At 37.6% G+C, this 72,089-nt stretch overlaps 2 protein-coding genes across 12 annotated transcripts in view; one reads left to right on the forward strand and one right to left on the reverse strand.

Moving 5' to 3' along the window:
• Window positions 1–4,888: 4,888 nt before the first annotated feature.
• Window positions 4,889–52,420, forward strand: GCFC2 (GC-rich sequence DNA-binding factor 2). 11 transcript variants are annotated; one of them, XM_038561619.1, is made up of 17 exons: window positions 4,889–5,222; window positions 8,861–8,959; window positions 13,580–13,804; window positions 14,720–14,817; window positions 19,596–19,711; window positions 24,556–24,742; window positions 27,125–27,248; window positions 28,200–28,281; window positions 28,777–28,889; window positions 29,845–30,044; window positions 32,087–32,237; window positions 35,944–36,065; window positions 43,067–43,143; window positions 45,309–45,375; window positions 47,087–47,233; window positions 50,694–50,818; window positions 51,614–52,420. In XM_038561619.1, exons 1-17 carry the CDS (start codon window positions 4,943–4,945, stop codon window positions 51,729–51,731), a joined length of 2,331 nt encoding a protein of 776 aa, XP_038417547.1. In that variant the 5' UTR covers window positions 4,889–4,942; the 3' UTR covers window positions 51,732–52,420. The 11 variants fall into 11 exon arrangements, 8 of the variants coding, with proteins under 8 accessions (XP_038417547.1, XP_038417548.1, XP_038417551.1 ...); XM_038561621.1 differs by lacking the exon at window positions 4,889–5,222 and adding an exon at window positions 5,314–5,472; XM_038561622.1 differs by lacking the exon at window positions 4,889–5,222 and adding an exon at window positions 5,538–5,556.
• Window positions 52,421–65,636: 13,216 nt separating this feature from the next.
• MRPL19 (mitochondrial ribosomal protein L19) overlaps window positions 65,637–72,089 on the reverse strand; it is a 6,529-nt gene continuing 76 nt past the window's right edge. Inside the window, exons 1-6 of the mRNA XM_038561627.1 lie at window positions 72,047–72,089; window positions 71,757–71,874; window positions 69,507–69,625; window positions 69,168–69,302; window positions 66,176–66,357; window positions 65,637–66,024 (exon numbers count right to left, since the gene is read on the reverse strand). The exon at window positions 72,047–72,089 is cut by the window's right edge and continues 76 nt beyond it. Of these exons, the coding sequence (XP_038417555.1) occupies window positions 65,803–66,024; window positions 66,176–66,357; window positions 69,168–69,302; window positions 69,507–69,625; window positions 71,757–71,874; window positions 72,047–72,089 (819 nt within the window). The 3' untranslated portion in view covers window positions 65,637–65,802. The remainder of the gene's footprint in view (window positions 66,025–66,175; window positions 66,358–69,167; window positions 69,303–69,506; window positions 69,626–71,756; window positions 71,875–72,046) is intronic.

Below are 72,089 nucleotides of genomic sequence, written 5' to 3' on the forward strand. Positions count from 1 at the left end.
TTTTAACATCTCAGTTAGACATGGTTTGTGAGTTGGTGACTTTTGAAGGGAAAGGGCAGCCTTCTGAAACACCAGCATCATACTTAGATTATTCTTAAATAAACTGCTTCCTTTGTGAGCAACACTGGGAGTGAATTCTGTCCTGCTGATCACCTTTCAAACTAAGACAAATGCCTAAAGCAATTTTGGAGACTGGTGGAGAATCCTTTTTGAGAAAATGTAGACACATGTCCCTTATGGTGACTGACGCCTGTAGTTAGATAAACTCAATCAATGTGAATAGATTCTTATTAGTTTTCCTCTTTGAGGGTGATGTAGTTTCTAAATTTTGAGGTACATAATGGCATTTGCATGCTATTACAGTTTGATATGAAATTCAACAATGATTCTTACCCAAAACATGTTTTTTTAATCTCTTAGGAGTATCTACCCTATTACCTTGCTACTCAAAGTGTGGTCCTCAGACAAGCAGCTTTGGCTTCTCCCAGGAGCTTACTAAAAATGAGGACTCTGGTTTCACTACAGACCTGATTAATAAGCATCCATATTTCCACACCATCCCTAGATTATTTGAAAAAGACTAGGCTTGAGGAGCACTGTCCTAGAGCCTAGCATGGTGTTTGGACTAGTATGTGCATAATAAATGCTCGTTGAATTGTATAAAGCATGACTCTGTTTCTTTATACAGTGCATAAAAGAACACTGGCTTTCCCTCTAATCACAATTATGATCATCTCATTTTAAAGTCATAATCATAAAGGGGCGCCTGGATGGCTCTGTCAGTTAAGGGTCTGCCTTCAGCTCAGGCCATGATCTCAGGGTCCTGGGATCAAGCCCCACATGTCAGTTCTCTGCCCCGTGGGAAGTCTGCTTCTCCCTCTTCCCTCTGCCCTTCCCATTGTTCATACTCGCTTTCTTTTTCTCAAATAAATAAAATCTTTAAAAATAAAAAAAAAGTAATAGTCTACTTACTGGCTTTACCTTAACTGCTTTGTAGTGTGATTTAGAAAGACACCTTCCTCTGCTTAGGGAAAATAGAGCAGCACTCACTGCTGGACTTGGGAATTTCACATGGATAGGCGGTATGCCAAAAAGCACTAGACCAAATGAAATATTCACTGACATCCTGGACCCTGCCTTCAATCTTTGTAGTTCTTTCTAGCTATAAAGAATGCTTGGCCCATGTGTTGGGAAGATCTTCCTTTAAATAACATAAATATCTCCATTTCCAATCACTTGCCACAACCCTAATAAAAAGTCTTTCAGTCAGTCCCCTAATTTTACCTAGATGTTTTAAAGTTCTCTTTAGAAGTCATTAATAAAGTATGAATAACTGATAATACTTTATTATAGCATTCCCCAAGTGTGTTTTAGAAAGTATAAATTCATCAAGATGAGCCATGGAAAGGAACTAAGTCAATCAGGGAAATTCTGCCCATTGCATAACCCTTTGGTGGAATATAGTCAGCAGTACAATGGTAGGTGTTTAAAAATTGGCTCTCAGGAAGAAAAGGCCTGATTTTTGAGGTCTGTAAGTTTCTGTGGTATGTATATTCCCACCATGGCTGATTCCAAACTACCAGCATGACATCACCAAACAAAGAGTTGGTAGTAGATGTGTAGGAGGAGCACAACAATACACAGTATTTCTACCATACAGATACGGTGGACGTAAATAACCTCAACAGCACAGGTAACAGAAAAGGGTTGTAGGAAATAGGAAGTGGTGAGTTTTGAGTACCTATTGCCTATATTTTTTGTATATTTTATTTGATTGTATTTCTGTAATTCCATTTTTAATGATGACTATGTTTAACAACTGGTTCACACACTGCCTGAACATTTTGCAATCACCTGTCCAGCATACACAGGAGCTGACCTCAGCTCACCAGTGAAAGAGCTGTCTCACAGCTCAGACATGCATAGACTTGGTTCATGCCACACACAGAGAAGAAAATGTGGCTCATTCCCAAAGCTAATACCCTAGAGAAAGATTCTACTTGGTCTACCATGGTTACGTGTCTATTCTGATCCTGCTAGCCTTGTCCCAGCAGGTGGACATAGCTCCATAAATCTGATTTGGAAGTGGGGGATAGATTTCTAGAGGAGAATTGGCTTAATGGTAGAGTATATCACTTAAAATGCATGGTAATGTCCATTTTAGCTATGACTCTACCCTCCAATCAATTTTTAAAATACAATCCTTATGAGACTTCCCAGGCAAGAAGTGGGGTTTTTTGTTGTTGTTTTTTGAGCAACTGGGGTTTCAACAGTCAGTAGAAAGAAGCTAGAAGTGGTATAGTCATCTGTGATGGTGAACTTCATACTTTTTTGCTGGCATATTCCCTCAGAAGTTTCAAAAATCCATTATCTCAGAACATTTTTAGGTATATATTTATGAGTGTATCATAAATTTTGACAGTTGCCAAGGATGTAATTTCTGGCGTATTGCACATATTGTCACTTTTTAAAAGATCTATTTATTTATTTGAGAGAGAGAGTGCGCACTGAGGGCAGGGGGAAATCTGTTTCTCCCACTTCTTGAACAAAATTACTAAGGAACCCAACTTCCCGACATGACGCAATCTAAATCTGGCCCTGCTTCCCTTAGCTCTCCTTAAAAACCTCCTAGCACAAAGCAAAATAGTCTGAGAAAGACAAATACCATATGACTTCACTCACAAGTGGAATTTAAGAAAAAAGAACATAGGGGGTATTAAAGGAGACAAACCAAGAAACAGACTCTTAACTACGAAGAGCAAATTAATGGTTACCAGAGGGGAGGTGGGTGGGGAATGGGCGAAATAGGTGATGAGCACTGTTTTATGGAAGTATTCAATCACTAAATTCTACACCTGAAGCTAATATTAGACTGTATGTCAACTAACTGAAATTTAAATAAAAACTTGAAACGAGGGGATCCCTGGGTGGCGCTGCGGTTTAGCGCCTGCCTTTGGCCCGGGGCACGATCCTGGAGACCCGGGATCGAGTCCCACATCGGGCTCCCGGTGCATGGAGACTGCTTCTGTCTCTCTCTCTCTCTCTCTCTCTCTCTCTCTCTGTGACTATCATAAATAAATAAAAATTAAAAAAAAAAAACTTGAAAAGAGAAAAAATCTAGCACAAACCCAAATCCTGGGTAACAAGCTCCACTCTGTCTGAACTCTGTGCAAAAATCAGTGATTCATAATCAAAAATTATTTTGAGGGGGATCCCTGGGTGGCGCAGCGGTTTAGCACCTGCCTTTGGCCCGGGGCGCGATCCTGGAGACCCGGGATCGAATCCCACGTCGGGCGCCCGGTGCATGGAGCCTGCTTCTCCCTCTGCCTCTCTCTCTCTCTCTCTCTCTCTCTCTCTCTGTGATATGACTATCATAAATAAATAAAAAATTTTAAAAATTATTTTGAGTGGTCGACTGAAAGCTGGAGCTGCTCCTCTATTTTCGTTAAAATCAAGACATTGGAAACAGTCTGATTTCCAGGAGAATTGTTGAGTTCGGAGGTATTTATTCTCTCATCCTGACAACAAAACTTTAGATGCTGCGGGAGTTTTTACACGTGGGTGTATATACTATTGCACATTCAGAATGGATAGAGAATCATGTCTCTTTGTAAGAAGCAGAGAGAGAAGACGACATGGGCCCTGTGTGGATGCATGAACACCTGTGCACCAGGGCAGACTAATGAACTTATTAAGTAAAAACAAGAAAAACTTAGGACAAATTTTCACACTGATAGCTGTTAAAAAAAAAAAAAAGACATTATGAATTTATGGCCCTTACCGGAGAAGACAGGCATGGAGAGAGAACCAAAGGGAGGGTTCTGGGGCAGCTACATATAGAGGGAGGGGAGCCTGGGGAAATTTCCCTCTTAAAACAATCCTTCCTACAAACCTCTTGGAAAGCCTTCCTGAACTTTAAAGCACGAACTAAAACTTTTGTGGAGCATGGGGCCAAACCCGGCGAGAGAATGCGAAGGAACTCCACGGTTATCTGCTTCAGATGGATGTGGTCAGAGGCGTCCAACTAAGTATGGGCTTTACCCCCAGTCCCCCATCAAGGCTTCCTCTCTCTCAACAGTGTGACTGGATCCAGTCCAAGCTTCCCGCGGGGTCTGCCATCCTTCTTACTGCCGCACATCTTTCTGAACAACACCCCCTTTTCTCTGATGCATCCCCCCCGCCCCCATGAGCCAAAGCATTTAACCAGGCTCTGTTGAAACCTTGCCCCCTGAGAGCAATCTTTTGGTTTTTGCGTACTTCTCTATCATTTATGTGCAGATTTTCCTGTTTAGCTTTCAGAAGCAATCTCCCCAAACACACACACACACAGCATTCTGGTTTGTTTCTTTTAATTCTTTTTTTTTTTTTAATTTTTTTTTTTAATTTTTATTTATTTATGATAGTCACACAGAGAGAGGAGAGAGGCTGAGACACAGGCAGAGGGAGAAGCAGGCTCCATGCACCGGGAGCCCGACGTGGGATTCGATCCCGGGTCTCCAGGATCGCGCCCTGGGCCAAAGGCAGGCGCCAAACCGCTGCGCTACCCAGGGATCCCTGTTTCTTTTAATTCTTGGTTGGAGAGAACTTTACTCTCTTCAATAAAGCGGAAGGCAGCGAACGGGGTTCCAGTCTAGGAGGCAGGTGCAGCGCCTGAATCTTAGAGTTTGCCCAAGGAGAACCGGTGAGCGATGCTCTCCGCGGCGCCCAGCTCCGGGAGGCTGCCGGACTCGGCGGAGCAACACAACCAGGCCTGAGAAAGGCCTTGCACCTCCAGGCCGCCGCCCCGCAAACCAGTCCACAGACCCGAGCGAAAGGGACAGAGCGCGCATGCGCAGGGCGCAGGGGGCGCGCGCACGGCGGCGGGACGGCGCAGGCGGGAGCGCGCGCCGCCGTGGACGCCGCACGCGGGGGCGGAGGCGCGCGTCGGGCTCGGGCCTCGGCCATGGCTCACAGGCCGAAGAGGACTTTCCGGCAGCGCCGAACCCACTCTAGTGACAGCGACAGCACCGAGGAGCCGTCTGCTGAACCCGGGGCGCCGGGGGAGCAGGCGGCGCCGGGCCTTGGGGAGGAAGGGCCACCCCCGGGAGGTGGCCGTGTGGAAGCGGCGGACCGGCATGTTCGGGGCCGCGGCCCTCGGAGCCGGGGCCGGGGCCGGGTGTGGGCGAGTTCCCGGCGCGCCGCGGGGGCGGCTCCGCGCGCGGAAGGCGGCTCGGGCATCCCAGGTGAGGCAGGGGAGCGGGGCGGAGGGGCGCCGGAAGTGACGGGGGTGGGGGTGGGGGCGGGGACGAGGCCCGCGGGGTTCTGGGGAAGGTCCTGGAGCGGTCCTGGTACGGCTTCCGGTACCCACTCGCCCGCTGCCCGCATGTCCGCGTTGGGCGGCGTGGGGGTGGGGCGGGGGGCTGGAAGGAACCCTGCGTGGTTTGTGGCTCCTCTGCGTTTGCACCATCGGGTGAACTCCCACCGGTTGCAGTTGTAAGTGCAGTATTTGCTGTTTGTGAAGAACCTAAATCGTCACAGAAGTCAAAAAAAAAATTTTTTTTTTCCTAGTACTTTGAGGTAGGGGAAAGTGTTACGTACTTTTGGAAACATCCTCAATTATTTTTCCAGAAAACACTTTGACCAGAATAGTACATTAGAAGAATATAGGTAGCAGACACTTGGAACGTTTTCTTGTGCTTGTTTTGTTTTTCATCAGTTATCTGCAAGAAGGGAAATAAGAATAACGCTCCAGGGGCACCTGGGTGGCTCGGCGGTTGAGCGTCTGCCTTCGGCTCAGGGCCTGATCCCGGGGTCCTGGGATCGAGTCCCCCACGTCGGGCTCCCTGCGTGGAGCCTGCGCCTCTCTCTGCCTGTGTCTCTGCCTCTGTGTGTCTCTCTTGAATAAATAAATAACATCTTTAAAAAAAATAACATGCTACGTCACTAAGTAGCATAATGGATTGATGACGCTGTAGACTGTATATGGCGTTAAGTACAATGTAGTTTGAAGTACCCTTTCGTTTTTAAATACAGAATTTAAGCAACGTAAAGTTGTTGACAGTTGTTCCGTTTTGAATTGGAGCTTAATAAAAATGCAGTTTTCTGTTAGTATTGAGGTAGAATTTTTCTCCACCACTATTTTTAGTACAAGTGATTTTGGTGATTTCTTTCATTACGACCTTCTGTTTGTCTAAAGCTTTGAAGACTTTTTGTATTTTTCTACTCTATGGAAGTCACCTGGTCAAACTTTAATTGGGAGAATTGAGGCCAGGAGTTGCCTTTTTGCTTGCATTTAAAACAGTGGTTCTCAAAACTTTTTGGTCTTAATATCTCCTTTATGAGACTATCCCAAAGAGCTTTTGTTTCTGTAGATTGTATCTATTGATATTTACCATGGTAGAGATTAAGATAATTTTTTATTCACTTTTTCTAAATTAAACCATTACCTGTACGGATAGGTAACATTTTTGAGGGGGGACACTCTTCCAGAAAATAGAATGACATTGTTTCAATTTACAAGTCTTTAATGTCTGGCTTCAACGAATAATACAGCCGACTTCTCAAAGGTGCTTCTGTAGTCAATCTGTTGTGATGTTTCATTTGAAATATGAAAAGAAAACCACAGGTTTGTGGTGTAATAGGAATACTTAATAGCCTTTTTAGATGACTGAGGGTGTTCTGTTTTGATATTAAAAAAAATCAACAAAAAATAGTTTCTTGAAGGTCATTTTGCAACATGGCAGCTGAAATCATACTTGTCAGTTTTTTTATACTCCATTACGTGAAAATCCATTGGTCTGTTTTGCATTTTCAATGAATCTTTTACCCATGCACAATTGGTAAAATCTTGCATTGACTGTTGGAAACTCTTGGTTCACTGGGTTTGCAAATGCTGGTACATTTTATATAATATCCAAAAGAATCTGTTAATGTTACTGTGTTACTTCTCATAATCATCAGTCGTTAAGTGATGGAAAGATATTAAGTTCACTGTGTAGCATATAAGTTTTCCAAAATTCGAGTTTTCACTTGAAATCTCTAATTCTTGAAGTGATAGGCACATCTTTGCCATTTTTGAGAAAATGTGTCAGGTAGACATGTAGAAATAACTAGAGTTTGTCAGTCATTCTTTCAAATAAAACTGTTGCTTCTTGAAGACAGTGGCTAGTTCAACGTACAACTCATACAGATGCTTTTCAGTGAGGCAACCATTATGTTTCAGTATGCCCCCCAGAGTGCTTAATACACACTTCCGTTTTGTTCCATAGACTATTTAAAAGATGTGTCCTCAAAGGTCAAGATTGAATAAATTTAATAACTTTTTGTTGCTCTATTAAGGATGGTAAGTTTACCTGTTTGTTTTCCTGGCAATGCATGGCAGTGAAGAATACAATGGCCGCCACTACAGATTGCTGTCACTGTCTTGATTCATATTAAGAAGGCAGGAGTTGGGATCCCTGGGTGGCGCAGCGGTTTGGCGCCTGCCTTTGGCCCAGGGCGCGATCCTGGAGACCGGGGATCGATCCCACGTTGGGCTTCCGGTGCATGGAGCCTGCTTCTCCCTCTGCCTGTGTCTCTGCCTCTCTCTCTCTCTCTCTCTCTCTCTCTCTCTCTCTGTGACTATCATAAATAAATTAAAAAAAAAAAAAAAAAAAAAAGAAGGCAGGAGTTTTACCCACCACTGTTTTTGCTTCATTGTATAAATAGCAACAGACTAAAAAGGGCAAATAACACGATAATACTGTGTTTCATACTTTCAATACTTTCATAGTAGTCTTGAACTCACAGACCTTCTGAAAGGGTCCTACAGACTTCCAGGGGTTGATGGACCATGCTCTCGAGAACCACCCCTCTAGTGTTAATCCATTTTGAGAACAGGTAGAAGAGTTGTTAAATAGTAGCAAAGAACAATGTAATCAGTAGTTACATTCCTTTGTCTTCTAAGTTTTGATCTTTAGATTTTTAAAATTCTATATAGGTCTGTTAATTAAGGGATATTTTGAAGATAAAGAGTACTATTTATGTAATCTTAAGCTTTAAAGTTGTTCATAAAAAATACAAAATAATTATAAATTAACCAGTCCTTTTTGTCAATAATACTATGATTCTTTCACATTTTATTCAGCCCTCACAATACCCTTATGGGTGTTCTCTTTGCTTAATAGATTACTGGACAGACTGTCCTTCCCAGAATCACTTAGTGGAAACAGAGATCTGTGATTTGACCACAGTGCACATTACAGGTACTACTTGCCACCAGTCATTGAAATAGGACATAAAGAGAATCTAAATTCCAGAATTAAATAAAATTAGATTGAAAGCCCTGCTTCTCCACTGAATAACTTTGTGACACTGGACATGTTATTTAGCCTCTCCAATTCCTAATGTCCTCGTCAATAATAGTACTTACTTTATATAATTGTGAAATTCTGTAATTGTATGACATAGACCTTGTAAAACAGATTTAAGTGTGCCTAGCATATAGGAAGTGTACATCAGGATTTTTTCTTTTTGAACTTGTTCACTACCATTATTTTTCTTTTTTGTTTTAAATCTTCCTTCACTTTTTGTCATCATCTTTTTTCTCTGTTTCCTTCCTTTTTCATTGCATCTTCTAAGAGAATATTATTAGATAAGTAGATCATATAAATAGGGTAAATATATGCATTTATTAGGTCATCCATTGATTTCAGAAAGAAGGGAAATGGAGAAAGATCTGTATATACACCTCACATACATGGAGAAAAATTAAAACACTGTATGTGTATAATGCTATGTGTTGTGTAGAATTTCAATTACTGATTTCCACTATCTTTTGACTCTTTCTTGTTATATTCAAAAAATGTCCTGTTATAATCCAGAATGGTTGATCTTTCAACAGATGAAGAGGGTGAAACACATCATTCCTCAGAAAGTAAAGATGATCAGAATTCATCATCCAACAGCTCTAGCTCTCTGGAAGAAGAATTTTCATCAATAGGTTAGTAAATTTTGTAATTTTGATAAACTTTATTTCTAGTATCAGTATCTTCTATACCAGTGATTATTATTTTTGGTAACACAGCTATAGTGAAGTATGGGGCAAGTAAATCATTACCAAAATTGTCAGAGTGCCAAAATCAATTGCTCTTTTCCATTACATGACATGCCCAAAGTCAGACAGCTTGTAAGAGGCAGAGCTAGAATTCAAACCCAGGCAATCTGCTCTAGAACCTGTGTTCTTAACCACTGTGCTACACTGGGTGATTGATGCCAATATCTGAAGGATGATAAGAATTTGTTAGTGAAGATGTTTTGGGTACAGGATATAGCAAATGTAAAAAACTCTAGGGAAGATAACATAGCATGTGCAGAGAACTAAAAACAGATGTTAAAATGAAAAGATTTGGTTGGAGTTTAAGAAACAGGAATAACAACAATAAAAAAGACAAATTGGAGTCAGATAATACAGAGTTTGGGAGAACTACTGAAAGTTTTATGCAAATAAATGGCATGACCATTTTTGTATTTTAGAAAGATCCGTCCAGTTCAGGCAAATTCAGGCAAATTGCCACTTGTGAGCCAAATATGACCCATCACTTGCTTTTGCAAGTAAATCCTTATTAAAAGACAGCCACTCTCATTAGTTACATGTTGTCTGTGGCTGCTTTTGCACTACAGTGACAGTTTAGAAATTGTAACATACATTATGGCTCACAAAGCTGAAAATATTTCTCTGGCCTATTATTCAGTCTCAGGGATCTAGAACTTGTGCTGTGGACCCTTGACAGTCTTACTAAGTCTGAGCCCCCTTCTGAGAAAATAAAAATATGTAGCTTTATAAAAGAAACAAATTAACTTGAGATATAATTGTTTAAATACATTTTTAAAGACTTATGTGTTTTATTAACTTATTAAAAACAAGAACTAGTAACTCTTATAATTTTTTTTTCTTACACAACTTCACAAGTTACAGAAGTAGAAGTACTTAGTGATGAAACCAGTATTAAGAATTGAAGCCTCGGGGCAGCCTGGTGGCTCAGCGGTTTAGCGCCACCTTCAGCCCAGGGCCTGATCCTGGAGACCCGGATCAAGTCCCACATCGGGCTCCCTGTGTGGAGCCTGCTTCTCCCTCTGCCTGTGTCTCTGCCTCTCTCTCTCTCTGTCCCTCATGAATAAATAAAATCTTAAAAAAAAAAAAAAAAAAAAAGAATTGAAGCTTCATAGATAAATGATGCCTTGTGTAGACTCTACATATGATGTCCATTAGAATTTTCTGTGATGAGGGGATCCCTGCGTGGCTCAGCGGTTTAACGCCTGCCTTTGGCCCAGGGCGCGATCCTGGAGTCCCGGGATCGAGTCCCACGTCGGGCTCCCGGCATGGAGCCTGCTTCTTCCTCCTCCTGTGTCTCTGTGTCTCTCTCTCTCTCTCTCTCTCTCTCTCTCTCTCTCTCTCTCTGTGTGTCTATCATAAATAAGTAAATGAATAAACCTTTAAAAAAAAAAAACGAATTTTCTGTGATGATAATAAAATTTTTATATTTTCATTGTCTGGTATATTAGCCACTAGCCACATGTGGCTATAAAGCTCTTGAAATGTGGCTGATACAACTAAGAAACTGGATTTTGAATTTTTAAATGGTCTCATATGGCCAGTGTGTACTGTATTATACAATGCTGCTATAGAAACTAATGGATTAGAAAGTATAAGCCAGTAGTTGTAAAGTGTTAGCAGGATTGCACGTGCAAGGAGAGAGGACAGTGTTTACAGATGTATGGGATAGTTTGTTTTTTTTTTTTAATTGAAGTTCAATTTGCCCACATATAGCATAACACCCAGTGCTCATCTATGGGATAGTTTTTAATTATCATGTGACAGAGGTGTTACTGGCATGTAGTGCTCTGGAGGCAAGAAATGATAAATGTCTCACAGAGTACAGGACAGTTCACAGTGAAGAATTGTCCCTCCTCAAAAGCTCATTTTAGAAACCCTGAAAGTTGAAGATTTGTCCTGTGAAAAACTTTTTTTCTTCTGGAGAAGAAAAGATGAAGGAATGCGAGAAGTCTGTGGATTGGTTTGTGGACCCAGGAATGCAGTTATTTTTTGTTCCAACAGTGTAACTATTAGAATGATCCAATAGTGGAAAATATCTCTCTTGAGTTGTTGCAGATACTGCATGTTACACATGGGGCATGATATTAACCTGTATTCCTTAAATAAGATGATGTATGTGAAAATTATTTAACTTATAAATCTGCATGTTTTTATTGTAAAGCAATATGCTAACTTTATTCATTCCACATGTGGCGGGCATCTGCTTTGAGCTAGGTGTTGGGTATAGACAGGACAGGATAATAACTCTTCTCTTGAACTTTTCCTTCTTTATTGTAGCTTGAGAGAGGATTAGTTTTATTTAGTATTAGTATTTTACTAGTGAGTCTATTGCCTATGATTTATTAAGCCCCACCAAGTCATTTGCAGATGAATCACTTCCAGTATTTCTGCTTTTGTATTCATACACTTGAGTATTTGAACCTAAGTGTATCATCTTAACCCTGGTTTTACATTAAAATTTCCTAGACGGCTATTAAAACATAGTGCTGCTCAGCCCCACCTCAGATCAACTGAATCTGAATCTCTGGGATGAGGAGCTTGGGTACCAGTAGATTATCAAGCTTCCTAGGTGACTCTAATGTGTAATGAGGAGTCAAGAAATGCTCATGTAACCTGTCGTGAAGGTTTGAGTCTTGAGTCTAGGTTATATTTAGCTGTTCCTCCCAGCTTTAAAGACATGTCTTTTTATCTTAGTCCACATCACATTAAGATCATTAAACCAGGAACACAAACTATGGAGCCTTCTAGTAGATCCCTGCAGTGCTTCATAATCAACATATTTGGGGGGGTGGGGGGTAATTATTCAACTAGTTAAAAATCAAGTGCACTATGTGATTTTCCCCACACATTTTAATGTAATTCACAATGAAAACATGCATCTGTTAAATGCTTTGGGAAAATGAAGAAACATCTGATCTGCATCATTTCCCTGATACTAATCTATAAATTAGTACTAGTCCATAAAAAGTAAATCACTTGATTCAATATTCCTTGTTCCTTTTTTTTTTTTTTTTTTTTTTTTTAAGATTTCATTTGTTTATTTGAGAGAGAGCACACATACTGGTATGGCGACAGGGAGAGGGAAAAGAAGAGAATCTCAAGTAGACTCTGCACTGAGCACAGAGCCCCACGCAGGCTCAATCCCAGAACCCTGAGATCATGACCTGAGCCAAAAACAAGAGTTGGACATTTAGCCATTTGAGCCACCAAGGCGTCCCTGATATTCCTTGTTCTTAGTGAATATATTTTGATTTTTAGTCATCACCTGTTACTGTTTCATAATTTAAGAACTTGTTTTCCTTAGCACCAATGTCAAGCATATTGGTCAGTAATTTCTATATTCTCTTTTTCCAAAAGTTGGAACATTTCCACATCTCCAAGCATAGGACATCTTTTTTTGTTTTGGTTATTTTTCAAAGAATTTGGAACAGTTTGTGGTAAAGTTTAGAACATTTTACTTGAGCCTTGGTCGTTTGACATCCCTAATTAACATTGTGAAGTGCTTGAAATAGTGAAAATTTCCTTTACCATTTTGTTTACCTTAGTATTTTGCTTAAATACTAGAAAGTTTTTCCAGAAAGTAAAGATAAATTTCAGCTTAGATCATACATGAAGAAACTTGTTTTGAATTGGAATAATACACGTTAATGTGGTTTATATGCTATAAAATAAAACCTAGAAGCACCTGGGTGACTCAGTTGGTTAAGCTGCCTTTGGCTTAGGTCATGATCCCAGAGTTCTGGGATCGAGGCCAGCATCAAACTCCCTTCTCAGCAGAGAACCTGCTTCTCCCTGCTGCTCCCCCTGCATTTGTGTGAGTGCGTGCTCTGTCAAATAAATAAAATCTTAAAAAAAAAAACAAAAAAAAAAAAAACTAAAACATGGGTCTATTAAAAGACAGCATTTAAATATTTTTCACCTGATAAATGAATCTGATTATTTTCTTTATAATTTTTGTAACTTCTCATTTATTCATGTGGAAATCACCACAGGATCTTGATTTAGCTGTGTGCTGGTTTTAGTCTCTTTCTCACTTCCTGTATGCCTGGATACCACAAGGAGAGGAGAAGGGCATAATACAGCATTCTTTGTGCATCAGATTGGCCTGTACCCCATCATTCGAACCTCTGCAGGTCTCACAGACTAACCAACTCTATGCTCAGCTCTATCCCGCTTCCCAACCCTCATAATCTGAGAGCTTCTAGAAATGAGAAATAGTCTTCAGCAAAAAGTCAGCAACAACATCTGATGAGTAAGAGAGCTAGAAGATACATTGAAGTGGTATCGTTATATTTTCTGATACTTCTAGATTAGGTTCGTTTTCTAATTTACATTAAATCTCTATAAAAGTAATCTTATTGATGTAGGTTTTGAGTTCTACAGTTACATTAATACCAGAATTGGAAAAAATTGAAAAGACACTGCCTTTTTATTTTCTTTAAATACAAGGAATATGTATTTCTGTTGGTGTTTGTTTTTCATTGTCTTCCTCTTTGTTTCTTTTAGTAAATATCCCTGATTCAGCTTTTATTCAGGAAGCTCGCAGAAAACGTGAATTGGCCAGGGCCCAAAATGACTTTATCTCTTTGGATGTAAAACATACCTCTACCATTGCTGAGATGAAGAAAAATAGTAATGAAGATCCTGAGAGTGAGCCTGATGACCATGAAAGGAGAATACCATTTACCCTAAAGCCTCAAACCCTTAGACAAAGAATGGCTGAAGAAACAAGTACATACTTAATTTATTTACAATATATAAACATTGAGGGATTTTTCACCCAAATATAATATTATGTTAAAATTTTCCATAAAAACAGAATGTAGTATCTCATACTTTAAAAGATGTTAGAAGTTGGTTTTTATTTAATACAAATTTGGTAAATGACATCATAGTCTCTAAAAGATCTATTAAGATGTTATTATCAAATAATGTGTAATAACATTATTATCTGACCTTGATCTTTTTTGGTAAGTTAAAAAAAATTGTACAGTGTCTTATTTTTGATATTGAAAACTTTCATTGTCACCTTTATAAAGATTTTTTTTTAACATGGAAGCATCTATAGGGATTTTAGATGTTATTTATTAAGCTCTCCCCTGCTCTGATGAAAAATTTCCTCTACCAATAATCCTTAGATCTAATAGGACTATTTTCACATTCGTTATTTATAAACAATTACATGTTTTATCAAAATTTTTATCATTTTGAATAATATTTTTTCAGAATGAGACTTTTGGTTTCCTCATAACCCAGAAATTAATTTTCAATATTTAGATTCTAGGATAGAATTTATAATTCCTAATGAGGATTATCAAATGTTTCATTTTTTTTCTAAGTTTTTCCCCCCCATATATGAAACTGCAGTGTTTTCATTGGGACGGTTTGTTGATGAGTACAGGTGCCCAAATTCAAATCCCAGCTTCAGCACATTTTCCAGACAAGTTATTTAATCTCTTGATAGGAGTTTCCTCATTAAAAGAAAGAAAAGGCTGTTAGTAGTGCTTTCTTCCCAGAATTACTGTGAAGAATAAGTTAACACATATAAAGCTGCTAAGCCAGTGCATTATAAGCCCTTCAAAAATGTTAGCTGATGCTAATAGAATGGAAAAATATAGACTACTCATGAATTTTTTTTTTTCCTAGCACCCAGAAATGAAGAAACAAGTGAAGAAAGTCAGGAAGATGAAAATCAAGATATTTGGGAACAGCAGCAAATGAGGAAAGCAGTTAAAATTACAGAGGTAGTAATTTTTTATACCATATATATTAATTTTCTGTGGCTGCTGTAACAAATTATCACAAACTTGGTGGCTTAAAACAAGAGACATTTATTCTCTTACAGTTGTAGAGGCTAGAAGTTTGAAAACAAGGTGTTAGCAGGGCTGTGCTCCCTCTGAAGGCCCTAGAGGAGAATCCTTTCTTGCCTTCCAACTGTCACTCCAGGTGTTCCTTACTTTGTGACTATATAACCCCTGTCTCTATCTCCCTCTTTATATGGCCACCTTTCCTGTACCTCTGTATTCTATTTTATAAGAATATTTTTCATTGGATTTATGGCCCACTTGGATAATCCAGGATATTCTCATCTTGAGATATTCCACTTAATTACGACCAGAAGGACCCTTTTTCCAAATAAGGTGATATTCACAGATTCTGGGGGTTAGAACATAGACTTGTTTTTTGTGAGGCCACCATTCAACTTATTATACCTTATATATTATGTTCTCTTCCTACTAAATGTTAAATATCTTCTACATATTATAGGCCACTTGAGGGGACTATATTTTTTTAATTTTATAGTAATTGTAACATACGGTAGGTATGTAAATGTGAAGTGTTTAAACAAATAAATAGATTTAAAACGAAACTAATAAAAATAATACTGTTGTTGAGGTCAGGAGTCCTAGATTTGGATTCTGGCTCTACCACTAAAATATATGCTCCATGAGGTCAAGAATTATTATTAACTGTTCAGTGTTTTATCCCTCTGTGCCTAATACTATGAGTGCTCAGTAAATACTTGTGCAACTTTGTGCAAATTATTTAGCCCTTTTTTTTAAAGATTTATTTATTTATTTTCGCAAGCACACATGCCCAAGTGGGGGGAGGGTGCGGAGTTGGAAAGGGAGAGGGAGAGAATCTCAAGCAGATTCCACATTTAGCATGGAACCCAACATGGGACTTGATCTCACAACTCAGATCACTACCTGAGATAAAACCAAGAGTCGGATGTTGAAACAACTGTGCTACCCAGGCACAACAAATTATTTAATTTTCTAAACTTTTCTCATCAATAAAATGGGAAGACAATGTTACCTACATGAGTAGGTGGCTATAAAGTTCAAAATCATAATTTAAATCAAAGCACTTATAAATTATATGATAGTATACAAATATAAATGTTTCATATTTTAATCTGTTTAACAAGAATGCTTTGAAAGATTATTTGCTCTTTTAAGTAAGAAGGTATTGTTAAGATTTCCATGTTATTAAAAGTAAAAAGTTAAGTGAAGGTAAGCCTTTGGTTGTAACAACATTTAGAAATTTCTGACCAGAGCAATGATATAGAGGGCTATTTTTATCATGTAAAAATAATAGACTTGGTACCCCCTCCCCTCTTCAGTAAAATCAGTATAGCAAAACAACATGAAACAAAATACTTAGAAAAAACTGCCACAGTCTTTACTCTGACTGCTCAAGTTTGCATAATTCCTTTTTTAAATATTTAATTGTAGTCATAGTGTGTGTGTGTGTGTGTGTATATATATATATATATATATATATATATATATATATATATATATATATATCAGAAGTTCCCAGACTTCCCATTCGTGGAGCCCTCAGTATGAGTAACTTTATCCTGGTGCTTCCCCAGGCCAAAAGAAGTACCAAACAATTTCATTTATTAAGTAGTTCAAGTCAAAGAATTTAATAATATTTATGTCCTGATAACTTAGTATCTTTTGGAAAAAACATAGATAAGTTGAAGAAAAAAGTCTTTTAATTTCATTTTTTTAATAACCACAATTATTTAGTAATGGGGATGCACCTCTTGGGCACTGCATGATGTCTCAGACCTTGGAATCAAATTGTTCACTGTCATTCTCACCTCCTTTCCAAATTGATTTTCAGTCACTACTTCCTTTTTATCATATCCACCAAGAACCCACCTTCACTAATAAGACTCCACCAAAGGACTCTAGGACGATCTAATGTTGCAACTGTGAACAAATTAAAACTAGTAGTCCAACAAATGATGAATATGTATTTCCCTAAAATATTTATATTTAAAATATTTCATAGCATCCTTTTGAGTTCATTGGGATGCCTTAGCCTGTAATTTCAGAACCACAGTATGCATTACAATTTCAAATTCTGGTTTTTTTCTTGACATGTTATAAATATTTTCCCCTATTTCTATTACATAGTTTTAATAGTGACTAATTTTTTAAACTGTAAATATTTATTAGAGTCAGTGAATCATAATTTCTTAGCCATTCCTCCTGTTGGCAAACATTTTAGGTTATTAACAATCTGAATTTTTTTTCCATTATTAATAAGAATAGATGGGGTGCCTGGCTGGCTCAGTCGGAGCATCTGACTCCTGATCTCAAGATTGTGAGTTTGAGCCCCTTGTTGGGTGTAGAGATTACTTAAATAAAACTTTAAAAGAAATAATAAGAATTGGTAAATATTTGCTTGCCCTTTTTTCCTTCCTTTTTTTCTCTCTTGTTCAGATGTATGTTGAAGGATACTTAGGATAATGGCGAAGAGTGGTATTACAAATAAAGGACATGAACATTTCTATGGCATTACTGCATTTTTCCATATTGCTTTCTAAAGAAAATTTAGATCAATCTGTAATACCACTGATATTATGAGAATGTTTCATTGCAGTCTTGGCAGCTTAGGTGCAGGATTAGTTGCACCTAAAAAATGGAATCTCAGACTATTTGATTTGCATTTTTTGTTATTAACTGTGGGTGCATTTACTGGTTTCTTTATTGAAAATCTACCACATGCCACTGTATTCATTTCTTATGACTATTGTAACAACCACAAACATTGTGATTTAAAACACAGAACTTTATTTTCTCACACTTCAAAAGGTCAGAAACCCAAAATCCAGGTGTTAATAGGGCTATACTCCTTCCAAAAGCTCTAGAGGATAATCTATTCCTTGACTGTTCTAGCTTGTGGTAGCTGTTGGCACATAGCTACTCCTCTCTCTGCTCCATCTTCATATCTCTTTTTTTGCGCCCCAGAATGCCCTCTCCTTCTCTTACGAGGATATGTGTATTGTATTTGGGACTCATCTGGATAATCCAGGGTAAGCCCCTTCTCCAAATCCTTAATCACATCTTTTGCCATGTAAGGTAAAATTCACAGGTTTGGGAGGTAAGGACATAAACTTATCATTTTGGGATCACCATTCTGCCACTATCCCACTTAACAATAATAGACCCTACTATGTACAATCTTTATAGGGGAGAGACAGCCAAACAAAATAATTGTAGTGAAATCTTAGAGGTTCTTTGACAGAACTATGTACAGCGTCCTGAGATGGCACATAGAAGTAAGTGGTAGGTTTTATAGGTGAATAGGGAGATTTGGTAAAGCCTCTGCAGAAGTCAGTCCTATTTGGATGGGTCTTAGAAAGATGTGTATAATGTAAGGGATTTGAGAGCAGATATCTGGATGTAAAGACATAAGATTTGAAACAGCCTGGCTGGTTTGAAGATTTGCAGGTGTGATTAGAGATGAATGGGAGAATTGGTTAAGAATTAATATGAAAGGGGCACCTGGGTGGCTCAGTGGTTGAGCATCTGCCTTTGGCTCAGGTGGTCCTGGGATCGACCCACATCAGGCTCCCCAAGAGGAGCCTGCTACTCCCTCTGCCTATGTCTCTGTCTCTCTTTCTGTGCCTCTCATGAATGAATGAATGACTAAATAAATAAACAAACAATTTTTAAAAATAAGGAATTAATATGAGAAATGATGATGCCTTATGGAAAATATAAGAAGGATAGTTAAGCCACTGATTTGGCTAATTATCTGGTCCACTTCTTTGCATGTCTGTGTCTAAAACATACTCTTCAGAACTCTTTCAGCATTCTAAGGTGGTAGTGATAAACTACGATTAGCCAGAGGACAATAATATGAAATGTTATAAGATGTACTAGTTAGTACATCTGGGAATAGAATATGGTCCTTGACTAGTAATAGAAAACCGATATAACAGTAGCTTAAACAGAACTAAAAGCTTTACCTATATACCCTTCAGAAGACTTTCATTTACTTTTCTTTGACTGGACTAGAGTTAGGTGGATACTTCTATGATGGAGAACATAATTTTCTGAGAGTACATTAGGTCATAAACAAAAGTAGCTTTAAAAACACTGAGAAAGGGATCCCTGGGTGGCACAGCGGTTTGACGCCTGCCTTTGGCCCAGGGCGCGATCCTGGAGACCCGGGGTCGAATCCCACGTCGGGCTCCCGGTGCATGGAGCCTGCTTCTCCCTCTGCCTATGTCTCTGCCTCTCTCTCTCTCTCTGTGACTATCATAAATAAATAAAAAAATAAATAAATAAAAAATTAAAACACTGAGAAGCAAGCTTTTGTGAAAAGATTTTGTAATTTGCTTCTTGCATGTAATTTTAAAATTATATATTTCGTTTTTTGTTTTGTTTTTATTTTTGAGAGAGAGTAAGGGGGGGCATGGAAAGGGAGAGAATCTTAAGCAGATACCACCCTGAGCCTGAAGCAAGGCTCAATGTCATGACCTGTGCCAAAAATCGAGAGTCAGATGCTGAACCAACTGAGCCAACCAAGCACCCCTAAAGTTCTGTATCTTAAAACAGAAAATTATAAAAACATTTTATTGTAACTATTAAAAACATCAAAGGCATGGAATTTAGATCTGGTGAGAAATTGAAATACCCAGTTTGCTTTTGTGCTATTAATATTTATAAGATTAATGAGTCTTTTAAAACAATACAAATTTTCATATTTTTAGGGACGAGACCTAGATCTTTCCTACAGCAGTAAACCTCAAACACTAAAGAAGTTTGATACTTCAATTTCATTTCCACCAGTAAATTTAGAAATTATAAAGAAACAATTAAATACCAGGTAAGTAATACTGATTTTAAAATACATTTGTCCTAAACATTTAATAGTGAAAAAAGCACTGTGTTCTTAATTCAGTACAAATATTAATATTAAATAGATTTGTAGGGAAAAAAATATCATCACCTGTGTTACCACACTAACACAACTGATTTTCTTTTCTGTATGTCTTTTTAGTCTTTATAATAGATACATGCTCCATGGTTGAAATCTGTAAATAATCCAATTTTGCTTTTTTTCTTAATATTTTTATAAGCCTTTATCTGCATTGTTAGCCTTAATTTTTAAAAGTAGTAAGTTGGGAGTGATGGCAGTAAGATGCCATAGTCGGAAGCCTCAGACCTCATTTCCCTTTAGAGACACTAATTTAATATACAGTCCAAAAAACCTTCCAGAAACCAGTTAGAAAGTTACACTGTGCAAGGCAAACTCAAAGCCAAGGATATCCACCTGTAATGGGTAAGAAAAGCCATTTCATTTTAACTGCATCAACCATTCTTACAAGCCCACACTACTTGTGAGACTGAAAGAGCGCAACTCACATCTTCTCCATTGAGAGGGAAAAAAAGAAAAGTAGAACATACCTCCAGTGTTTTGGCTTTTGGAGGGACTGCTTGAGGGACTGTTTCTGCTTCATCTGTCTCAGAGCTATAATAAGGAACTGTTATACCTTAGATGACTTGGGGCCCCAGAGAGCTAAAGACCACTCAGTTGTGGCAGAGCCAGAAAGCCTACCATACTGCAGACAAACACCAGAGGGAGCAAGAGACTATGAATGCCTAAAGAAGAATCCCATGACGTCTCTAATAGGGAAATTTAATATAGAAGCCCATAAAAGATTTGAAGAGACTCCCCCTGTTCCTCAGATCTCTAGCCAGGCTGATGGGTGATGTCCCTCCCCTCTATGAAACTATTTCCCTTAAGTACATTTTCAAATGCATAAGACAACAACAGAAAATACCAAGAGACATAAAGAAACAGGAAAACCTGGTCCAACCAAAGGAGCAAGATAAATCTCCAGCACCATCTCTAAAGAAACAGATCTGTGAATTACTTGACAAACAATTCAGAATAATCTACTTATAGAAGCTGAAAGTGCTATAAGAGCATACACACAACTAAACAAAATCAGGGAAACAATACATGAACAAAGTGGAAATATCAGCAAAGAAAAACTGGAAAAGAACCAGAGATTCTGGAGCTAAACAATATACACTAAGTTGTAATAAATATATACTATATTGTAATAACACAATAAGCGGCTGAAAACTTTAGTAGAGAGGATTAGCAACCTGTTTGATCAAACAGAAGAAAGAAGCAATGACTTCAAAGACGGTCATTTGAAATTATCAAAGAAGATGAAGAAAAGCGAAGGCTAAGGGGCCTGACATACTGTATATGTCAAGCAGAATAACATATACATTATGGAATTCCAAGTAGGAGAAGAGAGAGTGGGGCAGGGAATTATCTGAAGATAAGTTCAAAAACTTACCAATTTGAGGAAGAAAATAGACATGCAGTTTTAAGCTCAAAAAGATTATAAGAAGGATGCACCCAGGGAAGCTCACACTGAGACACATAATCAAACTTCCAAAAGACAGAAAGAGAATGTTGAAAGCAAAAAGACAAAAGCACCTTATCAGATACTAGGGAACCCCATAAGATTATTAGTAGATTTCTCTATAGAAATATTATAGGCCAGAAGGAGTAGGATGATGTATAAAAAGTGCTGAAAGAAACTCCCAGCCAAGACTATTATAATCAATATAATTGTCCTTTAAAAATCAAGGCGAAATAAAGACCTCAGACAAAGCTGAGGGTGTTCATTATCATTAGACCTGCCTTACAAAAATTGCTATTAAAAGTCCTTGAAAAAGGACTGAAAATGGTTGAAATGAAAGAAAGCCAGCCAGTAACATGAAGCATATGAAAATACAAGGCTGGCTGGCACATCAATAGAGCATTCAACTCTTGATCTGTGGGTTGTGATTTCAAGCCCCACATTGGGTGTAGACTTTACTTAAAAGTAATAAACTAAATTTCTGACACAGCCTTGGTGTGTGTGTGTGTGTGTGTGTGTGTGTATAAAGCTATGGTAAACATAAATATATAAACAAATAGCTATTCATGTACTATTGTAAGATTGATGTGAAAATCACTTTTAGTTTAGGTATAGAATTTAAAAGATAAAAACTGTGACACTGTTATTGAATACAAAATTTTAAGATGTGATTTGTGACATCAATAACAAGTGGAGGAAATATGAAGGAATAAGTAGAATTTTTTTGTATGTAGTTGAAGTTATCAGCATAAAATAGATTATTAGAACTATGTTTTTTGTGATTCCTATGATAAACACACAAAACTTATAGAAGATGCACAGAAGAAAATGAGAAAAGACTAAGGGCATGTGTCTACAAAAAAAAATCAACAAAATACGGTAGCAAGAGAAGAAAAGGCAGAAAATGCAAGACAGAAAATTTACAAAATGGCAATAACAAGATCTTCTTGTATTAGTATTACCTTAAATACAAAAAGATTAAACTGTTATTAAATGACGTAGAGTGGGTAAAAAAATAAGATCCTGTCGCAAGAGACAGGATATATGCTGTCGCAAGAGACTCATTTAGATTTAAGAATACATATAGACTGAAAGTGAAAGGATTGAAAATAGTAAACTAAAGAGCAGTAGTGGCTTAATTAAGAACTGTTATAAGGGGGACGCCTGGGTGGCTCAGTGTTTGAGCTGTCATCAGCTCAGGGCAGGATCCCTGAATCTGGGATTGAGTCCCACATTGGGCTCCCTGCGAGGAGCCTGCTTCTCCCTCTGCCTCTGTCTCTGCCCCTCTCTCTCTCTCTCTCTGTCTCTCTCGTGAATAAATAAATAAATATTTTTTAAAAAAATTATTATAAGTGACAGAATGACATTATGGCTTATATAAAGAGATCAATTTATCAGAAATACTAACAGTAAACTATTATAAATATATATGCATCTGATATTACAGCATCTATATAAAGCAAGTATTGACAGCTGAAGAGAGAAATAGCAATATTATAATGAATAGTATGAGTCTTCAGTATCCTACTATCTATAATGGATGGAACATCAGATGGAAAATCAATGAGGAAACAGTGATCTTGAACAAAACAGACCTAACCAGAATATTCCACCCAACAGGAGCAGAAGGTACATTCTTTTCAAGCACATGTGGAATACTCTTCAGGATAGATCAAATGTGAAATAACAGAAAAGCCTTAACAAATTTCAGACTGAAGTAATACCAAGTATCTTTTCCAAACACAGTGGAATGATGATGTTCATAGAGAACATTTCTGTTGCTTTTTTTTTTTAATACTTGGGAATTTATTTTCTAATATATGGTAATAGGTTCCAAATTTTCTTTCTCTGTATCTTTTGTGTAAATCAGCTTTAAAGTAGCTTCATTCCATAATCATATTGCAGCTAAAATATATTGGTCATAGTGGTTCATTTAAATGGTTTGACATAGAAAAGGACATTATATTGCATTGTGAAGTACTTTATAGCATTTTATATCATATAGTGAAGTAAATATAAAAATTTTTAGATGTACCAGTTTTAGATATTAGGCTATCTATACTTAGGGAGTTAGAAAACTACCAGCCTACTGCCTGTTTTTGTGAATAAAGTTTTATTGTCACACAGCCATACTTGAGCATTTATGTATTGTCTGTGCGTGCTTTAGTGCTACACCACACAATTGAGTTCATAGCAATAGGAACTATTAACTCCAAACCCTAAAATACTATCTGGATCTTTACAGGAAAAACTTGCCACGCTGTGTTCCAGATCATTGTTTTTCAGTACTGATGTTAAATGATGAAGATTGCCTTGATTCAAGACTATTTTTGTAGTAACCTCACTATTATTTACTATCTTTCTGAAAGTCCTTAATTGGAAGAAAAGAGCTAGAATTCACAGATTGCATCTAAAATTGCATATAACGTGGGACTTGGGTTTTTTTGTTTTTTGGCTTTTTTTGAAATTTTATTTGAGACCGTTGTCTTACATGAATTATAGAATAGGAAAAAGGTAGCAGGCCACTGTTAGAGATTAGCATTTCACTTTATCTGGATAGATTTTATTTTTAACTTTAGTGTATTTTTAAAAAAATATTTACTTGAGAGAGAATGCACAAGAGCAGGGAACAGGGCAGAGGGAGGAGAGAGAAAATCCCAAGCAGACTCTACTGAGCATGGAACCCAACACAAGCGTCGATCCCATGACCCTGAGATGAAGACCTGAGCCAAAATCAAGTCAGATGCCCAACCGAGCTGCCCCTATTTAATTTTTTTAATTAACTGAGGTTTTTATTCTAAAAAGAAATTACGTTTTCATGGTCTAAAGACTAAAGTTAAAAATCAAACACTATAGGGGGATCCCTGGGTGGCTCAGCGGTTTAGTGCCTGCCTTCGGCCCAGGGCGTGATCTGGCGTGATCGTGGAGTCCCGGGATCGAGTCCCGCATCAGGCTCTGTGCCTGGAGCCTGCCCCGTCCCCTCTCTGTCTCTCAAAACTAAATAAATAAAATCTTTAAAAATAAATAAAATTACCCTCTGATTAACTCAAGCACCTAAAAACTTCTAAATGTCCTTTCCTACCTTTTCCCCTGAGACCTTTCTCATTATGATACTCTCTTGTGTGCAGCAAGTCTCATAAACCCAGGTTTATGTGATTGTCCATTTCCTTGGTGGTGTCTGTAAGGTAGTTTTGAAAAAAATTTCATCAGACTGTTACTTACTGTAGTAGAAATAAAAGTTGGAAAAACAAAGCAGTTTTCATTTTTCTTTGTTTTGTTTACTTAGATTAACATTGCTACAGGATACTCACCGCTCACACCTGAGGGAATATGAAAAATACATACAAGATGTCAAGAGCTCAAAGAGTACCATCCAGAACCTAGAGAATTCATCAACTCAAGCTCTAAATTTTAAATTCTATAAAAGCATGAAAGTTTATGTGGAAAATTTAATTGACTGTCTTAATGAAAAGGTAACATGGTTATAAATATATTTCCTTTTTATAAAGAAATCCCCTTACCGTAAGATATATAAGTAAATCTCACAACTAAATACTTTCCTCTACTGTTTTCTTACACATTTTTGACATACTGTGACATTAAGGATCCCCTTAATGTTGGGCAGTTAGGGGTTTTTTGCAATTATTTTGGTATTACAAAGTTTTGTATATTAAATTATGTTAAAATTCCATCTAAGAAAAATTCCTAAAAGGAGATAGGAAATCAAAGTGTTTAAATGTCTTTGAGGCTTGTGAAACATTGCTTAATTATTCACCAGAAAGATTATATTAGTTTTATTTTTAGCTTATTTCGTTTAAAAAATGGGTTGTTTTTACATACTTATTTGGTGGGTTTTTTTCATTTTATTTTTTCCTTTTTTTTTTTTTTTTTTACTGAAATTCAATGAATTAACCTATAGTATGTTATTAGTTTCAGAGATAGAGGTCAGTGATTTATCAGTCTTATATAACACCCAGTGCTTATTATAGCACGTGCCCTCCTTTAATGCCCATCACCCAGTTACCCCATCCCTCCACCCATTTCCCTGCCCACAGCAACACTCAGTTTTCTATGATTAAGAGACTCTTAAAAAAAAAAAAAAAAAAAAAGAGAGACTCTTATGGTTTCATTTTATATATCTCAAAACAGTCCTTTGTTTCATTAACACATGTAGTCTTATTTCTTGCAAATTATTTGTCTCTCTGTTATTCTTTTAGTTCAGTGTTTTTCCTCTTTTTTCCTTCTATGGTAAAAATTGCTTACTACTTAAAATTTTTACTGTTTTATCCTACTTCATGTAGATAAACTTAGAGTTTGTCTTTTGATTTCACTTTTTTTTTTGATATCCTGATGTTTTGAAATCTTTGTATTAATCAGTGAATCATTCCTTTTTATAATTTCAGGTTTTGTTTTGTACGTACTAAGTCCTTACATTGGGGTCTTGAGTTGATCTTTTTTTTTTTTTTAATGAGTCATTTAAAAAAATACATTCAACTTTCTTCACTGCTTTCATTTACATTTAAAATACTATCAAACAATTGGATTTTTTTTTCTCTCCTCTTTTTTTAAGTTGTCTACCTTTTACTGTCCCTTGGTAGTTACTTTCTGAAGTATTTATTACAATACAGCTTTCTTTATTGATCCTTGAAGAATTACTCTGTTAAAGTCTCTCACCCAGGATCCCTGGGTGGCGCAGCGATTTGGCACCTGCCTTTGGTCCAGGGCGTGATCCTGGAGACCTGGGATCGAATCCCACACACATCAGGCTCCCGGTGCATGGAGCCTGCTTCTCCCTCTGCCTATGTCTCTGCCCCTCTCTCTCTCTCTCTCTCTCTCTCTCTCTCTCTCTATGACTATCATAAATAAATTTAAAAAAAAAAAAAGTCTCTCACCCTACACATTGATATATCCATGGTAGCTACTATGGAACATCTTTGAAGTGAGGGGATTGTTGCCCAAGAAATATAAGAATGCTGATTTTATTTTATTTTTTTAAGATTTTATGTATTCATGAGAGACAGAGAGAGGCAGAAACCTAGGCAGAGAGAGAAGCAGCTCCCTTTAGGGAGCCTGATATGGAACTCAATCCCAGGACCCCTGGGATCATGATCTGAGCCCAAGGCAGATGCTCAACCACTATACCACCTAGGCGCCCCAAGAATGTTGATTTTATTTTTATTTTATTTATTTATTTTTAAAGATTTTATTTATTTATTCATAGAGACACAGAGAGAGAGAGAGAGAGAGAGAGAGGCAGAGACACAGGCAGAGGGAGAAGCAGGCTCCATGCAGGGAGCCTGACGTGGGACTCAATCCCTGGTCTCCAGGATCACACCCCAGGCTGCAGGCGGTGCTAAACCGCTGCGCCACGGGGCCTGCCCAAGAATGTTGATTTTAAATAATCAGTTATTTCTGCTTCACAGGTTTCTTTTTTACTTGTCTGGTTAGGTCTCTTCCGTTCTCTGTTTTTTTTAATTTATCAGTTTCGTCAAGTGCCCTCTTACAGTCTCCCCCCCCTCAGCTTATGAAAAATGGCTGAACTCCTCATTTTCTCTTGCTCTTTGTATCTCAAATAAAGAACCCTATTATCTATCCATTCTTATCCATGTTCCTGACTTCAGCCCATTTGCTTTCATTATTATATTTATTACTGTTTTAGTATAGTTGATTTCCTGGTTTTTATGAATATTAAAAGTGTTGGCAGCCACATCTGTATCTCACAATTCTTTTTAATTAAAATGTTGTAGTATTGAAAATGCTCCTTTATACAAAGGAATTGAGCATATACATACGCTTATGTATTTTTTATAATTCATTATTGATAACCTACAAAATGTTACTTATGTGTTTTTCAGATTATCAGCATCCAAGAAATAGAATCATCCATGCATGCACTTCTTTTAAAACAAGCCATGACCTTTATGAAACGCAGGCAAGATGAACTAAAATGTGAATCAACGCATTTACAACAGTTATCACGTTAGTGTATTTCGTGTTCAGTATGATTTATCGTTAAGCTGAATTATCAGCTGGGGAATATAAATATTTGTATTCTGTATAAAAAATGTTTTTTGCATATCTTCTCACTAACCTTTCACCTACCATTTTTAAAAACCTCAAAATATGTAGAGCCAGGGCTTTAGAATGTCTTGAATTAAGTCTAAGACAAAAAAAATAAAAATAACTTCTAATCATTTTAGTATTTGAGACAGAATATATGGTCAGATAATGACTATTTTGAGATGAGTTGACATAAATCTATAGGCCGTGTCAGAAATGTAACTTAATAAAGATTTCATGGCCCTCCCACAGATTAGTTATGGAAGTTAAAGACATTTTGGTAGGTTTCAGTAGAGAATCATCTGTAAAATCTCAAGATTCGGATTTAAAAAAAAAATAGATTTGGATTTTAGTTCTCACACTGGTTTTGTATTTTCAGAAATGCCTTCCTTTGATTAAAGTGCTGTCCAGGGAATAGTGAAAGATGGGATCGTAACCAAATAGCTGATTAAAGCAAAGTGACTTTCAAACACATGACCTGTAATTATAAATTATGGTATATACTGAAGTAAAACGTAGTATGAATAAGATTGGTAATGCAAATTTAACAATTCAGGCACAGAAAAAAAACTGGTAAAAAGTACTAAAAAAAAATGCGAAAAAGAAACTTGGTAGAATTTTGTTAGTGTTCTCAAGTGCTGAACTATATTCACTAGCCAAGGTGTCAGGCTAGCAAACTCAATGCCTTTTAATATTATGGTTGGGAGCTAACATTGAAATTTCATTGCATGATGAAATATGCAATTCAGTCGTATTAAGTGTGTTTATATACACTTGTATGTATATATACCCAAGATATAACTTTGGTTTCAAAGTGTCTTTATTTCTTTTAAGAATTTGCAGTATGAAATCAATTTTATTCATTAACAGGCAAAGCTGAGACATCAACAAATGAAAGCGTGGCTATAGATGAAAAAACTCAATGGATTTTAGAAGAGATTGAATCTCGAAGGTAGCTATATAAAGTGAAGACTTAAAGCATCATTGAGCAAGTATTTTTTGCTACTTAAATATAGTTAACCCATATGATATAATTAACCATAACTGAACATTAGTTTGTGAGGATGACGTAAAACCAAGATTTAGTTAAACAGTCCTAAACCCCAGCGTTTAAAGACACACTGGTGTATTAGGTCAGTCAGAAGGAACAGGTAAATGGTATTTCTTGGTCTGGGAATTTTTTGTAACTAGCAGCCACCCGTTATTATATTGTTACCCCCTCTTTAAAGTCTGTGTAGCCCATGAGAATGTCCTATAAGAAAAAGAGGGAGAACTACCAGTTAAGATTAATCAAGCTAAAATGCCAAAAATATTAACATAAAATTGTGTGCTAATAAGGTGGTTTATATTCTGAGCATTTTAAATAAATGGTGACTCCTGCTTTTTGTTTTAAAGCATTTCTTTTCAACAGGAACTGTTTTTGTTTTCGGTTTATTGCAAAACATAGGTCACGAAGAAGACAAGCAAGGGCACTTTGTGGGAATTGTGATCACCAGGAAGGGACATCTAGTGATGATGAACTGTCTTCAGAAGACATGATTGACTTCCAAGAAACCCAAGGTTAGTTATCAAGTTTCTAATATGTCTTAATTTGAAATATTGAAATGGTAAGAAATACTTTACTGTAATTCCCCTTAAATACATAAAATATATAAAATAGTTGAAATTCAGGGAAAAAAGGAACACATTTTTTACCCCCTTTTTAGACTTTTCCTGGGGCACTTGGCTGGCTCAATCTGTAAAACTGACTCTTGATCATGAGCTTGGGGTCGTGAGCTAGAGCCCCATGTTGGGGGGTAGAGTTTACTCAAAAAAACAAAAAACACTTTTTCTACTTCTGAGAAAAATGAGATAAAATGGAGGAACGTTGTGAGTATTCTACATCCTTACGGTTTTTTTCCCTCAGCCTTTCTCATCTTTTGTAAAGGAATGATGAACATTTTTAATTTCATTTCTCTGCTACAAACTCTATATTATAGTTTTCAATTGAAAACAATTACATTTAGAGGTACCTGGTTGGCTCAGGTGGTAAAGCATGTAACTCTTGATCTCAGGATTATGAGTTTGAGTCCCATGGTGGGGGTAGAGGTTACTTAAAAATTTTAATGGTATGAGAAAGTAAAATATGGTATATTTGAAAGAATGTGGGCCTTACAGTCAAATAGATGGGTTTGAAGAAGGGCTGTATTCTGTGTGATCTTAGGCAGGTCCATTGACTTCCCTGAATCTCATGTTGTTTGTTTGCTTGTTTTTTGTCTGTGAATAGGTAGTAACACCTGCCTTGTAGAGAAGATAGTTATACACTGAAATAGCAGGGACTCAATAAATGGTGGAGTTTGTTAGTGTCCCTATTGCTATTAAAGTGATTTATTTTTTTAATTTATACGTTAACATCAAAGGAAAGTTTTCAGCTCAGTTGATTACATACATAGTTGTACATGACTGTGTTTATAGAAAGCAAATAAAGTTCACAAACTTAAAATGCCCGAAACACAGAGACTCATTTTGTTTACAGGTGATATTTTACAGGACCACAAGAAGATTTTTGAAGATGTACATGATGATTTTTGTAATATCCAGCATATTTTGTTGAAATTTCAACAATGGCGAGAAAAGTATCCTGATTCTTATTATGAAGCTTTCATTAGTTTGTGCATACCGAAGCTTTTAAATCCCCTAATCCGAGTTCAGTTGATTGATTGGAATCCTCTTAAGGTATTTAAGCTTAACATAGGAAAGAAATAATTCTGCCACGGTCATTATTAAAATGCCCTTGTTATCAGTTTAGCTTTAAAATACAGTTGGAATTGATAGTGCTTTGGGATAATAGTTTGCATTCATCTTTTCTTGTTTCTTTTCTTTTTGTTTCTCCCTTTATTTTTAAGGCTGAATAGCACTAAACATCTGTCAAGGAAACACTTATTTTTTTATCTAAACCTTTTTTAAATGATTTAAAAATGTAAAAATAGTATTAGCTTTTTTTTTTTTTAAAGATTTTATTTATTTATTCATGACAGAGAGAGACAGGCAGAGAGAGAAGCAGACTTCATGCGGGGAGCCCAACGTGGGACTTGATCCCAGGTCTCCACGATCACACTCCAGGCTAAAAGCGGCGCTAAACCGCTGGGCCACCAGGGCTGCCCAGTATTAGCTTTTAAGAATTTTAGTGTGAGGAAATTCAACTTAGGTACCAATAGTACTGAAGTTTGGAGATAAGGTATTGGCAATAATTTGGTTTGGAAAGCTGCATTGAGGAGGGAGGATTTAAATGAGGACTGAAAAGTATAGGAGATTTAAACAGGAGACAAAAAGGAATTTTTTGTAAAGGCCCTTAAGGAGAAATCATAGTTCGGGAAGTAGAGATTGTATAGAGTTTCAGATCCTAAAGAGATAGGAACTTATTTTGGTAAATAATGGGAGGAGTCGCATTATGAAAATAATAAAATGTTTTACAAAGTCCTAGCAGCAGGCTAACTTGGAGGGAAGGAAGATGAGAGATGGATATAATACTGAAAGGCTACTGCTGTACCCCAAGTCCAAGGTAGTGAATTCTTCGTACAGAGTGGTAGTGACAAAGGAAAGAGAAAGGGTGGATTACAGAGAAAGAGAAAAAAAACAAGAAACAGACTCATAACCATGGAGAACAAACTGATGGTTACCAGAAAGGAGGAGGAGGGTAGGGGGGTAGGGTGGGTGAAATAGGTGATAGAGATTAAAGAGTGCACTTGCTGTGATGAGCACTGGGTGATGTATGGAGGCGTTGAATTGCTATATTGTACACCTGAAACTAATACAACTGTATATTAACTGTATTAGAATTAAAATAAAGAATTAGTAAAATACTGAGAATCACCCTGACACACCACATTGAAAGGTGGCCCCAGTGTTTTGATTCTGGGTTATTAGAACAGTAGTAGTTCCATTAATAGAAATGAGGCATTTCCAGAGGGAAAAAGATTTTGAAGGAAGGTTTACTGATAGTGTGGAACATCCATGTGGATATGTCTAGTGAGGAAATAAATGAGAAAGTGAAATTGTAGGAATAGAGGAGAAACGAAGATAAAGATTTAACAACGTGAAGGAGACAGCCATATCCTTTTCTCTTTCTCTGCCCTAGTCATGCATGCCTGCCTGTTGCTGTGTTAGGTTCAGGGCCAGGCAGTATTCATAGTACAGGAACTAAGTTTATCTGTAAGAAAATGTTAAGTAGTTGGTTGAAAAGCAGCCTAGTTGTTAACCACTCAAGCTGAGTCGAGTACTCTGTTACACTTAGCAGAGATCTGTTCATTCATTGATTCCACAAATAATAATTGGCCATCTGCTACTTGTTTAGTAAGCTAAACCACCTATAAATACAAATTTGTGCCTATGAGAATTGAGGGAACCAGAAATGACTTTTGCATGAGGTAAATGATTTTTTATAAACAAATTCCATGGTTATTTTAAGTGCTATTCTTACAAATATATATTTTGTTCCCAAAAGTAATGTGTGGCAGGTTCTGAACACAGTGGACATTTTTGGAGTATTTGTCATATGAATGGTGCATAGAATGTAGTTTCTTGTCATACTGTTTAGACATCATGTATTTGTCATGTCATTCTGCCTAGTGTTGGTGGTCTAGGGCTAAATACAGGGGATTAAAATATGGAATTATTATGTTTGATTCTCAGAACAGGCAATTACTGAAAATATGATTATTTTTAAAATAAACTAATTTTTTTGATGTATTAAAATTTTTGATAATTTTATTTGTAAGTTTGATGCCATAGGTTTAAAACAGATGCCGTGGTTCACATCTATAGAAAAATTTATGGCTAACAGTGTGGAAGATTCAAAGAAGGAAGATAATTCTGATAAGAAAATCTTGCCTACTGTCATCAACAAAACAGTTATTCCACGACTTACAGGTACTGCTTTGTAATCTTGATAAAATTAAATTATTCTCTGGCGGAGTCTAGGATCAATAATTTCTGCTATATTCACAATTTTTTTCAGAAGTTTTTGAATGCAGAAATATGCAGTAAAAACCAATAAATGTAACTGAAGGTGGTTAAAAAGTGCTTCTTTGCACAAGTGATTGGCTACCAAACTGCTAGTATTTCTCTGCCGTTAGCATTTGTGACAGTAGTGTTGCTTTTATAATATCTAAGTCGTTTATTAGTGGCATACTTTCATTCCTATTCCTTTCTTTCTTTCCCTTGACTTCACCCCATTTCTGTTCATTTCTTCTTTCTTTAAAAAACATTATTACATCTTCCCCACATCTGCACTTACAATGGTGTTTGTGCTTCCTGAAGATTTGTTTCATCCGAAATTTTACTTGATCTGTTTCACCATGTCCCTGAGAATTGATTCTTATAACCAAAGTCTCCAGAACTCTTAAAAGATGAAGCAACCACTTTTGTATTGCTTCTTAGCCAATTTGGCTAAGCTTTAAGGATTTTTCTCAGTGTATCTTGCAGTACAGTCATAGTTGTATTAAAAAGTTAATACTTTTACCTAGCTTTCTTAATGATAACACAGAATATGTATGCCTCATTTAAGTACTCTTCTAAAATCTCCAAATACATCACTTAAAATTAAAGTCCCTCAAATAAGTAGAATTATGAGAAATTAGTATTGTATATTTAATCTCAAGTTTTGTCCTGGACCCTCTTTTACTCTTCATGAGCCCCTTGGAAAATTTCATGCTCTCCTTTAGTGCCATCTATATCTGTGTTGTTCAGTGTGGTAACCAGTGACTAAATGTGATTCTTAAAATTTTCAGCTAAGTAAAATTAAAATCCAGTTCCTCAGTCACCCTAATGACATTTTAAATACTTAATAGTCATATATATGTAGCTCATGGCTATCAGCAGTTATGATGTGTTTTTTCCATCATTCTGAAAGTTACTTTGGATAGTGCTGCTCTACATAATTTTAAATCCAAAAGAACTAGAGCAAGTCCAGATCTCTCTTACCAAAGTACTTTCTGAGTACATCTACTTGGATGCCCAATAGGCATCTCCAAGTCCACATGTGAAATCATACTTACCATCTTTGCAGCAGTTCTACTTCTCTTATGTTTTTTACCTAGAAAGGTACATCTCCATCTACCCATGTATTCAAACCAGGATTTTCAGTCATTCACTCCTCCATCTTTCTTCCCTATACAAGCAATTGCCACATCTGGCTTGGGGTTTTTCTTTTAAAACCTATTTCATTTTTTCTGTTAGTTAACTTGTATTTTACAAGGGTCTACCCTGAGTTAGGCACTGTTGTTGCCTCAGCATATGCAGTAGTGAATAAAATAATTCCTTCTCTCCTGCAGCTTACATTCTGTGAAAAAGACAGATAATAAACAAGATAAAGAAAACCTAGAACATGTTAGTTATGAGGGCTAAGATGAAAAAGTAAGAGAAAGGATACAAATTATCAAAGAGAATTGCAATTTAAAATAGACTGGCCAGAGAAGGCCTTCTTGAGAAGGTCACAATTGAGACTCTGAAAGGAAGAAGTGGGCCTTAGGAATATCTGGGGAAATAAGACCCAAGGCAGTGGAAACAGCAAATGCAAAGGCCCCGAGGCAGGAGCCAGCCTGATTTGCTTGAAAAACAGCACATAGGCCAGTTTAGCTATAGTAGAGTGAGGATGGGTGGAGAGCAGAAAGAGATTAACAAGATGGCAAAAGCTGGGGTGCCTGGGTGGCTCAGTCAAGCGTCCAGTTCTTGGTTTCAGTTCAGGATATGATCTCGGTCATGGGATCAAGTACTGCGTTGGGCTCCCCCACCCCATTCCCCGCAGAGTCTGCTTTAGATTCTCTCTCTCTCTCTCTCTCCCTGCACCCCCCTAAAAACCTTTTTAAAGGATGACAGGAACTGTGTTCTATAGGTCCTTATAATCATTTGTAAGACCTTAATTTCTTACTGTAAGTGAAAGAGTGAGAAGTAATTGGAGAGTTTGGAACAGAGAAATGATTATCTGCCTAACATTTTAATAGAATCACTGTGTTTACTGTGTTGAGAATAAACTGAATAAACTTAGAAAGCTTTTGCAGTAATCCAACAGATGATACTAGCTTAGGGTAGGGTATTAAAAGTGGAGGTGCTGAAAAGTGGTCAAATTCTGCATACATTTAAAGAGAGCACTAACAATTTGTTAATGGATTGGTTGTGTGGAGTAAAAGAGAGAGGAATCAAAAGTGACTGCATGGGTTTGGGCATGTGGAAGGACAAAGTTGCCATTTCCTGAAGTGGAAGAGACTGAGAGGACCACATTTAGGGTAAGGAGGTGTTATCAGGAGCTCAGTTTGACAAATGTTGAATTTGCGATGCCTGTTATCCAAATAGAGATGCCAATTAGGTTGTTGAATATGTGAATCTAAAGGAGAGATCCAAGTAGCAGACATAAATTCGGAATTATCAGCACATAGATACCATTTAGAGCCATAAAACTGACCTTAAATACTAAGGTATAAATGTAAATAGGAAAGAAGAGCTAAGTGACCTGAGTCCTGAGGTACTCCAGCATTTATGAATCAAAGAGATGACAGGCACCCAGCAAAGGAGACCACAGAGGTAGGTGGGAAACCAGGAATGCTATCCTGGATGCCAAGAAAGAAATGTTTGTAAGGGTAGTGATCAACTTTCCCAATTGTTGCTGATAAATCAGATGGGGACTAGAATCAACCATCAGGTTTTGCAATGTGAAAGTCATTGCAATGGTAAGAATAGGTAGAATGGTTGGAGATAAGGCCTAATTGAATAATTGAAATGAATTCAAGAGTTAAAAGGAGGGGAGAAATTAGAGATGGTTTTTGAAGAATTTTGTTGTAAAGTGAAGGAAAATCAGGCAGTACTAGAGGGAAAAGAAGGGTCAAGGGAGGGATTATTTTCAATATAAGGGAATAATTCTTCTAAGGCTAATGGGAAAGATCCAGTGGAAGTGATAGCAATACTGAAATTAAAAGGGTGAATTCCAGAAACAGGATCTTCCAGTAAGCCAAAAGGGTTGAGACATTTTGCACAAATAAAAGGTTGGCCTTAGCGAAGACCATAGGTGCTTCATCCATAAGAATGGAAGACAAGTTCAGAGTATGTGGGCATACATGTAGGTAAGTGTGTAGATTCTGCAGTAGTTGCTTGTCTGTTTTCCATCAGTTGAGGAAGTCATCAGCATGAGGGTGAAAGCAAAGAGAAAAAAAGTAAATAGTCGTCTAGAAGAGCTAAGTTCATATACTGAGAAGAAAAAGACATGAAATGATCATCTGGGTGAGAGGGAGGTGGAATGGGCCAGGGAAACAATATGATTGCTAGGCAGAGTGAAGGGCTTACTGGAGTTTTACCTTGATAAGTTTAAAGTGTATTTTTTTTCCTAGCCATGGTTTAGCCACATGGTTAGAGCCATTGACTCAGTGACAGGTGGATTTAACTATGGCTGTGACTGAGTTAGAAAAATTCAACAGAGCCCAAAAAGGACAAGGAAATTGATGTATGCAAATACATAATAGTAATGATTGGCATGGATTTTAAATTGTGTAGGATGGAAGTCTTTGCTTAAAGGCCTCAGCTGTTTATTTGTGACAAGTAAAGCAATCTAGTAAATAAATTGTACACTACTGAAACTTTGTTTCAGACTTTGTAGAATTCATTTGGGATCCCTTGTCGACCTCACAAACAACAAGTTTAATAACAAACTGCAGAGTGATTCATGAAGAACTTTCCACTTGTGCAAATGAAGTTAGTAAAGGCAAACAGGTAATAATTTCTAGAGTTGTAAACTTCATGATTTATTTATAGGTTAATTTTGTTATCTTTGTTTACAGAAGATGCAAAAGAAATAATTACCAAAAAACAATTTGGGGAAAAATAGATTTACTTCCAATTTATAGAAACTAGGATTGAGGGGACACCTGGGTGGCTCAGTCAGTTCAGCACCTGCCTTCAGCTTAGGTCGTGATTCCAGGGTCCTGGGATCGAGCCCCACATTGGGCTCCCTGCTCATCAGAGAGTCTGCTTCTGCCTCTGCTTCTGTGCTCCCCCCATTCATGCTCTCTAACTCTGCTCTCTCTCCTTCAAATAAATAAATCTTCAAATAAATAAATGTAATGTTTAAAATAAAAAAACAAAAACCTAGGATTGATCATTCCTTCTTTATAATAATAAAAGAATATACCTTCATATTTATGAACACTAACAGGAATGGCAGTTATTATTAATTATAGGATATATGTACATATAATAAGACCCAGATTATTATTTTTATTCTTATTAGATTATTCCTTTCTGTTCAAATCCTTTACTTTCCACTAGGTCCCAGTTCATCAAATGCCACTTGAACATTTCATAGTATTTTATCTGGGCTGCTCAGGGGAGGCAATGTGGTTAGTGACATGAGTGTAGGCTTTAAAGTAAAATTAAAGTTCAAATCCTAGTTCTAGGGATGCCTGGGTGGCTCAGCGGTTGAGCGTCTGCCTTTGGCTCAGGACGTGATCCCGGAGTCCTGGGATCAAGTCCCGTATTGGGCTCCCTGTGGGGAGCCTGCTCCTCCCTCTGCCTGTGCCTCTGCCTCTTTCTGTGTCTCTCATGAATAAATAAAATCTTAAAAAAAAAAAAAAAAAAAAAAAACAAATCCTAGTGTTTTTTTGTTGTTGTTGTTGTTGTTTTTTAAGATTTTATTTATTCACAAGAGACAGAGAGAGGGGCAGAGATATAGGCAGAGGGAGGAGCAGGCTCCATGCAAGGAGCCCGCCTTAGGACTCGATCCCAGGTCTCTAGGATCACCCCCTGGACTGAAGGCAGTGCTAAACCGCTGAGCCACCTGGGCTGCCCAACAAATCATAGTTCTAATTCAAGGTATTACTATGAACAAATTTCTGAGACTCAGTTTCTTCATCTGTAAAAAGAAGCTATCACCCATTTTTTTTTAACAGAGCTTTCAGAACTAAGTAAGATGACACAGGTTATAAGACTTAACAGAGTGCCAAGTACAGAGCAGGAGTTAAATAAGTGTTCCTTGCCTTTCCCCCACCTCTCCCTTCTTATTTTAAATAAGTTTTTTTTTTTCTTTTTTAATGCGGCTTCATGCTCAGAGTGGAGTCCAACGTGGGGCTTGAACTCATGACCTGGAGGATCAAGATCTGAGCTGAGATCAAGAGGGAGCTTAACCGACTCAGCCACCCAGGCACCCCTTAAATAACAATTTATATACATCTTATCTCCTTTAAAATTACATGCTTCTTGAGAGCAGAATCATACAGATTTCCCCCTTCTCCCTCTTCTTACAGCTTTCCTCCTTCATAATAATCCCCAGTGCTAAAATTTAATGGTGTTCAGAATAAGAATGCGACATGCTTCCCTGCTTCTCAACTACCTTGGTCATTCTACTCTAGATGCTCTCCAGACTGACAGTCTCCCTCAATTTCCTTAAAGGTCAAAATATACTTAGTTTACTGGTTTAACTGTATAAATATACAACATTCTCATCAACAAACAGAATGATAAAAAAAAGAATGCCACAATAAAAGATTTAACAAACTCCCACCAAAGCCTCTGAAAGGTCTCTCCTTATGTCTTATGTTGAGTAAAACTCAATTCTAAATCATGGTGAGATGAAAATCTATCTTATTGAACTTTTTTTTTTTTTTAAGTATAATTAAGCAATTATGATGGAGAGGAAGGCATTCTTCACCTCCCTCCAACAGGATAAAGACATATAACATGAAAATCATTGCAGAAATTAGAGATATTTAACTTAGAAGAAGATATACATGAAGATGCTGTATTTGAAGGAGGAATGGATTTAATCTATTTTGTTACAGAGCATAGAACCAGGATTAGTAGATAAGAGCCACAAGAAAGTAGTTATGGAATCTTATATTTGCTCTCTATATGGGATTATGTAATTATAACCTAAATATAAGCTAAATAGTGCTTTACTGTTTATTAAACACTTTCACACTGTTTCCTTTGATCTTCAGAGCCTTGTAAAATCTGTTGACTTTAATTTCATTTTACAGATGAAGATGCTGGGGCCCATAGGGCGCTCACTTGTAAAAAGGTCGCTTGGGTACTAAGTGGTAGATCTGGCACTTCGTAGTTTGTAATAACTAAAATCTTTCAAAAGTGTTACGATTCACTCATGAAGTTTTTAGATTGGGAATTTTTGTTTTGGAAACCTTCCCACTATGAATGTTGAAAATGGGTTTTTGTGTAGATAGTAGAAGACTGGACTGCATCATTTTTCAGCTTCAACAGTGTTGGCATTTGGAGCAGATAATTATTTGCTGTGGAAAGTTGTCCTGTGCATTGTAATATGCTTAGCAGCTTCCTTGGCCTCTGACCACTAGATTCCAGTAGTGCTCCCTAGTCTTGACAACCAAAAATCTCTCCAGACATTATAATATTCCTTGGGCATAGCACAGTCACTCCTACTTAAGAGTCACTCCTACTTAAGAGTCACTGAACTACATAGCATCCGTGGCTACTAAGACAGTTTGCCTTGCCAGAGAGATCACTGTATTTTTTTCAGTGATGTGTAAGAAATTGAAGAGAATGAAAATGGTTCTAAAAGAATGGAATCAGACAACAATAGTTCCCATTTTCAAAATGAGAAGTAAATGTTTCTGTAAGCTAATGCCTAGTTAAGAATGGTTTTGATTCTTGTTAAGATTCTAAAATAGATTATTACAGAGGGAGATTATAAACACTTGAAGTGGTGATTACTATAATCTATCACTGATAGGGTTCCTTAATGCAGGTGATTGTTTATCGAAGCAAATTTTCACATATTATCTCAGTTACTTTCATGGATGAATAAGATACTATGCAGTTAGAGTAGAAAGTGTATTTAAGTGTGTTATGATTGTTCCTGTGGATCTAATGGGGAAAGATAAGCTTAGCAGTGGTACAGTTGGGTACAATAAACTGGAAGAGTATACAGAATACTGGACCAAGAGGGATGTGGCTATCTTTAGGGGGAGTCTTTTAGTATTAGATATCTTCTAAATATTGGCCCTGTTCAATATTGAACTGGATGAAGATATGTAAAATGCATGCTAATAAAATTTGCCAGTGGCACAAAGTTTGGAATTCTGCATAGACTTATGGATAGTAGAATAGTATCCAAAAAGATTTCAGACACTGACTTTCAAAATACATGATGTAAAAGAAATGTATATTATGTTCTACCCCTGTATTAAAACATTCAACTGCATAAATAAAAGATAGGAAAGAAACAGCCTTGAAGCAGCACAGGTAAACCAAAGAGGGACATAACCAACAGTAAACCCAATATGAGCTAGTTGTGTCACTTGAGTAGCAGAAAACCTAAGGGGAGTTCTTCTTTCTACTGAGTGTGTGCTGTTTTGAGTAAAAATGTTGATAAATGCTTTGCTCATAGATAAGACTTCCCTGGTTATGTTGCATATAATTCTGGATGTAAGGGTATTAATATTAAATAAATGGGAAGTGTCTAAGATGGTATGGAAAGAGAATCTAGAAAAGTGAGATATCAGTCTTCAAATCTGAAGAATTGTCATGTGGAAGGGAGATTAGATTTGTTTTATATATGATACTAAGAAGTAAATTAGGGAGGACCAAGGAGTGGAAGGTATAGAAGTTTGTTGCTCTAATCTAACAGTTAATAGCTGCCCAAAGTTATGGGCAGCCTCAGGAGATCATGATTCCCTGTCACTACGTGTTTTTAGGCATAGGTTGGTTGACCAGTTAGTGGAAATGTGAAAATGAAATCAAGTATTTAGATTGCTAGTTTTCAGATTTTTTATCAACAGAACTTTTTTCACATAAAATCTTACACACCCCTATACACAAACACACAAAAACAAAGCTGCTTTTGTTGTGATGAGCACCTGCCGTCACTCTCCCTTGAAGGCCTCAATATCTGCCCAAGCCACCTAGAATTATCTCTCTGGATATAAAGAGCAGTGTAAAAACTACTAGATAAAGCTTATAAGAGTCTTTTCAAAGCAGTTTTAAAGAGTGTACAGAGTATGTGTGTGTGGTTGTTAAAACTTTACTGTTCAGAGAACTTTCCCCCCACCACCAAATAATGTATTTGAATTTTTGGAAAAGGTAATGAGCTTAGAGTTTTAAAATACATGAATTTGTTTTAAATAATTTTTTTAGAAATAATGTCAAACTTACCAAAAACTTCATGAGTAAAAATAGCATACTCATAGGCCTTTCACCCAGATTCACCTATCATTAATATTTTGTCCCATTTACTTTATTATTTGCTGTCCCATTGTATGTATACATGATATGTTTCTCCTGAACACTTTGAGAGTAAATTGCATATTTGCTAAGAATAAAGGTAGTCTATTACATAACTGTTAGGTTTTCTTTTTAATGATCGACGGACAAAATTAAAGACAGCAGAGCCAGGTGGTAGGTTCAATAGTGCTTTAATGGGGAGCGCTCCCAGGAGGTTCAGTGACTGGGAGAGGAGGCCTGAGTCAGGGAAGTCAGGGAAGTCGCACCAAGGCAAACCGCAGGAGGGTTTATCTAGAGTTTTCGGCGGGAAGATGGGGGCAGGGCGGCATTCCGATTAGGGCAGGTCTTTGTAAGCTAAGTTAGGTAGGGTGGCAAGGTGGCGTTATCAGGAGGTTGCTGGCCTCGAGTTGGCCATTTTGAGGTCTGCGGTCTTGCCAGCCCAACAATAACCATGGGACACTTACCATTTTTAGTAAACTTCCTGATACTTAATCTACCATCCATATTCCATTTCCCATCATTTGACTCAATAAGGTCTTTTATAGCATTTTTTTAGACTACTTTTTAAGAAACAAAAATTTAAACAATATTGAAATATCGGTCAAGGCTAATATTCAGCATGATGTAAATTAAATGAAAAAACAAAACATAACTGTCTTTTCTAGTACAAACACTAATTTAGTAATCTGAATAAGTTCAGATACTACTTTGGGAGATAATACCTAGAAAATTATCTTTATTCTTTTAAAATAATTCAAAATATTTTAGAAATGGGATTTTAAAAGGTGAATTTTGTTTTTAACATTAAATAGTGATAAGTGGCCACTGGAGGAATATGTCAGAGATTTTTAAGTGGAAAAAGAAATAGGACTTCAGTTAGATATACTTGGGGAAAAAATATATTTGGTTGAATTCTACATTTATGAGTAATTTGGTCAGTATAAGGTTTTTGACAGCTTAATTTGTGCTATATACATTGTCACCGACTTGAAAAATACTCTAGTGTGTTTGGCATTTTTATTTTTCAAATGTGGATTCCTTTTTAAGAGTAAGAATAGGATTTTATTATAGAAATTTTAGTAATACATGAAAAAGATTTTTAATTCCCCTTTTCATCCTCATACAAGGACTTGATACCATTTTAGGATATTTTCATCCAGCCTTTTACTTCAGAGTTATAATCCTGGTGGATGTGTACATTTGTATCCTACTTCTTTCCCTTAACATTATCTCGTTAAATATTTAATTTTGCATGTTACTACAGTCTTTACAAACCAGCTAAGTAATATTTTCTTGCAATGGATGGATATAACATGTTATCCTAAAGTCTCTATGATTGAATATTGTGGTTGCTCCCATTCTTTGATATACAAACAATAAAATGAATGTGCCAAAGTGAATTTATTATATCGAAGGACATTGATAAACCAAGAAGGGACCCATAGCTAGAGTATATAAAACGCTTCTACTAATAAGAGAATCTAATTTTAGAGACATCTGGGTGGCTCAGCAGTTGAGCATCTGCCTTTGGCTCAGGGAGTGATCCCGGGGTCCTGGGATCAAGTTCCACATCAGGATAGCCATAGGGAGCCTGCTTCTCCCTTTTCCTATGTCTCTGCCTCTTTATCTCTGTGTCTCACAAATAAATAAATCTTTAACAACAACAACAAATACATAAACAAGCACCTTTTAATTAGATACTTAGCAAAACGTCATGTCCAAATGGCAAAACATGTGAGTGGATGCTCAGAGTGCCTGGGTGGCTCAGTCGGTTAAGCATCCAGCCCTTGATTTCGGCTCAGGCCATGATCTTAGGTCCTGCCTTGGGCTCCAAGCTCAGCAGGGAATCTGCTTCTCTCCCTCACCCTGTGCCCCTCCCCCTGCCTGCATGCATGCTCACCATCTAAAAAGAATCTTTAAAAGAATATGAGTGGATGCTCATCGTCACATTATTCAACAGGAAAATAAAAATTAAAACATAATAAAGTATGACTGCATACCCCAGGAATTGCAGACATTAAAAAACAAAAGGATACCACATATTAGTAAAGGTGTAGGGAGACTGGATTTCTCATACATGGCTGGTGGAAATGTAAATGGGATATCACTCCTTCAGAAAACAATTTGACATGATGTACGAAGTTGAATGTATAAGAATAAACTAAATTCCAGCAATTCCATCCTTGTTTGTGTATCTGTTAGAAATGTATGCCTGTATATATTAAAAGACATGTATAAGAACTTTTATACAATGTTGTATGTAATATAGACCCCAAACTGGAAACCATATGAATGTCCCATCATTAGTATTCATGTGACAGCATATACTATATATCAATGAAAATGCACTAGCTACAGCTGTATGCACCAACGTGGGTGTAAAGTTCTTTGTACCTGATTGATATTTATTTTAACACCTGATTCTATGTGTATAAATTTGTACTTTACTGTTAACATTACTTCTTTTGGTAAATAGACTTCTAACTATGACTATCACTGATGCTTTTAAATTTCTTATATAATAGGATTTACTTAAATCCATTGTTGTGAGAATGAAGAAAGCAATAGAAGATGATGTTTTTATTCCTCTGTATCCAAAGAGGTAAGAGCTGTTAATTTCTAGATTATATGAAATAGCTAATCACGTAACACAGATTTAAGAATGTAATGCAAAAGAAACTATTACATGTTCTCTCAAACATACATATGCCTTTTAAGATGCAAATTGAGATTTCAACAAAATATGGCACACTTTTTCTATGCCATGTATGATACCTGGCACAGTTGGACATAGGTTTTTTATGTTAAGAACATGACAGATGGCATCATAGATTAAATCTAGATTCTGGAGCCCAAATTTACCATTACTAGATATCTGACTTTGGACCTCTGTGTGCATCAGTGTCTTTGTATGCAAAATGAGGTATTACTGCCTACTTCACAGGACTTTGTGAAGATGAACAGAGTGCTCAGAATAGTGCTTGGCACAGAAAGCCAGAAACTAGCTGTGAATGGTGGATTTGCTTTAGGAAACAAGTAGGGTGTTTTTGTTTTTGTTTTCCTTGCTTGAGACATTCTAGAAAAAAGTTGATACATTGATGTCAAAAAAAAAAATTACTGCCTGTGCTCTCTTATAGGATTCTTATGGTTTCAGGTCTCACATTTAGGTCTTTAATCTATTTTATTTTTGTGTATGGTGTAAGAAAGTGGTCCGGTTTTCCAGCAACTTTTATTGAAGAGACTGTCTTTTCCCTTTTGTATATTCTTGCCTTTTTTGTTGTAGATCAGTTGCCCATAAAGCGTGGATTTATTTCTGATTCTTTATCCTGTTCCATTGACTATGTGTCTATTTCTGTGCCAGTACCATAATGTTTTGACTACTACAGCTCTATACTATGTCTTGAAATCTGGAATTGTGATACCTCTAGTGTTGTTCTTTCTCATGACTGGTTTGACTATTTGGAGTTTTCTCTTGTTCCATACAAATTTTAATATTATTCTAGTTTTGTGAAAATGTTGTTGGTATTTTGATAGGGATAGCATTAAATCTGTAGATTGCTTTGGGTAGTATGGACATTTTAACAGTATTGGATCTTCCAATCCACAAAAATGGAATTAACTTTCCATGTGTTTGTACTGTATTCAGTTTCTTTCATTCATGTTTTATAGTTAGCAGAGTATAGGTCTTTCACCTCTTTGGTTATTTCTAGAGATTTTATTCTTTTTGGTACAGTTATAAGTGGGACTGTTTTCTTAATTTCTCTTTCTTCTACATTATTATGTAGAAATTTCTGTAAGTTAATTTTGTATCTTATAACTACTGAATTCACTTATCCGTGTAGTAGTTTCAGTGGAATCTTGAGGGTTTTCTGTATACAGTATCACAAAGCATATAGTATTTGATGCATATTGATACATTTGCTAAGAAGTCATTAGTTTATAATACTAGATCATGAACTGAAGCTATCCAGTGACTATTTACAGGATAGAAGGCTTTTGTGGAGAGAAAAGAAGGAACTTCTAAGCTTTCTGGCTAATTTGAATTGTTTAGAGATATCTGCATGTAAAAATCATGCACTGTTAAGGTTTGTTTTGTAATGTTTTAAGTAAGAGATCTATTCATTTATTTCAAAAGTATAAGTATGTAGTTTTTAAATTTATATTTAAAATGGGGTCCTACCTCCCTCCCTCTCGTGCCATCCATCCAGTTTTTGCCTTTCCTCCTCCATACACATATATGCGTGCAATGATAATCACTGTTAGTAACTTTTTTTTACCATTCCAGAATTTCCTCATGCAGTTAGAATACTTACATATACTCTAATCTTATCCCCATCCCCCCGCTTTCTACAGCAAAGGAAATACAGTTTTAACCATTGTCTTGTGCCTTACTTTTTTTGACTTAGTACATCTTTGAGATCTTTTCATGTCATCACAAGAGTGGTTTCTTCATTCTTTAAGCTACAGAATATGCCTGCATATAATGTACTGGAACTGGTAAGCATGTGAGTGGTAAAGCATTACCAGCAATGCTGTGGATAAGTATAGACCCACCACTCTGTTCATGTGCAAGTATACCCACAGAAGGTATTCTCAGAAATAGGGTTGTTGAATCAAAGTGTAATTGTAATTTTGATATCAGAGCACTCCATTTACATTCTGTTAATGTGTTAAGATGTAATCTGGTTGGTTAAAAAACTGATTTTTTTAGACTCTGGTTCTGAAAGATTATTGTTTGCATTTTGTCCTTTCTCTGTTTCAAATTAGCACTGTAGAAGACAAAACATCACCACATTCAAAGTTCCAAGAAAGGCAGTTCTGGTCAAGTGTAAAGGTAAGCAGAAAAATACAAAAATAAACTTTATTTTAAATCCAGTATACTGTAGAGCTGAGATTATCAAACTTCTGTAAAGGACCAAAGAGTAAATATTTTAAGCTTTGATGTCTCTGTTGAACTATTCAACCCTGCCTTTGTGGTGCAAAAACAGTTATAAAACATTATGTAAGCAAATGAGCATGGCTATATTTCAGTAAGATTTACTTATGGACACTGAAATTTCAGTGTCCTAATTTTCACATGTTACAAAATACCCTCTTTCTTTTTTCCCCCAGTCGTTTCAAAATATAAAAACCATTCTTAGTTTGCCAACTCTGCAAAACCAGGCACCAAACTAGATTTAACCCACAAGCCATAGTTGGCCAACTCCTAGTCTAAAAGATGAAGCATCAAGTCATTGCTAAGTCAGTGGTAATAAGGAGGGATGGTAAGAAATTGGGTTCAGAAGACACTTAGGATGAAGCGCTGAAAGGACTTGATGACTAATTATAATTGCATATGAAGATTATGTAGGGTGCTAGCCAAGTTTCTGACTTTGGCAACTTGGTAACTTACAGTGACATTCTTTGAGGGCATTGGAGGAGATACAAGAACAGGTTTGAAGGAAAAATAAAGTTCTGTTTCAGATGGTGAATTGAAGTTATCTGTGGGAAAAATACAGGCGTAGATTTAGGAGTCTGAATTGCAGGGGACAGATTGGAGTTGGAGATTTGGGAGTCAACCACATGTAGGCAGTATTTGGAGCCATGGTCATGAATGACAACCTCTCAGTAGATGGAGTGAAGCATGAGAAGGTGGCTAAGGACACAACCTTGGGAAACATTGACCTAAGAGGCAGGCAGAGAAAGTGAAGTCTTCAGAGAAGCTTTAGAATTATGAAACTTAGAGCAGTCATAAGAGGGTGGCATCATGGAAACTAAGCAAAGGATTTTTAAGAGTGAAGACAAGGTATTAAATGCCACCCAAGAGAATTAGGAGAAAGACTGAAAATGTTTACTGGATTTGACAATTAATAGGTTATGAGTGACCTCCGTAGGCATATTATTTAATAGTGTGAATCCATATTTATTATGTGGATGAGTCAGGGAAAAGACTTTCCAGGAAGAGAGAGCTCAACAATGACACAAAGTGTGGAAAAGCATTTCATGTTAGAGTAATAAATATAGTACTGGGAAGAAAATGGAAAACACCATAAAATTCACAGAAAGATATGGATTGAGAGGAAGGAAGGCAACCAATATTAATTTTATTGGAATTTCTTATGAGGGTTTTAAATTTTACATATCAGAGCAGTGAGGTGGTCAGGTTTGATGGTTTCTCAGGATCACACATTAGTAACAGTGGCATTGGCTTTTAACAGTATTCCTTCATGAATCCCTGTGTCCTGGTGGTCTTGTACCCAATGGCCCCAGACTCTGGGAGTGTGAGTTGAGGAGGAAGATTATTGATCTGGAAAGGCTCCAGTGAAGTTATTTGAGATGGGTTTTAGGTAATAGTCCTAAAAAAAATAGGATGAACAAATACATGAAGTTTGAAAAGAATTAGGTATTTATTCAGAAATGTTTTCTATTGATTGTAAAATTGATATTTTTACCAGTGCTACTGGAGTTTAAAATAGTTTGACAAACATTTTATGCTTGTTGGAGACTACTGCAGTTTTCCTTTAGAGAAACAGTACATACTCACTTGATACTTTATTTTATTTTAGCTCTTCCGCAATATTCTTCTTTGGAATGGACTCCTCCCTGATGCCACCTTGCAAGAACTAGGTCTAGGGAAGCTACTAAACCGTTACCTTATTATAGCTCTACTTAATGCCATACCTGGGCCAGATGTTGTTAAAAAGTGCAACCAGGTAACTGTGAAGATTCTAATTTTATCATTTTTAAAAATTCAATTAAAATCTTTTGTGGGGTGCCTGGCTGGCTTAGAAGAGTATGTGACTTTTGATCTCAGGGTCATGAGTTTGAGCTCACCTTTGGGTGTAGAGATCGCCTTAAAAAAAGTTTAAAATCTATTTTATAACAGAATAATTAAAGTTGTGAAAAAAAATAAATAAATAAAAAATAAAAAAAATAAAATTGTGGTACTCACATAATAACAAATCAATCTAATAGACTAGAAACTCAAAATCAACCAACCTCTCACTATTTAAGAATTAGTATACTGGTTTGAATTGTCACCAGCAGGGAAAAGAAAAATTATTTAATAAATGGTGCCAGGCCAACTGGTTAATTCTTTACAAAATGAATTTTAAATCCTCAACTTTGACTAAATACCAGCATAAATTTCAGATGAAATAAAGTATAAAAATGAAACTGTAAAATATTGTACTAAGAAGACAAACTTAATCTGTTTGTAAGGGAGTCCTTTTGAACTTAAAAGCAAAAGAAAAAATGAAAAACTGTAAGCGATTTGATGAAAGTATAAAACTTCAGTAAATGAAAAAAAACATTTAAAAGGTATCAAGAGGGGGAGCCCAGGTGGCTCAGTGGTTTAGTGCTGCCTTCAGCCCAGGGTGTGATCTTGGAGACCTGGGATTGAGTCCTGCATCAGGCTCCCTGAATGGAGCCTGCTTCTCCCTCTGCCTGTGTCTCTGCCTTTCTCTCTCTCTCTCTCTCTCTCTCTCTCTCTCATGAATAAATAAATAAAATCTTTTAAATAAATATTAAAAAGTATCAAGATTATTTGATCATTGTTAAAACTGGAAGATAGGTCCTTTGGGGTTACCATACGTATTCCTTCTGTTGGTGTGAAATTTTCTATAATGAAACGTTTAAAAGGAAGGGAGTTGAAAAAAGTTATAAGCCATAACAAAGACTAATGTCCACACTTTTAAAAAGCTCTTTAAAATTAGAAAACAATTCAGATATTCCAATTAAAAATGGACAAAAGACAGGAAATTCACACAAAAAAGTAAAAATAATTTCTAAACATGTGGAAATGATTAACAAGTACTAATAATCAGAGAAATGCAAAATAATTAAGGATATTATTTTACCTATTATGCTGACCAGGTATTGGGGTTTTTGGGGTTTTTGTTTGTTTTTGTTGTTGTTGTTTTGCTGTTATTTTCTTATTCCTTGTATTGTCCTAAGCATGAGAAAACGACAGCACATTTCAGGGCCACTTAGAATGGGTGGTACAGGGGTTCTGAGAAACAGTCTGTGCTGGTGGAATGAGGGATAGAATTCTGGAGACTTCTGGCATGATGGCTTCAAAACTTTTAAGGTTCATACCCCTCTGACTTAGGGTAAACGCTTTGAAGTAAGATTGCTAAGATAAATCAGAGATGCACATGTAGATTTGTTAAAGAAAAAAATTGAGATCTAACTGGCTTTATTAAGGATCTGTGAATCAGGCAGTATTCCATATCAAGTAGAGAGAGGCTCTCAGGAGCTGTACAAAATGTAAGGTTTTCGTAAGAAAGCAGGTGGGGAAAGAAAGCTATTAGCAAAAGAACATGATTATTTCAGGCCAGGACGTGGTCTTTTTGGGGAGAGGACAGGGATATGGGTTTTATCATGCAGATGACCTCACTAGTGCCTATCCAGAAATCTGGGGATTGACTGTTAAAAAGTAACATTTCTGGGATGAGTTGAAACTGCAGTTAAGTCTTAGGTTTGCTGTTGTAAGAAGTAAATGACTCCATTTGGGGCATGTTTCTTTATCAGAATTTAAGTACAAAGAATATTCTTATAGCATTATTTATAATAGAAATGGAAACAACCTGAATATCCAAAAACATTGCCTATTCATCAGATAAAAGTCATAGTTAAGAATATGGAAAAAAAGTTTATAAATATAAAAACAACATGAAACATTAGATAGCAATTCCTAACCCACCAGATATTTTGGGCTATGATTTTTTTCATCATATAGTTTTAAAATACATTATCTCCCCAAAACTGAATTCATTGTCCATGCTATGTATTTCAGGTTCAGTTTAGTCCCCTTTGACCATGGGTCTACTATCAGAAGTAGGGAAGATGCAGGACATTCTCTCCACAGCTTATGGCTAGAAAACCTTGCCAAGGGGGCAGTTGGGTGACAGGTGGTTGAGTGGCCCACTCTTGATTTGACTCCGGTCATGATCTCAGGGTCTTGAGATGGAGCCCTAAGTTGGGGTTCTTTCCCTCTGCATCCCACTCCCTCCCCACCCTCACTCACACACATGCTCACTCATTCTCAAATGAATCTTATTTTTTTAAAAAAAAGGTAGATAAAACCGTGCCAGGACAGTGTGGCTTTAAGTCCTCTGATCATTTATGGGGAAACTAGGTAGTTCTGTGAAAATTTTATTGAGATTGTGATGCAAACCAAGAGAAAAGCATGTGCAAATAACTTTAAATTTCAGTCCAGTCAGGGCTGGTTTTTAAACCCTAAAGAAGAGATAAGTATTTCTCCCCTAGGCAGTGTGTCTACATTTTTTCTGGATAATTGAAAAAGGTGATTAAATAGGATAAGTCTTTTTCCTCAACTGTGTTTTCAAAATAGTACTTTCCAGAACTTTCATTTAATATTTTTATAATGTATATGTGGTGTATTTTGCCCAGCTTTTTACTTTTATAGATAATGATCTTGACCTTACCAATTATAGCATAATCTGTCCAAAACTTTCATTGACTATGATCTCAGGTTTTTATTTCCTCCCATTCTCTCTCTTTTATTCTTCCTTCTGCTATGAAGAAGGTTTTGTGTTCTTAGGTTTTTTTACTTAAAACATTTTTTTATTTTTACCAAAACTTTCCCCAAAATCATGTATTTCCTTTAGCATAATGGTAAGTGTTGGTGTTTTCCCCATAAAAGAAAAATTGAATGCAACTAACTCTGTATGCTTCCATGAACATTTAAAGCAATATATTAACAAAAAAAAATCCATGACTTTTTTATTCTATGTATCTTACAATCACCTACTTGATTCCTTATGTAGATCATATGCTAGGTCACCCAATTTCTTAGTATGAAATAATACAAATGCATGTATTTTATATTTATGTTGACTATAAATGTTTTGTGTTTAAGCATTTCTGGTGTTTAGTTTTACATCATGTTTGTACAGATTTAATAGCTTGGGAATAGAGAGTATAGAAAGTATTACAAATACCCCTAGAGAGTAGTCATAAAGAATAGTCTATTTTAAGCTGTTGGCATTAAAATACAATTCTCTAAGAAGTATAAACTCTGACAAAGAAAAATTCTCAAAATGTATTCAACCGTAAACTGTAAAGATTAAATGAAATGATTGATGTTATTAGCAAAAGACATTAGATAACTGTCATTAATAAAAACTGACCATGTGTTTTAATTAACAGATAGCAGCATCATTACCAGAAAAATGGTTCCAAAACTCTGCCATGAGAACATCTATTCCTCAGCTAGGAAACTTCATCCAGTTTTTGTTACAGTCTGCACATAAATTATCTAGAAGTGAATTCAGGTAATTTTGCATATTTATATCTCCATAAGAATAATTCAAGGATTCTGTTTTACACTCCGCAATTTTTAGAAAGATTTGTACTTTTATTCTAATTTTAAAAGTCTGTGGAGACTACCACTATAGAATTTATAGATATTTTCATGTGCAACCTTTGGAATCACTATTTTATACTTATACCTCATGCCTAATAGTTCAAATTTTAAATGTAAATGTCTTCCAAAATAAGCATTTCCAGAAAACTATCACACAGGGGAATTTAGGAAACTATAAATAAAAAACCTCTTAATAAGTGTATTGTTCATTTTCCTGACCATTTTAAAATCTCAGCAGTTAAGAACGGGTCTGCAGGCTATTTACCCAGCAATAGCTAGATCTGTTTTGGATATTTCACTAATAGCATTAAATGTTTAGTAAAGTGGTGTTTTGATAAACCACTTTCTCCAAAATGAAATTTTTAAAAAAATTTTTAAAAAGCCCAGATAATAAATAAATAAATAGCCCAGATACATAGCATTTCTGTAGGTAAATATTCCCACTGAGGCTCCCACCAGAGTAGCCCATACGAGCTGATAGCCCCACACCATAACTCAGTTTTCTGATAGATTTAACTGCTTTTTATAGTCATTTGTGTTAAAATTTGCTACCATACATCCACTAATCTACATTTAAACCCTGTATGGAAAAGGTAACATTTGAATATTTTATGCTACTGTAGATATTGGCTTAAAATTTTTGTTTCAGATTAATGACTAATGATTCACTATGCTCTCCTAAACATTTTCCTTTATTTTTCAGAGATGAAGTCAAAGAAATAATTTCTATTCTGGTGAAAATAAAAGCTTTGAATCAAGCAGAATCCTTCATAGAAGAATATCACCTAGACCATCTGAAATCAATAATTGAAGAAGTTTGAACAAGCTGTAGGAAAGTACTAACATGAGATTTTAATATAATCAAACTTGCCTCCTTTGTTTGGGGATGAGGTGGAGCCAGACCCCATCCCTCCATTCCTTTTACTTTCTGGTATCATGAAAGGCTGCCCCCCTGTGGTGCTTGCAGGAATTAAGCACACAGGAGCACTTAAGTTTGTTTAACCTATTCCCTTGGATTCTTTTGACTTCTAATTTATGAAGTTGGGAAACCTTGCTATTTGGACTTTGGTGAGTGTTCTGTACTGAACCATAAAAACATATGTATGTTCTCTTCATTTTAACTATTTCTTTTTACAAATAGGTTAAAATGGAAATTTTAATTGGAATTGTTTGCTAAGTATTAACTGAGACATTTTAAGGTTTTTGATAACTATCGATTGTCAAATTGTCCTTCAGAAATCTGTACCAATGTATTGTGCCAACACAAGTGTAACAGAGGGCAGTGAACCCCACACCCCCAGCATAGGCATTATCTTTTTTTTAACTCCTCGCAAATTTAGTATATATAAAACATTTAATTTTTCATTTTGGCTATTAGAGAGTGAATACTTGTTTTTTGTCCATTTATAATTTTTTTTAAAAATCATCCATCTTATGGATTTGTCAGAACTTTATATTTTAAAGATACTGATGTTTTTGCCTGTCCTATATTATAGTTTCTTCACTGATATATTTTTTCACTGATATTTTTATTTTAATTTTATGTATGAAGTGTGCTAAGGAAGTACTTGTAGGTAGTAACTCTTTTGTTAGGGTTTTGTCATTGGTGGTAGGCTTAGACAAGAAACAAACTTTCTGATAATGAAAAGAAATTGAAAAAATTACTGGGTAGCCCCGGTGGTGCAGCGGTTTAGCGCTGCCTACAGCCCGGGTGTGATCCTGGAGACCCGGGATCAAGTCCCACGTTGGGCTCCCTGCATGGAGCCTGCTTCTCCCTCTGCCTGTGTCACTGCCTCTTTCTCTCTCTCTCTCTCTGTCATTCATGAATAAATAAGTAAAATCTTAAAAAAAAAAAAAAATTACTAAAACTCTCATTTAGAAATCTTTTCTTAAATATATTTGTTAAATAACTCAAGGGCAACCCTGAATATGTATTTTATAAATTATTGCCCCAAAGATAACCAGGAAAAATTTGATTATATAGGATTTGAGTATGTGGCTTCTGCAGCGTGTGGCTTCTGCCATTATCACCTCTAGTTTTGAAGCTGTGCATATTTTAACATATTGTTATTTCTACTGCAATGAAGATTTTTGTGATTCACTGTATGAACAGTTTTCTTTTAGTACGCAAATTAGGAATAGGAATAGAATGTCTTCTAGAAAATTCAAACCATTACTGAAAGACAATTAGCATTCCTGCACAATTAACTGTCCCAAAGGAACTGCTGATTTCATTTTAATTTTATCCTTTCAGATCTTTTCTCTACTTACACGTGTATGTTAACATAAATGACAGATCTTTATTGCGTATATGAAATTTCTAATTTTTATTAATAAAATTATATTTGGAAATTTCCCTAAAACTTTTGCATTTTTAATTAAAGATGTGTTGAGGGGGTTCCCTTGCATTTTTAACTTGGGCAGAGAGATTGATCTTTTGATAGAATGGAAAGTATTAGAACTGCTTTCAAAACTATAAATTAGGGGATCCCTGGGTGGCTCAGCAGGTTAGTGCCTGCCTTTGGCCCAGGGCGCGATCCTGGAGTCCTGGGATCAAGTCCCACATCGGGCTCCCTGCATAGAGCCTGCTTCTCCCTCCTCCTGTGTCTCTGCCTTTCTCTCTCTCTCTCTCTCTCTCTCTCATAAATAAATAAATCTGTAAAAAAAACTATAAATTAATTTAAACTCCCAGTAGTTTATTTTTTTTAAGATTTTATTTATTTTTTATTTATTTATTTTTTTTAATTTATTTTTTATTGGTGTTCAATTTACTAACATACAGAATAACCCCCAGTGCCCGTCACCCATTCACTCCCACCCCCCGCCCTCCTCCCCTTCTACCACCCCTAGTTCGTTTCCCAGAGTTAGCAGTCTTTACGTTCTGTCTCCCTTTCTGATATTTCCCACACATTTCTTCCCCCTTCCCTTATATTCCCTTTCACTATTATTTATATTCCCCAAATGAATGAGAACATATAATGTTTGTCCTTCTCCGACTGGCTTACTTCACTCAGCATAATACCCTTATTCATGACCAACACAGAGAGAGAGGCAGAGACACAGGGCCACTGCCGGGCCATTGAGGCTGCCCAAACTCCCAGTAGTTTAAATTGCACTAATACTTGGTTTCATTATTCTTGGAGTTTGAACCTCAAGATTTTTATCCATCATATACTCTAACTGAGAATACTCAAAAAACATTTGTGAAACCTGCTTTTAATTTAATCCCCAGTGCAGATTTTTTCTTTTTTCCTGTGACCATGGGATGGATGTGAAGGCAGGCAACACTAGCAAGAACAAAACTGAGATAGCAGTTCTTCTCCCAGCTCAGTTCTCTCCTGGGATTTTTCAGCTTTTTGTTCACATAATGTGAAGTTTTTACAGAATCAGATGACTTTTTTAAGACTTACTCATTATGGCTGTTAGGAACCCAAAAAGGGCCATGAAAAAAAAAACACTTCAAAACAATTGAATTCTGCATTTTTTAGGCCTGTAACAAAATATTTATGTAGATGGCTCCCCAAAATACCATACAAAACCTGAAAAAGACATTTTAAGAAAATAACAGACCAATATCCCTCATGAACATAGGAATAAAAGTCCTTCAAATATTGGCAAACTGAACCTAGTAGTATATAAAAAGGATGATAATTCATCTTGACCAAATAGGTTTTATTCCAAGAGGGCAAGGTTTATCAGCTTTCATTCACTTATGAACAGAGTAAAAGAGGAAAGCCATATGATCATCTCAATGATTATAGGAAATGCATTGGACAAAATTCAACATCCTCTCATAATACAAACCCTGGAAGTAAAAAACTCCTCAGTCTGATAAAGGGCATCTGCAAAAGAACATCTGTGCCTAACATCATACTTCATGGTGAAATACTAAACCATGGATGTCTGCTCTCACCATTTCTGTACAACATTGCCCCATAGGTCACAGCTATACAGTCAAGAAGAAAGCATAAACATTGATACACAAGAGTTTAGAACAGTCATTCACAAGTGATATGACCGTTTCCATAGAAAACCTTATGCAATCTGCAAAAAATCAACCGGAACTAATAAATGAATTTATTAGCAAGATCTTAGAAAAATCAAAGCCCAGGGCATGGATTGGAAACAAATTAACAAATTTTAGAAACCATAGCATTCCAGTAGCAGCAAAAAACATCAAATACTTAGGAATAAATTTATAGAAAGATACGCAAGACGTCTTCTTGGCACTAAAGGGCAACACATTGCTGAGACGATGTTTTTAAAACTTGAGAGACCTAGGGCAACCCTGGTGGCGCGGCGGATTAGCGCCGCCTGCAGCCTCGGGTGTGATCCTGAAGACTCGGGATCGAGTCCCACGTCAGGCTTCCTGTAGGAGGCCTGCTTCTCCCTCTGCCTGTCTCTCTGCCCCTCTCTTTCTGTGTCTCTCATGAATAAGTAAATAAAATCTTTAAAAGATAATAATAAATGTAAAACCCACACACAAAAAGCATGTATGAGGGTAGCCCGGATGGCTCAGCGATTTAGTGCCACCTTTGGCCCAGGGTGTGATCCTGGAGACCTGGGTTCGAGTCCCACGTCAGGCTCCCTGCATGGTGCCTGCTTCTCCCTCTGCTTGTGTCTCTGCCTCTCTCTGTCTCTGTCTCTCATGAATAAATATTTTTAAAAAACCATGTATGAAAATATCTTTGATCTTTGAGTAGGCAAAGATTTCTTGGGTTGGACACAGCACAAGAAAAAAAAAAGGACAATCTGAACTTCATCAAAATTCAAAATTTAGGGGTGCTTGGGTAGTTCAGTCAAGTGTTTGCCTTCGGTTCACGTCATGGTCCTGGGGTCCTGGGATTGAGCCCCGCGTCAAGGAGTCTGCTTTTCCCTCTCCCTCTGCTCCTCCCCCTGCTTGTGCTTTCTCTCAAATAAGTAAAATCTTGAGAAGGTATGAATACATACCTTATGATTCAATGTATAACAAATATAAGAAGAGACGTAATTAAAATGATGGAGGAATGAAAATAGAATTTTCTGGTAGTGATGGAAATGCTCTAACTTGATTGCATGATGGGTACCAGAGTACATTCAGTTTTTAACTCACTGAATGGAAAACCTAAGATCTATGTATTTTACTGATAGTTACAGTGATACCAATTTTTTAAAATATAGGTCAGACAAGTAAGTGTCTGAAATAGTGAATGATCTCAGTTATCAATGAGTACCACTGAAGACCTTACTAATTGCTCTTCATGATACTTTCAAAGGTCATTAGTGGATGTTAACTGAGGAAAACAGGGATATCAGAAGTTTTGTTTTTAACAATCGTACTCCATTAGACAAGTGGGTTTTAAGCCGTTTTCTACCCAAACAAACCTAACCTAACAAATTCCCATCAAGAATTAGTACCCTAGAACCACTGTCCTGAAGGATTTCATGTTAGGGATTCAGCGTGATCTAACCAGAAACGCCCCAGAAAGATTCCATAAGAGAATCAAAGACTATTTATGTTGACAATATTCTCTTAAATAGACAAGTCTCATGGAGTTAGTCTAGAGCAGTGTGAATTAATGTCAATGAAGATTTTAAAGGCTTTTTTTTTATTTATGATAGAGAGAGAGAGAGAGAGAGAGAGAGGCAGAGACACAGGCAGAGGCAGAAGCAGGCTCCATGCACCGGGAGCCCGACGTGGGATTCGATCCCGGGTCTCCAGGATCGCGCCCTGGGCCAAAGGCTGGCGCCAAACTGCTGCGCCACCCAGGGATCCCCGATTTTACAGGCTTTTTATTAAATGTCCAAAGAGGATTAAGGTTGACTATTCAATTCAGTATTTTCCTATAGATGGTATTGAGACAGAATTAAGTAACTACAGACCCACAGTTCCCAAATTGAGCTGAGATGCCCTGGGCCCTGGTGTAACTCCGAGGACACTGCGGGAGATTTTTAATCTTCAAGGGGGCAGTACTCGACACCAGTCACAAACCACTGGAGCTTCCAGCTCAAGGTTGTTCGGGGTCAACATTAGATCATGTTACATTACTTTAGAAGACAGTATGTGTTTGTGTAGCTGACTTATCAGAGGTTGTTCTTGTTAAAAGCAAATGGAAACCAGCCTTGAAAATTCTCTGAGCCGGCAAAACTGGTTTCATCTTACAAGCGAAAATTAATTTCGCTTGTTTTGCAAAAGTGCCATGACCTGAGCCATTTTTTGTTTACACCTCTGGAAGTCATAAGCCAAACTTAAACTGTTTCCCAAGGTTGATATGAGATCACCACTGACCAATTCACTATCATTTAAGAAGATTCTAATGTAACCAATGACTGTGAAGAATAAAGTCACTGCTTTATATATAGAAACTTTTTATAACAACATGTAACTGATGGGTGCCTGGCTGCTCAGTTGAAGAGTGTGTGATTCTTGATCTTGGGATCGTGAGTTCGAGTCCCACATTGGCTGTACACATTACCACATTACTGAAACAAACTTTAAAAATAACAGCACACACCTGAGCTTCATTCCATGTCTTGGCTTAAGTGCTCCCAGTTCACAAACTGTATTTACCTACTGGGAGTCCTACCCACTCTTAGCTTACGGGAAAAGCCAGGTCAGAACACATGGAAGTTGCATATTCCAGCTGTGTTTGAGCAGAGAGTACAGCAGACAGAACTGATCATTCTCAGAGCAAAGCCAGTGGCACCATTCAACCAGAGAACTTGGGGTGCAAGTTGGCTTGAATCAAGACCACAGCCTACTTGTCCAAACTGAAAACTAATTCCCCTGCTCCACCCAGGCAGAGAAGCTAATTTAAAACACCACTGAGTGTGGCTCCTGGCCCCTCCTGACCAGGAAGCCTGACTAGAAACACTTGAGAGGACGCTTAGAGCAGGTGTTCCTGCTTTGGGCAGGGAGCTAGATCATAGGCCCTATCACTGCTGAGTAGCTTCTGGCTGCATCTTAGTAGATGAACTAACCAGGAACACCTGGGAGGCTGCTTGGAGCTAGATCTCCTACTCCACCCCGCAGGGAAGCAGTTAATAGCCCTTCCCACTGCTGAGTGTAGCTCCTGAATCCCGCCCCACCAGGTCTGGACATCCAGATCCATGAAGACCAAAAGACCCCAACCAAATAGGTTCAATCTGAATAAAGCTACATTGAGACACATTATAAACTGTCAAAAGTCAAAAGCCATATATGGCAAGTCAACATCTAACATATTCAATGGTAAAAGGTTGAAAGCTTTCCCTCTAAGATTAGGAACAAGACAAGTGTGCCCGTTCTCACAACTCCTATTTAACATGGTACTGGAAGTCCTAGCCAGAGCAATCAGGTAAGAAAAAGAAATAAAGGCATCAGGATTGGGAAAGAAGCAGCAAAATTGACTTTATTTGCAAATGACATGACTTTATATGTATAAAATCCTAAAGTCTCCCCCCAAAACCTGTTAAATCTAACCAATGAATTCAGTGAAGTTGCAGGAAACAAAATTAACATATAAAAATCAGTAGTGTTTCTACAGAGTAAAAATGATTATCTGAAAATAAATGAAGAAAACAATCCCATTTACAGTAGCATAAGAAAACAATAAAAACATTTAATAAATTTAACCAGAACATGAAAACTCTCTACGTTGACAACTATAAGACATTGATGAAAGAAATCAAAGAAGACACAAATAAATGGAACTGGATCTCACATTCATGGATTGGAGAAATTAATATTGCTAAAATGCCCATACTCCCCAAAACCATCAAGAGATGACATGCAATTGCCATCAAAATTCCAATGGCATTTTTTATAGGAAAAAAAATCCTAAATTTACATGGACAACAAAAGACACCAAAAAAAAAAAATGCAATCTTGAGAAAGGAGAACAAAATGGGAGGCATCAGACTTCCCAAGCTATATTTTAAAACCAGGGCAATCAAAACAGCATGGTCCTGGCATAAAAACAGACACACAGGGCAGCCCGGGGGGCTCAGCAGTTTAGCGCCACCTTCAGCCCAGGGCGTGATCCTGGAGACCCGGGATCAAGTTCCACGTTGGGCTCCCTGTATGGAGCCTGCTTCTCCCTCTGCCTGTGTCTCTGCCTCTCTCTCTCTCTCTCTCTCTCTCTCTCTCTGTGTGTCTCTCATGAATAAATAAAACCTAAAAAAAAAAAAAAAAAAAAAAGCAAAATCCCTAAACATTTTTTCACAAAGCAAAAATAACAATGGCCAGTAGGTACACGAAAACCATTATTAGTCAAAATCACTAATCATTAGGGAAATGCAAATCAAAACAATGAGACACTAGCTCTTAGGTAGTGATGATGGCATCATCAAAAGAACATGGAAAAACAAATGTCCGTGAGGATGTGGAGAAAAGGGAACCCTGGTGCACTGTTGGTAGGCTTTTAAGTTAGTATAGCCCCTGTGAAAAACATTATGGAGTTTCCTCAAAAAATTAAAAATAGAACTACCATAAAATCCAGCATTTACACTTCTGGGCATATATCTGAAGGAAACAAAAACCACTGCCAAAGAATTACTTGCACCCCCCACATTCACAGAAGCATTATTTACAATTGCCAAGACATGGAAAACAACCTAAGTGTCCAATGGCAGATGAATGGATAAAGAAATTGTGTTATGTATGTACACACGCACGCACGCACACACCTCATACACAGAATATTACTCACCACAGAAAAGGAATTCCTGCCTTTTGTGACAATATAGATGGACTTTGAGAGTATTATGCTAAGTGAAAAAAATCAGAGAAAGACAAATACTATATTCACTTAAAAGTGGAAGTAAAACAAATACTCATAAGGAGATCAGATTCATAGTTACCAAAGGCAGGGGGGAGGGAGGGATGGGCAAATTTGAGGAACGTGGTCAAATGTACAAGCTTCCAGTTACAAGATTAATGAGTACTGGGGATGTAATAACGTACAACACGACGGCTATAAACACTGAAGTAGGGCATATTTGCAGGTAAGAGAGAAAATGCTGCTAAAACTTATCACAAGGAAAAACCCATTTTTCCCTATTTTTTTGGTATATGTATGAAAGGATTAAATTTATTGTGGTAATTATTTCACAATATATGAAAGTCCTACTATGCTGTATACCTTAAACTTACATAGTGCTGGATGTCAACTACACTTCAACAAAACTGGAAAAAAAACACAATGATAGGAAAACTTTGTGGCATCTTTACTTGCCCTTTTGATGTGGCAGCAGTCTTGAAAACGGCACCTATACTCAGTGCTAGACCTTGGTCCCTATTTCTGGAGGGAAGAGAACAGACCTCACTCACAAACTATGGTTTATCTCTATTTTAGCCTCTCTTTTGGTATCTGAGGACTGAACCAAAGCAGTCATCTGTCTTCCCTAACTTGAAACTCAGTCCAGAAAAGCAGCAGGCATTGCTCAAAATGGGCGTAAGGCAAACCAACAATCCACAAAGGCCTAGGTGCAAAGATAACAATTACAGTTTTACCACCTCAGGTCTGGGAGAAAAAGCTGGGGAAAAGAGAGTTACTTTGGGAAATTAGAATATTCAAAATATACAGGGAAATACAGAAAGCCACACAGATGTTGAGGGCAAGAAGCATGCTCAGAAAAGACCTGAGAAGATCTTAAGCTTTTCAAGTCAGGCTGCTGGACTTAGTGCAAGCCTGGATACGTGTTGAGGGAGTAACTCAGAAAAAGAGACAACTGGCAAAGACTAGGAGAGGCATTTGTTCTAGTTCCTGGCTTTCAAGGAAATACTATCCAAATACAAGTTAACAAACAGACTTCAGTGATCAACACAATAAAGGATCGATTCTTTGCCAAAAAGTTTGGAAATATCAGTAAACAAATGGACTACAGTCCAATAATCATAATAAAGGAAACTCTGGAGAAGGGAAATCTGATATCCAGAATCATGTTATAATATTTAAACGTCCAGTTTTCAACAACAACAAAAAAAGTCACAAGACATTCAAAAGACACTGGAAAGTATGGCCATTCAAAGAAACAACAGAAAACATCCCCCAGAGAACCACAGGCATCAGAATTAGACAAAAATTTTAAAACAACTCTCTTAAATATGCTCAAAGACCTAAATGGAACCACAGACAAGCAATTGAAGAAATCAGAAAAGATATGTATGAACAAAATGAGGATATCCATAAATAGAGAAATTTATAAAAAGAAACCAAATTCTGAAGCCATAAATACAAAATTGAAATAAAAAGTTCACTAGTGAGGATCCCTGAGTGGCTCAGAGGTTATGTGCCTGCCTTTGGCCCAGTGCATGATACTGGAGTCCCGGGATCGAGTCCCTCATCGGGCTCCCTGCATAGAGCTTGCTTCTCCCTCTGCCTGTGTCTCTGCTTCTCTCTCTCTGTCTCTCATGAATAAATAAATAAAATCTTTTAAAAAATAAATAAAAGTTCACTAGTGGAGTTCAATAGCTAACTGGAGCAGACAGAAAGTAGAACCAGCAAACTTGAAGACAGAGCAATTACAATGACCAAGTCTGAGGGACTAGAATTAAAAAACAGAAGAAAAGTGAACAAAGCCTGGAAACTGGTAGGACACCAGCAGCCTCTTTTGTCTGATGTCAAGAGTCACATGCTCTACTGCTCTACTAAGCCAGAAGGCCCCTGAAAAAGAGCACAGCTGTAAACAGCAAGTGAACAAGAGCACAGAGGGCTTTAGTAATACCAGACAAAATAGACTGAAAGCAAAAAATTATTAAAAGAAACAAAAGATATTACACATTGATAAAAGTCAATTCACCAAAAATTTAATAATTTGTGCCCCAAACAGGGCCCCCCAAATCCAACAGACATTGACAGAATTAAAGGGAAAACTAGACAGTTCTACAGTAATTGTTGGAAATATCAATATTCCACTGTTAAAAATTGGTAAGACACTGAGAAGACTAATATGGAAAAAGAAGACTTAACGTTATATATCAACCAGGCCTAAAAGGCATACATAAAACACTCCATCCAACAACACAACACACATTTCTCTCAAGTGCACATGGAAGACTCTGCAGGACAGACTATGTTAGGTTACAAGACTCTAAGTTTTAAAAGAAATCATACAAAGTATCTTCTCTAACCATAATAGAAAGACACTAGGAATCAGTAACAAAAGGAAAAGTGGAAAAATCACAAATACGTGGGAATTAAACAGCACCAATGGATTAAAGAAGAAACTGGAAAGAACATTTACATATGAACCAGAAATTATATTCCAGGATATACACCTGGTATATAAAGAGAACATGAAAGTAGCAGCTCAAAGAGATACACGTCTGTCAGCATTCTACAGCATTATTCACCAAAACCAAAAGGTGAAAATAACCCAAGTGTTCATCAACAGATGAATGGACTAAAAAAAAAAAAAAAAAAAAAAAGTCTATTACATGATAAAATATAGCCAAAAAAGAAATGAAATTCTGGTATGTTAGAAAATGGGTGAATCTTGAAAACATATTAGGCAAAATAAACCAAAAACAAAGTACAAATATTGTGATTCCACTTAAAAGAAGTATCTAGAACAAAATAATAAAGAGTGGGATTTACCAGGAGCTTGGAGGAAGGGGATGGGAACAGAGTTTTACTTGATGGTCACAGAGTTTCTGTCTGGGGTGAGGCGAAAGAGATAGTGGTGATGGCTGCAGGACACTGTGAATGTAATTAATGCCACAGACATCACACATTTAAAAATAGTTAAAATGGCAAATGTTATACTATATATCTTACAATAAAATTTTTATCCTGTACACATTTAATAGCTTAGGATTTGTTGCTGGAGGAAAATTCCCAAAAATTTTAAAGATAATTTTACAGAGTGGAATACATGACTCGCTGTGCTGTTATGAGCACATATACTTATGAGCGGATCATATTTACGCTTTGGATCTTGGAATGTGTCATTCATCTCCTCTTCTATCAAGGTTGAAGTGTGTTTATCGAGGTAATAACTGAACAAGTCTTAATGGTTATCTTTTGACAAGTTAGAAGAAAAATATAAAATACAGACCTTTGCTAAAACTTTATATGAGAAGCTATCTCAGCAAGTTATCCACAGAAGTGGTTACACCCACTGCTTTCTGAAAGTAGTCAGATGGCCATGGGACAACTAGTAGCGAAAAAGATAAAGGATGCGCTGAATGTTGAGAACCCCAAAGATTAATATCTAAAAATTTTTGGAGAAGAAATCTATATAGGTCAAATGAATGATTCAAATGACCACTAAAATATACCACAGGGAAAAAGACAAAGCCACAGGGAAGGAGAAAACAGAACAAGATGCAAGCAGCACGTAACACTTCTCATATGAAAGAGACATAAAACCACAGGAGAGAACAGGACAAGAAACAATCAGAACACCATTTTCATAGTTGACAAAGCATCTGTATTGACTGTCAGGCTCAAGAAAGGCAAAGCAAGCGACCCGCGGAGAAAGGTGAGAATCAACCTAATTCACCCCTCAGAACCATCCAGTCAGCAGTTCCAGTGCCTCAGCAATGGGGAGTTAAGGGCAGTGGTTAAAATAACCTAATGAAAACTATTTGGCAGTTATATCTCTAATATCCCTTCCCTATTCCTCACATTGCTTGTCTGGCCCTCCCTACAACAGCAAAAGTCCAGAAGTTTATCCTCTAGAGAGTGAAAAGGGTTTTCTGCACTTCAGGCACTATGTGGGTAGCAAGCCAAAAATGTGTTGTGGGGAGGGGGGAAGATGGACAAGATGGACAAGATGGTCATATACGCGTACAGTGCCAGAATCTTCCGCTAAAGGTTCCCACAACACTGGCAGACAGATCTTTACCATCCAGGAAGGTGACTGGAAGCCTCTACTCTGGAGAATCTGACCAAACCAAGACATTCACGCGGAGGGTGGGACAGTCCACAAAAGTCCACCCAAATAACCCTGAAAACAATCCCTTCTTGCAAGTCCAAGGCTCCTACTCAGCTTTTTAGTCCACTCTTCAACCGGAAGTAGACAGTCAAGAATTGCCAGGTGTCCTGGTAACGCCTGAAACAGGAAGAAAAAAATACACACAGAAAAAAGAAATTTGAAGAAAACAGATTCTGCAGAAAAATAATTTCTAAAAAACAAAAACAAAACAACAACACACAAACACTATCATGAATATACTCTGTGGTCACAGAGCAAATCCATAGGCAAGAATAGAGAATAAGAACAAAGTACTATATAAGAAAAGGAACATTCAGAAATCAAAAAGGGACCTTCAAGTTCAGAAATATGAGGGCAAAGAAAGGTTGGAAGATTGAATTAAAGAGCTAAAAGACAGAGATAGGGCTGGGGCAGGGAGGGACAGAGATCGAGTCCCAGAGATCCAACAACCAGGTAAGTGCTCCCAAAGGAGAGAAGCAGAAGGGAGGCATCAGTGAACAGTAACTTTCCCTGGAACTGAAAGGTACAAGTTAGCATACTGAAAAGATTCATCAAATGCCCAACATACAGGATAAATCTATATAGACCCACTCCAAGGCACGTCACTGTGAAATTTCATTACCTTGAGGAACAAGACTGTCTACAAGCTTTCAAGTTACATGCAAAGAACAGAAATCAAAATTGTTTTGGATTTCTCAACACAACTGGAAACAAGACAGTGTGGCAGTATCTTCAAAATTCTGAAGGAAAATGACTTCCCACCTAGAATTCTACAAAATATCAAATATGATAGACATTATAGGTCTCGAAAGATTTACCTCCACACATACTTCCTCTAGAAGCTACCAAAATGCATGCTCCAGAAAAAGAGTTAGTAACCAATAAAAGGGGGGATAAAAGAATCCAGGAAACAGATCAGCACAGGAGAGATGTGAATGCAAATCCCAACGCAGCCAAGCACCAGAGGGTAGATCTAGTTGAGGGGTGCCCTCATTAAGCCCTGAGCTCGGACTCTTGATAACCCAAGGAACAGCATGCTCACGTAAGCCTAGCCCACATTACCTGGAGGCTGGTTTTTACCAGGTCATTTATATGCCAGAATTTCATTCCACTTTCAGCTACACGGATCAGCAAGGATACTCACATTATCCTAGAGAAGTATTGCTTTGACCTGTCCTGAGAGGGAGTTTGATTCATCATGAGCTAAAAACCAGAAAATAGAGAGCTTGCTACTCCCTCCAACCACATTTCCACCAGTCATCAATTACCTATGCTATAGTCCCACCAGCTGTCCTGTGGTGGGCCCCCTATTGAAGCAGGACTCTCATGACTTCAGCCATCTCACAGTGACTTTTGTAAGCTCTCAGGGGAAATGCAGCCAGACTGTGACCAAAAAACTTAACGCTCTCCCTGAAGGCTTCATGTAATAATGATGTTGTCCTTTTATATCTGCCAACAGGTTTCCCAAAACTAGATATGCAGTTCTGGAATGGATAGGTATGTAATAAACTAAAAGAAAAGCAAGGGAATGATTGACATAAAGTCAGGACAGTGCTTGTATCTGGGAGGGGTGAGGGATGTAATTGCAGACACACAAGGGTCTTCTCAAATCCTAGTAAAATGTTCTATTTCTTGACCTTCTTAGAGATTACTAAATGTTTTACCTCTTACCCTGAGGTGGGTACATCAATGTTCACTTTATCATTACTCTTCATACTTTTTTTGTCTTTATAATTTATTTCACAAACTTAAAAAAATCGTGCCTCTTCCATGTTCAGAATCCAGGCTCACTTAAGAATATTTCAGTAATGATTTGACTCTAAAAGTAATAAGCTGGTATGCTAATTTTATTTTTTTACAACAGTACTCATAAACAAATCAATGTTTAGTTATTTAATGACTATGTCCTCATATATGAAATTAAATTGGTCTTTAAATAAATTCTCCGGGAGTCAGTATATCCTCTGCAAATAACCAAACTGATTCTCAGAATCAGGACTTTTTCGATGCTTCAATTTCATCCCATATTGCAGCTTCAATTTTTGAAGTATCATATGTCCTCATCATATCAAACTCAAGCCATGGCTGACTCCATTTCTGAGCTTCTTTCATTTTTTCTTCAGTTAAACAGAGATCAAATCTGATGCCTTTAATATTAAATTTTGGACGTTCCCAGCGTTTGGACCAGGGCTTAGGCTTCATTTTTACTTTCAGCTATGGAAGATAAATAAATAAGTAAATAAATAAACTAATTAATTAATTAATTTTAGGCTGACAGTCACAAGCAAAAATTCTACAAGTTTTTGTTACGATGACTCTTTCTTATCCTACAGACAACTTTCAGTTCCAAAACTACAACTTATACCTGATTAACAGGAACTTCGTGGCTAGGTTCATGTGCTACTGGCTTCATATTCATATCAAAAGTGCTATATTCGGGAAGGGCATCTCGTAAGTATAGCAAACTATCATCCAGTCGTTTCTCTAACTTGATCACTTGGATCTCCTGGATTCGAGGATTATAAAGCTCAAAGCAAATCTCAACACCTAAAAAGAGAAAATATATTCTTATAATCTAAACCCAGATGTCTGCATGCATATGCCTCATACAACAGTAAAAACTATTTCATAATGGAACTTAGCAAAGGCTTCTACACACAGGAAATGTGACGTAAATCTGTAATTTTTAAGATGAAGATTATTAAAAGAAAAAGAAACTAGAGTCCGTGTAGATTAAAAAGCGAAATAATGAGTTAGAATGACAGTCTAAAGAAAAATGTCTTCTATAGTCATACAGCTCTTCACTTCTGATAGTATTAACTTGGAGAGAGTTTGAGAAAATTCTTCTCTGTGGTGTTCTTATTTATATCCCAATTATTTAAATAAAACTTGGCCTTCTACATTAAGGGCGACATGATTAATGATGTAAAAAAAGAATAAATAAAATTTTGTTCTAACTTCGGTTTAGAAGCCCCTCTTAAGGATGGCCTGGGTTTTAAAACATGCTGGGGCTCTCTATATGGAGCAAGCTAGGAACAGCTCTGAATGCCTCAAGATGCTACAAGTAATAGTTGAAGATACATCGTCTGTAGTATCAAACACTTAAGGGAAAGAGTACACTCTCAGGTTTCCTGAAATAATCCCATGAGAAATACAAATATATATGATCAACATTAACATCTACTATTTAATGCCAGGATTTATTTAATCCATTACTTACTGTATACCTCTTCTGTTCCAGGTACTGATTTAGGAACTGTACCTATAGCAAACTCAAAATAGGCTAAGATCCTTTTCCTCTCATAGAGCTTATATTCTAGTAGATGACAAACAATAAATAAACACACTATAATTTCATTTACAATTCTTAATTTAAAGTAATTTCATACAGTCAAGACAAACAGAGTGATAACACTGTGGCTGGGGAATAAGTAGTATATAGTCAGGGAAAGCCTCTCTGAGAAAATGATTTAAACTGACACTAGAGGGGCACCGGGCTGGCTCAGTCAGTAGAGCATGTGACTCTTGATCTCTGGGTTGTAGGTTTGAGCCCTATGCTAGGTGGAGAGATTACTTAAAAATAAAAATCTTAAAAATAAGTAAATAAATGGATACTATAAATAGCCAAGAATGCTCAAGGCAAAAAGAACAGTAAATGCAAAGGCCCTGCAGTCTTAACAAATTTGCCATTTGGAAAAAAACATAAATAGATTCTTTTGGCTGGAACAATTTTGTTAGTGGGCCAGGAAAGTAAACCAGAGATAACACGGTTGCCGACAGGGGGCAGTGGTGGCATGGACAAGAGTGGTAGCCCTGGAGATGGAGAAACAAGCCAAACTGGGATATATTTTTTTGAAGAATAAGCCAAGAAAACCTGATTGACTAGATGTGGGAAAGACAGTAATTAAAAATTGCTCCTAAATTTATTAAGTGGGTGGACAGTGGTGCCATTTATGGATGTAGAAAAATCTGAGAGCAGCACATTGTGAGGGGAAACAGAATTCTATTCTGAACTTTAAAAAAAAAATGTATTTATTTGACAGAGAGAGAGAGAGAGAGAAATTGAGCACAAGCAGAGGGGAGCAGCAGCAGAGGGAGAGGGAGAAGCAGGCCCCTCGTGGAGCATGGAGCCCGATAGGGGGCTCAGTCCAAGGACCCCAGGATCATGACCTGAGCCAAAGGCAGATGTTTATTTTAACCTGAGCCACCCAGGTGCCCCCTGAGCTTGTCCTATGCCTAAAAGACATCCAATTGGAAATGTTGAAGAGGTAGTTATAAGTGCATATCTGCAACTTGGAAAAGGTCAATTCTCGAGGCACAGATGTGGAAGTTATCATCAGATGGATGCTATTTAAAGCCAATAGGCTAAAAAGAACCATCAAAGGTGTACCCATGCGGAAGGTCAAGGCAGGTTGCAAAAGTCAAAAATACTTTATTTTGTTGTTTTTGCTTTCTCCCTGCCCCCACCTGTCCCTGAAAGTACTTTAGAGAAGGGCAACAGGAAATGAACACCTTCAGAGTATTCAGTGTCTAGTACTTCCTATACAGTATCAAACACAGCTGACCACAACCCTGGAAGGTAGAAACTATTATTATCTCAATTTTAAGAAAGAAAATCAAACCAAAGTCCATCTAACTCACACCTGTGGTCACGTCTTTCTGTCACAAGACTTCTCCAAGCACATGGCCTGATCAAAGGCACACATTTCTGCAACCAGTCAAGTCCTGCTGAGCCCTCCACGCAGGGTGACGCAGGTCACGACCCAATAAGGAAGACAGTCACTGTTCTCACTGTTCAATGTCTTTGAATATAATACTTCACTGTCGGGGATTGTGAAGCACACAACTTTCTAAGTATGAAAACTTTACTGTCCTGCCATTTTTAGAATTTTGCCACTTGGGCCTCTTTCTTACTAGGCATAACAAACAAATTTTGCCTTTTTAAAGATTCCTCTGATTCTTATCAAACAGTGATTATTATGATGACTGTCATAATATAAAGCGAAATGGGGGCATTCATTTTAGGAAAAGGTGACTCACACAGACATCATTATGTTTATCTTAATGTTCTCATGGGTCGTTTACTCCAAAAATGAATGTCCCCACACTGCTTACAGTGTCTTGTCTCCTCCTGTGATGCTGCCAGAGGCTGGAAAGTCTAATGGTCGCAGGCCGTACTACAGCCACCCTCATGGGAACACTGCATCGACCGTTTATCCAGTAGCTTCAATTCTCCCACCATTCTTAGGCCACAGGCCCCACGGCAGCTCCCGATGTCTTATCCGAGGATGCAGAACACAAGATGGAATCCTGAGAGAACATGTTCCAGAAAATCAAACTAATGAAGTGAAACCTACCTTGTCCTTCAATAGTATTCCTAAGGATAAAAGTAGCTCCAAGGCCTGCTCCTGATCTCTGGATACAGATCCCCAGAAACTGGCTGGCTTTCCCATTGGCGTACAGGTCAGCTGTAGTAACACGAAGTATGCTTCCTAGAAATTCAGAAGAGAAGTGAACTTTTACATGACACACAAACAACATTTCTAGGTAACCTCATAACTTCCTAAATATTTTAATATGTTAGGAAGAAATACCTCATCTGGGCAAAACATAGATATGTGGAAAACAGTCTTCTCCAAGAAAAGAAAATGAACCCCTCTCACCACTAATAATAAAAGCATCCAGCTCTTACTGACCCACGTAGAACTCTGGAATATGGAGTATTTTTCTCCTTTCTAACATATCTTTTCTTTCTATTTGAAACTTCAGAGGATTTGTTCTTCCCCTTGGAGGAATAAATTCAGGACTCAAGAACCTGTGAAAAATATAAACAAAAAAATTTAAGGCAACCTTAAAGGAAAAACTGTTATTTTTACCAAAACAATGAAAGACCTATGTTGACATGTTTTATTCTTTCTTCTCTAAAGAAAAGTCAATTATTTACTTCCAAAATTGTTGTCAATGCTCATGAAAACAGTTAAGTTCCCGAGTACTCACCTGGCACTGTGTTAAGGGTTTATGAAAACCGAGAGCATAAATTAATCCTTACAACAAGCAGGTGGGTATGGGGTCATCATCATCTTTTCACACATAAAAATGAAGCTTAAAGAAGGTAAGTAACTGACCTATTATTATATTAGCTATAAACTTACCAAGTCAAGATTTTTTTTTTTTAAGATTTTATTTATTTATTCACGAGAGACACAGAAAGGCAGAGACACAGGCAGACGGAGAAGGAGGCTCCCTGTGGGGATCTCAATGCGGGACTCGATCCCAGGACCCCGGGATCATGCCCTGAGTCAGAGGCAGATGCTCAAACACTGAGCCACCCAGGTGCCCTCAAGGCAAGATTTAAACGTGGTCATGTCTGTCAGACTACAATGCATATGGCCATAAACCACAAGCCTCGCACTGAGTTGTCTGTGTTAAAATAAAATGACACTGGAAAAACTTAAATCTAGAAATTAGTAACTGCAAACTAACTTTAAAAGTAATCTCCCCATTCCCTTCTTTAACTTCTCTAAGCTCACTTCTTTAAAAGCATAAATGACACTACAGTGAAAATTCACGTCCTTATTACCCATCCCAAGAAATAAAATTTTCAATATACTTGGAGCTCCAGTGTACCCCCACCAACAGTTAATTACTATGGCGCAATTCATTAAATTTGGTGATGATTATCCCTTTGAGTTTCCTCCTTCTCCTTCATGTTGATTCACCAGTCTCTCAGGAGCTTCCCAGGTGTACTCTGAAACTGGCCCCCATATTCTTTTTTTTTTTTTAAAGATTTATTTATTTATTATTTATGATAGACATAGAGAGAGAGAGAGGCAGAGACACAGGAAGAGGCAGTAGCAGGCTCCATGCACCGGGAGCTGGACGCAGGACTCGATCCCAGGACTCCAGGACCGCGCCTGGGCCAAAGGCAGGCGCCAAACCGCTGAGCCACCCAGGGATCCCCCCTGGACCCCATATTCTTAAGGGCAAGTAGATATCGAGGAAAGCAGCAGGTCAGTGTAGGTGGGCGGGTGGCAGTTTCAACCACAGCGGAGTGAACTTACATACAGGCTCGTCTTGGGCGGCAGCAAGACGAAGGGATCCCCAAACCCACTGCCAAATCCTAAAAACTTATAAAGACTAAGTGGGCTCAGTCACATGTACCTCGTATGTGTTCTCGGTACGACACGGTCATCTCAAAGCTCTGCCTCTAGAGCGGCCTCTGGGAGCAGGAAAGGCAAGCAGAACCCACCTTCCACGGGGCAGGCGAGGGGGTGAGGAGGTGGATCCAGCCACAGCTCAATCAGTGCTCATGTTTTTTTTTGTTTTGTTTTTGTTTTTAAGATTTTACTTATTTGAGAGGAGAGCCAGACGGAGCATGAGCTGCGGGAGGGGCAGCGGGAGCGGGAGACGCAGACGCCGGGCTGAATCCCTGGATCCCGCAGCGCTGAGCTCGAGGCCTGGGCGAAGCCCGAAGCTGACCCGCCGCGTCCCGCAGGCCCCAGCGGTCGCGTCTTTTTGAGGACGACGATCTCCAACACGCAATTTCCTCCCCTGAGATTTTGTTAAAAGCCGCCAAAAGAATTAAAATAGCAACAACAGGAACACCCACAGACACTTTTCACTTTGTTTCGCCAACTGCCGACATTTGGACATATCTGCCTCACACGTACATGTGATTTTTTTTTTTTTTTCCTGGACTATCTGCAGAATGTCAAAGAGCTAGGTGTTTCACGCCTCAACACTTCGGAAGGCTCCCAAGAGCAGGGTCTTTGTGCTCCAGTCATCCCAATACCTCTCCGACACCTGGGACTTTCTGCGGGCTTGGGAGAAACCAGGAGGGAGTCCTGCCCACAGGCTCGAGCAGGCCGAGCCCCCGCCAAGGCAGGCTCGCGAGCGCGCAGACCCCACGGGCGTCCCCGGGACCCGCGCCCGCACGCGGGCCTCACCTCCTCTCCTCACGCGGAGCCCGGCGCCGGTCCACGATGACCGGTTTCGGCGGCGGCTTGAACGCGCCGGGCTCAGAAGGCCCCGTGCTCTGCGGCCGGCCCGGCCCCACGCGGGCCCCTGCGGGAAGCGGGCGACAGGCATCAGCAGAGCTCGCCCCGAGCTCCCGCGGCGCCCTGCCCCCGGCCCCAACCCGCGGTCCCGCGAGGGCCGCCCCCGACTTCTAGGCTCGCCTCCCTCCAGCCTGGCCCTCGGCTCCTTCGCCCCAGCTTGCGAGCCCCACTCCACTCACGCCAGGCGATGGAGGCTGGCGCAGGGAGCAGCGCCCCGGCGGC

Source organism: Canis lupus, chromosome 17 (assembly GCF_011100685.1).
Source record: "Canis lupus familiaris isolate Mischka breed German Shepherd chromosome 17, alternate assembly UU_Cfam_GSD_1.0, whole genome shotgun sequence".
Taxonomy (NCBI): Eukaryota; Metazoa; Chordata; class Mammalia; order Carnivora; family Canidae; genus Canis; species Canis lupus.

Bases quoted from the DNA above. Each gene is read 5' to 3' on its own strand.
- GCFC2 (XM_038561619.1), top strand. From the start codon at position 4,943: ATGGCTCACAGGCCGAAGAGGACTTTCCGGCAGCGCCGAACCCACTCT. The intron at 14,818-19,595 runs GTAGTAATTTTT...TCATATTTTTAG, and splicing joins AAGCAGTTAAAATTACAGAG to GGACGAGACCTAGATCTTTC. The intron at 45,376-47,086 runs GTAAGCAGAAAA...ATTTTATTTTAG, and splicing joins AGTTCTGGTCAAGTGTAAAG to CTCTTCCGCAATATTCTTCT.